This window comes from Hypanus sabinus, chromosome 22, assembly GCF_030144855.1.
Source record: "Hypanus sabinus isolate sHypSab1 chromosome 22, sHypSab1.hap1, whole genome shotgun sequence".
In the NCBI taxonomy this organism is placed as follows: domain Eukaryota; kingdom Metazoa; phylum Chordata; class Chondrichthyes; order Myliobatiformes; family Dasyatidae; genus Hypanus; species Hypanus sabinus.
In genome coordinates, this window is record NC_082727.1 from 22059811 (window position 1) to 22131899 (window position 72089).

At 44.4% G+C, this 72089-nt stretch overlaps 2 protein-coding genes across 3 annotated transcripts; both read left to right on the plus strand.

Annotated features, from left to right (window-relative positions):
* Window positions 1-26644: 26644 nt before the first annotated feature.
* LOC132379422 (zinc finger protein 239-like) lies at window positions 26645-41183 on the plus strand. 2 transcript variants are annotated; one of them, XM_059947265.1, is made up of 2 exons: window positions 26645-30127; window positions 37251-41183. In XM_059947265.1, the coding sequence occupies exon 2, from the start codon at window positions 38224-38226 to the stop codon at window positions 39070-39072; it is 849 nt and encodes a 282-aa protein (XP_059803248.1). In that variant the 5' UTR covers window positions 26645-30127; window positions 37251-38223; the 3' UTR covers window positions 39073-41183. The 2 variants fall into 2 exon arrangements, with proteins under 2 accessions (XP_059803248.1, XP_059803249.1); XM_059947266.1 differs by having other exon boundaries at window positions 30063-30150.
* Window positions 41184-60722: 19539 nt separating this feature from the next.
* On the plus strand, window positions 60723-67251 carry LOC132379424 (zinc finger protein 229-like). Its single transcript, XM_059947267.1, has 2 exons — window positions 60723-60787; window positions 61373-67251. Exon 2 carries the CDS (start codon window positions 62152-62154, stop codon window positions 63334-63336), a length of 1185 nt encoding a protein of 394 aa, XP_059803250.1. The 5' UTR covers window positions 60723-60787; window positions 61373-62151; the 3' UTR covers window positions 63337-67251.
* Window positions 67252-72089: the final 4838 nt, after the last annotated feature.

Genomic DNA, 72089 nt, shown 5'->3' on the forward strand with positions numbered 1-72089 from the left:
AACGTCCACACTACACTTCCTCTTTCAAGGCTTTTCAATATTCCATACATTTCAATGAGATTCCCCCTCATTCTTCTGAATTCCAGTGAGTACAGGCTCAGGGCCCTCAATCAATTCTCATATGGTAATCTTTTCATTCCCAAAGTCATTCTCGTGAATATTCTTTATAGTTTTAACCATTCTCGGGAACATCTATTATACTGACAAACAATGATTCTGCTTCCTGAATACTTTTGGGTATATCACATTGATTTTGGTCTGCTGATCATGAAAATCACAATGAAATGTCTCTTTCATGCACCATTCTTTTGAAATTGCCTGTATTTGTTATTTCAATTCATAATTCAAGTCAGAATAACTGATGCCAAGATTAAGGAAGGTGTTTTTGTTGTTCCACCAATCAAACAAGTCATTAATCACGGACAATTCGAAAGACTTCTTGTGGGACAGGAGAAAATCTCATGGAAGGCATTCAAGGATGTTGAAAATTACAACTACAGAGCACCAAACTACATGCAGCTGGCTGACTGCATGCTTGAAGCATACAAAACCATGAAGTGCAACATGTTACTGAAGATTCATTTTCTGCATTCCCGTTTCGGCTTCTTCCCTGCAAATCTTGGCGTTGTCAGTGACGAGCCTGGTGGAAGGTTTCAGCAGGACATTGTCGTCATAGAGGAATGATGTCAGGGCAACCAGAATCCATCAATGCTGGCTGATTATTGTTAGACACTTGAGCGAGAAGCCTCAAACACTGGGTACAAACGAAAATTGTCAATAAAACACTTTAGCTTAGTTGAACTATGTCAAACTATCAGCACCATTGTGTAATTAAACACATATATTCAATAAAAGTTAATTTATTGCTTCTCTAAATTACTACATGATACAAATTATAATTATATTTTTGTTTAACTTCTAGTGGCCTATCCTAAACAGCAAAAAATATTCCAAGGAAGCAATGCTTTTGAACAAAATGTGCTGCCCAGTGTTACTGGCTTGATTACATTTGCATTCCATCTTTTCCTGCTTTATGACTTTTTAGTGGTCTTCTGTGGGTTTTCTAAAGATTCACAATCCTCTAACTTCTCGTTAATTTTGATCTGTTATACGCCATCTCTTTAGCTTTTATGTTGGCTTTGACTTCACTTGTCAGCCACGATTGCATTATCCAGCCTTTGGAATGTATCCTGCTGCTTCTGAATTGTTCCCAGAAATCCCAGCCATTGCTGCTCTGCCCCCTGCTGGTCATCCCTGCTAGTGCCCCCTTCAAATCAACGTTAAACAACTCCTCTCTCATGCCTCGGTAATTCCTTTTACTCCACAATAGTACTGTTATATCTGACGTAAGCTTCCCCCTCTCAAATTTCAGGGTGAATTCTATCATACTGTCTCCAAAGGGTGTCTTTACCTTAAGCTCTCTAATCAACTCTGGTTCATTGCACAACACCCAACCCAGAATGTCAGGCTGGAGGAACAACTCCTCATACACCGTTTGGGTAGCCACCAACCTGATGGCATGAACATTGACTTCTCCAACTTCCGTTAATGCCCCCCTCCCCTTCTTACCCCATCCCTGATTTATTTATACCCCTCCTTTTCTCTCTCACTACCCATCACTCTTTGCCTGTTCTCCATCACCCTCTGGTGCTGCCCTCCCCCGTTCTTTCTCCCTATGCCTCCCATCCCATGATCCTTTCCCTTCTCCAGCTCTGTATCCCTTTTGCATTTCCAGCTCTTGGTTTCATCACACTCCGCCGGTCTTCTCCTGTCATTTCGGATTTTCCCCTCCCCCTCCTAGTTTCAAATCTCTTACCATCTTTTATTTCAGTTAGTCCTGACGAAGGGTCTCGGCCCGAAACGTTGACAGTGCTTCTCCCTATAGATGCTGCCTGGCCTGCTGCGTTCCACCAGCATTTTGTGCGTGTTGCTTGGATTTCCAGCATCTGCAGATTTCCTCGTGATTGTTGATCCCCTGGTGGGCTCAACCACGAGCTGCTCTAAAGAGCCATCCTGCAGACAGTCCACAAGTTCCCCTTCACGGGCCCCAGCACCAACTTGATTTTCCCTGTCTATCTGCATATTGAAATACCCTTTGACTATCTAACATTGCCCTTTTGACGTGCCTTTTCCATCTCCTGTTTTAATTTGTAGCCCACATCTTTCCTATTGTTCGGAGACCTGTGTAGAACTCCCATCAGGGTCTTTTCAAACTAGCAGTCTTCTGCACCTTCTGATCCTACGTCGCACACTTCTAAGGATTTGATTTCATTTTATTACCAAAAGAGCCAAACAACCCTCTTTGGCTACCTGTCTGGCCTTTTAACATCTCTAGATGTTAAGCTCCCAGCTATAATCTTCTCTCAGCCGCGACTCAGTGATGTCTACAAGATCATACCTGCCAATCTCCAACTGTGCTACAGGTTCGTCTACGTTATTTCGTATACTTCGTGCATTCAAATATAAAACCTTCAGTCCTGTATTCATCACCCTTTCAGACTTTGTCCCCCTTTTACATTGCAACTCATCCCGTTGACTGCAATTTTGCCTGATCATCAGCCTTTCCCTGCTAGCAGTGCCGCTACCATCTGCCCCATCCTCAGCCTAATCACTCCGGTTCCCATCCCCTTGCCAAATGAGTTTAAATCTCCCGAACAGCTCTAAACTGCCTACAAGAATATTGGTCCCCGTAGACTTCAAGTGCAAACCGAAACTGTTGTACAGATCGCTCCTTCCCTGGAATAGACCCCAACGATCTATAAATCTGAAACCTATATTCACCCACCGCGGAAAATCTCCATCCTTCCACTCCCATCTAGCCAAAGTTAAAGAGCCTGAAAGCACGTACCACTCGGTTCAACGTCGGTTCCCACCCCAATATGAAGAACCCATTGAGTGGTTTCCGAGTACGATAAGATTCTTGACCTCGCAGTCTAATTTCTTATGACTACATCATATCGCACTTTGCCTGATACTATAACACTTACCTGTCCTGCACTCTGTTATTGTTTAAATTGAGCTACATGAATGTAATTAATTGTCCCTTATAAGCAGTAGGCAAAGCAAGTGTTTCATTGTATCTGAGTACATGTGACATTAATAAATGAACTTACTAATATCTAGTGGGATTGAACTATAGTGTCAGGGAGCTGCATGCAAGGCTGATGAAGTCTGGATGAGTGATCCGGAATTCTATTTAATTCGAACAGTTCCCTCGAAGTGAAAAGCTCAGATGATGGATGACGGGATAGAGAGAAAATGCCGGGAAATTTGAACTATTTAACCTGGCGTCGATGAGAGAACGAAGGTTGGAATGCATGATTTGCATTTTGTCGATTCGAAATTATGCTGTGTCAATTTTTTTCAATTTATGAAATTGATTCCGTACCAAATCTACATGAAATCCTATACACTTAAATCTATAACATCTTGGGTTGACATGCCTGTTATGAGTTTTTTTTTGCTTTACTCTCTCTGATAAATCCTGTCTGTACCTCTCATGAAGTGATGTGTATCTTCCAGGTTACCTCGCAGGGTAAACAACTGAGATTTTCGAGTATCTTCCCCTCACCTTCAAACCAAGCAACAGTCCACCGATCTTTCTTTCCTCTGCACGATCGCAGCTCCTGTGCAGCGTGATGGCAACAACTACACACTACTGTAAATAAACCACGAAATGTATTGTGTCATGTTGCACCAAAGTAAAATATTAAATAAAATACTAATAAAATAAAACTTTGCCTGTAACTGTTTAATTATTTAAACTGTTACAGGAGTTCTTAAATGCGTAAACATCGCATATCATGCACCGACTTTCCCGTTTAACTTAACACACAACACATATTTAATAAACTTCGTGTTGACTGATTCTTTTGATATACGATAGGATCTATCTTTGATACCAACTCTGTTATTGCTACTACTGCCGTCGAAATAAACATTGTGTATATATATATATGATCCTTCTAGTGCAGGAGCTCCCAACCTTTTTATGCCATGGACCCCAGGCTCGGAACCCCTATTCTAGAGAGGGGCAACACTCGACCGCCTCTCGGGACGTACATCTGCGTAGCCGGCATTTGTGTCAGTGGCGAGATCATATGTACAAGTAACCGTAATTCTATTAATTTAAGACTGCGATGGAGAAAGTTAGGTTGACAAATTAATGTCCCGGTAAAGAAAGAATAACATTCATAGCATGTGCGGTTGAAATTTGCATCAAATTGGCATCCTGGTCGACACATATTTTGAGAACTGAGGTGCTTTTCCCTGTGCTGTACTGATCTATAGTCTCTGTTCTGTCACCCAGATGTCGCCACAAAATACAGCATCAAACGCTTGAAATAATCAGGGCGCCACAAACAATGAGGCATCCCGAACAGGTTCTGTAACTCTGGCTCATACAAAAAAAATTCCCATTTGAGAACCGTAGCAACCCCCAGAAATGGGGGGGGGGGGCGCTAGTTTCAAAGGTTCCAGGAAATAAATCAAGGTAGCCGACCCAGAAAGTAGCTCGAAGAGAATTGCATTGCAGAGAAATAACGCCACGATTCAGAAAATCGAAGCAAGACCCACTCTACTACTGTCCTGTGGGGGCGTACCTTTTTCTGATTGTCGAAAGTCACTTCCGTTGTGATTGGTTAAGTTAAAAACGGCAGCTGCTTTTCCCATTGCAGCTGCCTGGTGTCTAGTTTCAAATATCCCGGGTATACTAAAATAGCACGTGGAAGGCGTTTGGTCTCTTCTTCCTTTATTTTAGGCAATAATGTACAAGAAAGGAACGTCTGCGCGCACTTTTAACTAAGTACATTCAGCATTGTATTGTCTGTAACTTGGGAACATGAATGCTTAATCGAATTTTTACTGTTTGCAAATAAATGATTAATATATCTATTCGAAGTCAGTGCATTTTCTGTTTCTCTTGCCGGACCCGTGAACCTGGTTCAACATTACAACTATTGCAATCTTTATCTCTAAACACGTTGATGAAGGAAGAGCAGTAGGTGTAGTGTATATGGATTTCAGCAAGGCATTTGAAAAGGTACCCATGCAGGGCTTATTGAGAAAGTAAGGAGGCATGGGATCCAAGGGGACATGGCTTTGTGGATCCAGAACTGGCTTGCCCAATGAAGGCAAGGAGTGGTTGTAGACGGGTCATATTCTGCATGGAGGTCGGTCACCAGTTGAGTATCTCGGCGATCTGTTCTGGGACCCCTACTCTTCATGATTTTTATAAATGACCTGGATGAGGAAGTTGAGGGATGGGTTAGTAGGTTTGCTGATGACACAAAGGTTGGAGGTATTGTGGATAGTGCGGAGGGCTGTCAGAGGTTACAGCGGGACATTGATAGGATGCAAAACTGGGCTGAGAAGTGGCAGGTGGAGTTCAATCCAGATAAGTGTGAGGTGGTTCATTTTGGTAGGTCAAATACGATGGCAAAATATATTAATAATGCTAAGACTCTTGGCAGTGTGGAGGATCAGAGGGATCTTGGGGGTCCAAGTCCATAGGACACTCAAAGCAGCTGCGTAGGTTGACTCAGTGGTTAAGAAGGCATACGGTTTATTGGCCTTCAACAATTGTAGAATTGAACTTAGGAGCCGAGAGGTAATGTTGCAGCTATGTAGGACCCTGGTCAAACCCCACTTGGAGTACTGTGCTCAGTTCTGGTCGCCTCACTACAGGAAGTATGTGAAAACCATAGAAAGGGTGCAGAGGATTTCAAAGTTTGTCACACCAGACAGTCAGCCATTCTTGTCTGATGCAGAGGAGATTTACAAGAATGTTGCCTGGATTGGGGAGCATGCCTTATCGGAATAGGTTGAGTGAACTCGACCTTTTCTCCTTGGAGCGACGGAGGATGAGAGGTGACCTGATGGAGGTGTATAAGATGATTAGAGGCATTGATCGTGTGGATAGTCAGAGGCTTTTTCCCAGGGCTGAAATGGGTGCCACAAGAGGACACAAGTTTAAGGTGCTGGGGAGTAGGTACAGAGGAGATGTCAGGGGTAAGTTTGTTACTCAAGAGTGGTGAGTGTGTGGAATGGGCTGCTGGCAACGGTGGTGGAGGCGGATACAATAGGGTATTTTAAGAGACTTTTAGATAGGTACATGGAGCTTAGGAAAATAGAGGGCTATAGGTAAGCCTAGTAATTTCTAAGGTAAGGACATGTTCGGCACAACTTTGTGGGCCGAAGGGCCTGTATTGTGCTGTAGGTTTTCTATGTTTCTATGTTTCTAAAGTAATGTACATCAGAGACACGAAGTACCAGAAAATGATGCAAACTTCACGGTGACTCATCTCCTCCAGTAGCGCATTCTTCTGTAATCATGCGTTCGGGACAGCAGGCATCAACACAAACTATAATCAGTCATTGATTAAAATAAAGACCTGTGCAAATTTAAGTCACAAGCAATCAATTGGAAAATTGCTTATTACTGTCAGATACACAGTATAGTGCACAAAAGATGCTTTGTATGTTTTCCATATAGCTCACCGCATGACATGAAGGCATTGAGGCAGTAAAACGGAACCCGACAGCACAATGCAGAATACATTACAGTATTGCACGTTCAGCGAAAGTGCAGTGGAGGCACACAATAAGGAGCAAAGGTAGAGGTAGATCAGTAATCAGCTTTGAATTTAAACGGGCAGCAATGTAAACAAACAATATTGTCTATTGGACACAGACACTTGTTCCCAGCAGGAAGCCGCTCAAGGATGTCTCTTGAAAACAGACATGGCTTTGCGTATGGGTTTCAACTGGGCCAATGCAAAGGAATGGGGTATAAGCGGAACGAATATTGTGGGGTGACCATTTTTGGAGCTGTCAGGGTTAGACTGAGGCGTCGGCACAAGAGATTCCGTCGAGGAATGGCGTGGGCTATTTACGAACAACCACTTGCGTGAGCCGGCCGGTCGAGATGTGACGCCTGCCTCGAAAGGCTTCGGCAAAGATGCATTAGTGAGTAATAAGAGGATTTTCATACAGTACTTAATTGCATAGATACCAGATTTCGTCTAATTCAATAAAATAGGGACTGGGTATCAAGTGATGCTTTATAGTTGCATGATGTGGGAGCTGGTGAACCATACTGTGCCTTCCACCGGCCGTCTGCTGGCTGATCAAGATTCTCTGTCTCAAAATTGATGGGCTGTAATCTCATTTTCGGACACTGAGGTGCATCAGGGAGGGGGAGAATTGCCTGGACACTGTGGTTCAGGAGGCAGATAAACTCATTATATTAACGACTTCAAATTCAGCCTGTGACCAGGCGTGACTCGATCCGGGGATCGAGGAAGTAATGCCGAAGGAAACTCAGCCCTTGACATTGCCGAACAAGTCTGAGATTATACCTCCCCCCGGCGACGAGAGTGGGATTTGCAGGAATGATGAACAATGAAGTCGTGGCACCGTGGTTCAGGGAGCCATTCAAGATGGAGCAATAGAAATATAGTTGTAATTGGGGATAGTATAATCAAGGAAATAGACACAATTATCTGTCGCAAGAGTCGGGAGTAGCGAAGGCTAAATTGTCTGCCTGGTGCCCGGATGTGAGACCTCTAACATCTGACCAGCTGAAGAATTTGGAGTCGGACAGGAAAGATCTAGTTGCCGTGGTCCACGTTTGTACCAAGGAATAAAAACTAAGGAGGTCCTGCAGAAGAAACTTGAGCAACTAGGGACTCAATTAAAATTCAGAATTAAAAAGAAAATAATCTCTGGATTGTTTCCTGAGCTACATACAAATTGGCAGAGTTAACAAAATCAGAGAGCTCAATGCGTAGCTCAAAGATCGGTGTGGAAGAAATGCGTTTTAATTTGTGGGACATTGGCACCAGTATTGGGGAAGGAGAGTGCTGTTTCTATGCGTCGGGCTCCACCTGAGCCATGCTGGGACCAGGGTGATTATGTGAATCGCATAAAACATGAAACATGAAACGCTGTAGAAGGAAAGCAGCATCCATCATCAAAGATCCCCTCCGCCCATGTCACGTTCTTTTCTCGCTTCTGCCATCAGGTAGAAGGTAGACGTGCCTCAGGACTCGAACCACCAGGTTCAAGAAAAGTTAATACCCCTCAACCATCAGGCTCTTGAACCATGGGAGGTTAACTACACTCATTTATTGAGGTGTTCCTATAACCAACGTCTCACTTTTAGGACTCTTTATCTTTTTATTTCATGTTCTCGTTATGTATTGCTATTTATTTATATTTGCATTTGCACAGCTTGTTGTCTTCTTGCTCTTGCTCTTTCATTGATCCTGCTTACAATGACTATCCTATAGATTTGCCGAGTATGTCAGCAGGAAAAAGAATTTCAGGGTTGTATGTGGTGACGTGAATATGGTTACCACCTGGGTCATAGGGGTATTGTACAGGTGAGCGCTGCGCCAGTTGCCTCCATCTGCCACAGTTGTGGGCGAGAACCTGGGTTGTGCCAAAGCTCACTCTGGTCCTTTCTGCAATGTTTTCTGCCTATTTCGTCCTCTGTCTTCCCTTTCTTCTCCCCCACCCCCCCGTACCATTCCCTGAAGAATGGTCTTTGAGTGTCCACTTGATTTTGTTATGTGGCCATACCATTTCAGTTCCTTATTCTTTGCAGTGGACAGTAGACCTTCATAGCGTCTCATGTGTTAGGTCCTGCCGAAGGGTCTTGGCCCAAAAAGTCGACTGCACTTTCTTTTTCCATGGATGCTACCTCGTCTACTGAGTTCCTCCTGCGTTTTGTATGTGTTGCTTGTCGCTCGGGTGCTTCACCAGTCGCAGCGTTATGGGAGGGTGGCAAAGAGAAAGTCACTGTTGAAAAAACTCACATGAAATATCGGCTAGAGTTTGCCAGAGGCATGAAATCAGCTGGAAGAAGGTGCTAAGATCTGATTAAACCAAAGTTGAGCTTTTTGGCCATCAGACTAAATGCTATATTTGGCGAAAGCCAAACACTGCACCTCATCAAAAACACATCATTCCTACCAGGAAGCATGGTGGTGTCTGCATCATGCTGTGGGGATGCTTCACGCAGCAGGCCTGGAAGGCTTGCGAAGGTAGAGTGTAAAATGAATGCAGCAAAATTCAGGGAAATCCTGGAAGAAAACCTGATGCCGTCTGCAAGGGAACTGCGACTTGGGAGATTAGTTTTCCAGCAAGACAATGACCCCAAGCATAAAGCCAAAGCTACACAGGAATGGCTTAAAGCAACGGAGTTAATGCGGATTTGCAACGGAGAATTGGGGAAACTGCAGTGTCCAAATGTGCAAAGCTAATAAAGACCTATCCACATCGACTCAAAGCTGTAATTGTAGTGGACCGAGATCTCAGAGGTTCCAGGGATTTGTTAGAGCCGCTCTCCCAGTCCAGGTGCCACGGCTCCAAGTTCTCCTCTCATCACCGGGTTTACTCTGACTTTAAACTTCCACATCCTATCTATCTGCTCCTTCAAGACCTAGTATTTCTCCAGCTTCTCATGTTCCTCCTGATGTTACTGTCATTTCGGGTGGCCATATCCATTGCTTTCTTCTGTTCCTTGTGCAGTATTTCTATGTCTGGTTAGTTGGCCAGTATCAACTCATCATTCTGTATTTGAAGTCCCACAGGAGCTTAGCTCTAACATTCTCCACTACCTTCTCGGGTGTTTCCAATTTGGGCTTGGGAGTGTCCAGACCATTTCGGCCAGATGTACCTGTGCACATTTTCTTTGGTTGTGCCGTTCAGTGTATGTAGTCCCTGCCTGCACCTTGCACTCTGGTGCTATGTGCTGGATAGTTTCAGCAGATTCCTTGCACTGTTTCTATCTTGGGTCTTGTCTGGTGTTACTAAACCCCGTAACTGGGTCACTTACCAGCAAAGATAAAGAGGTCCGTTGAAGTCTGATGGTACTATTTTTAACAGTGTTTATTGATAAAGGGGCACAAAAATAAGATTAATGCAAACATACAAATATACGTCGTCAATACTAAATCTAAAAGCGCGGGTATAATAATAACCAATAAGAAATAGCTCTATCTAGGACTTCCGGTAAGATGGCGATTGCTTAGCTGTTCCGTTATTTTCGCTATCTTTGCACTAAATGTCTCCATTTTTTAAACCTTAGTTAGGAACTTTATTTGGTCTCTTTCACTTGCCTGCGAACACATCTACCTTACAATGTCTAACAAGAGTTCTAAATCCGGGAGAAAGGAAGTTTCGGCTCTGCCGGCTGAGACCCTCGCTGCGCTGGAACAACACCGAGACGATATTTTAAAGGAATTTAGAACTACTTTCAACCAGCTGGACGCCAGACTGGATCGGATCAACGTTAGAGTGGACAAACATGCTGAACACTTATCTCGCATCGATTCGACTTCTGAAGATTTAAAAAGTCGTGTTCGACACTTGGAGACTCTCTGTTCCAGCCTAGAAGAAAAGTATAACAAACTCTTTTCCAAAATGGTGGATCTTGAAAACCGGAGCAGACGTTGCAATCTACGAATCCTTGGTTTGACAGAGGCCACCGAACAGGGATCCCCCGTGAAGTTCTTCTCCGAGTTCCTTTGTGAGATATTCGGGAAGATTTGCTTCCGAATCCGCCTGAGCTCGAAAGGGCACACAGGGTCTACGTTCCCCCCGCAATTCTGGGCTCCCGCCCGCGACCGGTAATTTTGTGCTTTCATCAATACCAGGTAAAACACCATCTGATTATGGAGGCACGACGCAGAGGTACTTTTGCTTTTCAAAATACAGTCATTCGCTTTGTGGAGGATTTCGCCCCCCAGGTTTTAAAGATGCGTGCTGAGATTAAAGGTGTAACGAAAGTGCTTTTTGATCGTGGTTTTAGACCTTCTCTTCGCAATCCTGCCGATTTACGAATCACGCTTAATACTGGAAAATATAAGTGGCTTAAGTCAGTGAAGGAGGCTGAGGAATTTGTTGGAAGTCTTCTGGCTATCCAGCCATCTTCGGAACCCGATCGGACCTCCTAAAATGGTGGATAAGTACCTCTCGTAGTAAAATTACTTTTTCCGGACTCAGAAATAGCTCTATCGTTGTCTAGGGGTTAATGTATCGTCCGATGGAAATATAAAAGTCACTGTTAGTTCTTTCAAGCTGCAGCGTTTTGGGTTTTAGAGAGAGACAGTTTAAACTTGCCCAGTTTTTTATGATGCCAATCCGTGGTGTCGGGGAGTTGGTTTCCCCGTTGGTAGCTAAAAGCTGTTTTCCGTGTTACAGGCCACCAGTCCCAGGCAACGGAACTGAACGCACGTGGCCTCCTTCAAAATGGCTTCCCGTTATCACGGGAGTGCTAGCGTTTCTTCTGGTGCGTCTGAGGGGCTGTTCCCACAGACCTTCTTTTATTCTGACTCGCAGGGTCGTAGATGTCAATCAGGTTGGGGGTGATGCAATCTCTCCCTCAACCAGCCCACTTTGCCTGAGGGCGTCCACGTAGTATATTCTCCAATCCACAAAATTCGCCTTCCGGTGACAATGGCCATGTCCCGTAGCTTTACATCGCCGGGTGAACAAGACATTCCACACATCTCTCTCTCATTATCCTGGGCCCCCTGACCCAACACAACAGTGATCTTGCGATTCTCACAAAGGAGGGGGCTGCAGGCATAACACTGGTGTGATAGACCGCTGCTTCTCTTGTGCTCTGCTCCCGTTCTTGTGCAGCCATGAGCAGCGTCTCTGTGCTGTCCCTCAGCCCCGCCATTTCCAGTCATTGGTAGGACTTTTTTATGTCAGCCACCTCTGATATCTGGCGATGGCACAACCCGCTACCGCGGCTTGTCCTGATATGGCCTCGGGTCCTCTGGCCCTGCTTCACCCACTTCCATTTCCATGTCGCCTGACTGCTGTCTGAGGTATTTTCCCAGTGAATGTATATAATTATATTCCATGCTGTCCAGTCTCGTCAAACTAGAATGTCTTTATGTGTATAGAATCGGGCAGGTGGGCTCGTCAGCCTTGGATGGCGGCCCGCTTAGGAGAAGGAAAACTCTGATTTTAAACCTCACTGCCTTGCAGCCATGCCCATCCACAGGAAAGGCTTCGGGAGTAAACCTCGAGGAAGAAATCCGGAGCCGGGGTCCCTGAGGCAGTTTGATGTTGTTTACAACTTCACGCTGGCAGCCTCTGCGACGACACTGGTGCCAAGCTGTATCGGCGCTTGCCCTTCCCAGGGACTAGATCAGTGACGTGGAGAGGGGGAACCCGCTGCATGGGCAACAGCCGGTTCTTCAAATCTTCCCGTCCAGGCTTGCACCCTGAGTCCACCAGAGGCGCAAACCCATGATCCCCTGGGACTGACGGCTGCCAACTATATCTATAATCTGAAAAAGGTAGATCAACTTGTAGCACAGTTAGAGATTGGCAGATATGTGTATTGTGGAAGCAGGTTAACGGGTTTGGTGAACACTGACTACGAATAAGCATATTCATCATTTATTTACAAACAGTAAAGAATTCGACCAAACATTTAAGTTCCTCCAAGTTACTCAAACTACAGAACTAAATATTCTCCGAACAGAGACTTAAAGTGCGCCCGGAGCCTATCTTCCCGGTGGTTCTGTGAAGCGTGATTTAGAGACAAAGGGAAGAGAGAAATCCAACTTGTCGCACGTGCTATTCTTTATTACCCCTGAGGTGCTCGAAACTGGGCAGTAGGTGCCGTGGCGCGCAGGCCAATCAATGGGAAAGGGCAGCTGCAGGTTTTTTAAATGCGCCCATCAACAATCGATACGGCAGAATCGGCTTTCGACTGGCAAATAAGCCACGCCCTCACAAGGACACGTCACCCCTCGAAAGCCGCAACACTGACAATTCGACGTCAGACTGGTATGACTCTCGCAAACTCACTACTAAGCCACATACACAGCTCAAAGATGCGATACCCAGCAGTACTACAGTACTCCACCAGCTTCGGTGCTCCCCAAAAACGCACCAACCTTGCCCCGGAGTGTAATAGCCAATGAACTTGTCCCCCATTTAATCTGGGGGTTCACCAACTCCTAGATGTGATCAGCCAGGTGAGTGATGTTCCGCGACTCGTCAGCACAAGTGCCACCTTTCTTGGCAAGCAGGTAAGCTAAGGTAAGTTCACGGGACAGTCTGGGAAAGGCAATAATTCAAAGCCTTGTGATAGCGCTCTTACCATGCTGACAAGCATGGGCAAGGTACTTATCCAGGGCACTGGGGTGGTAACGGTACGGCATCACACATCAGCTTCACCACTCTGTGAAGAGCCACAGGTAGGCCTAGGAACTGCATGTCCAGCAAGCGCAAAACCATGTTCAGCGAGTTCCCACCTTCACAACAGCATTTGGTATAGCCACAGGCATCTCAATATATTGCTCCTGCTCACACTTAGCATCCACCCTGTACCTATGCATTTCATACCAACCACACCAACATTCTCTGTCAGGTGGTGAAATCACTTTAAGAGTCAGGACCTTCCAATTAAACTAGGGAAATACCAGCGCTTAAAGCGCCTACTCTACCAGCGCTATAGGGCTCAAGTCCCTTACGGCTGATATTGTCTGGGTTCGGTCTGGTCCGGAATCCGCGTTCCGGGTCTCGATCAGGTCCGAGGGCTCCGGACTCCGGGTCCTGCAGTTGCCCCTCCCGTCACCTGTGATCTAGTTGGGACCCTCCTGGCTCAAGGAGGCACATCTGTGACTCATTGAGCTGCAGGTGTTTATAAGGGGCCTTGGGACTGGGACCAGGCTGGTGGTCGTTTTGTTCTGTTTCCCCGCCGGCTCCGAACTCTTCTCTGCATCCTGTTATCCTGCCTGGGTTCAGATCCACTCTTCATCGTGCTTCTCTGCCCCGTACCAGTACTGCCAGGTTGGTCCTCTCCCCCAACTTTCTTCCCATGCGCTGGTCCCGCTTCTCCGCTCGTTTGTTTTGTTCGCGCGGTCGCGCTGACTGCCGGCCTTTCCCGATTTTCCTGCTATCATGGCTGTTGTGTTGGTCACCCTATGCCCATTCCTACCCCTTGCCTCCGTTGGGCAGACCCGGCCGGTCTGCCGCTGCCCGGCGGGGTTTCTGCCCCGTCTTCCTCTTCCGCCCCGCACACGCCTAGGGGTCCGCGTCTTACCCAGGCCTCCAGTTTTTCCGCCTGGGAGGCGGCCCTACCCGGCACATATGCGGCCCGCCCAGGGAGGGCTCTCCGCCAGCTTATCTAGCCACGTAGACCTGTCTGCCCGCCTGCCTGAACCCCGGGAGCCCGCTCCGTTCTGCCTGCCTGACACTCTATCTACCTGAACCCCAGCTCTACTCTTAAATGCCATGGAATCCCCATGCTGTCCTCCCCCTAGTACTTCAGTGTCTGCGTCCTGCGTTTGGGTCCATCTGGCCCCGTTCCTGACAGATATATAACATACTATGGGTCGAGTTTGGCTGGAATAGACAATTCCCTTCCGACTTCCCTCAAAATAGAATGGAAAACCCAAGAAGCCAGATAATTCCCCCAACAGACTGTTACATTGTCATCAAGAGGGATCGATATTAGCGGTATTCCTTTCCTCTATAGTTAGGAGTCCTCAAACAAATCCATCAAGCTGATACGTTGGTCTGGTGTGTAAATTCAAATGCTATCCGCGGGAGTGTATTTTAGAATTCCTCATCACAAGTCAACATCTACCGCTTTTGGCATTCTGTATTGCAAGGAGCTACAAACACACTCGCTTCTGATTAATCACTGAGTATTTAGACATAAAGAACAAAAAAAACTCCTAGAAATATTTTCTGAAATATGGGCATCTCATATCTGGATTAAAATTGCTCAAATTTCTACCCCATTAACCCAAATTGCATGTGGCCAGTATGAAATGTGGGATTCAGGGATAACCCCGATGGCAAGGGAAACAGCTCACAAACTAAAAACACAGGAAACAAAGTAACAGATTAGAAATACAAGAAATAAAAAGTCCAGGCGTGTTCGTTTCTACCTTAAAAACTGCGCATGGATCTGCAAAATTTAAAACAAACAGTTAATTAACACATGGGGAAGCACACACTTGCCAAAGAACAAAAGAAAAGAAAAAAAGCAACTGGGCGGGGCCCATCATATTCATACGGTCTCCTAAAGACCAACCCCCCCCCCCCCCCACACACACACACACACACACACACTCACTCACTCACAACAAACCGACGTGTGGCCACATTTCAGATATTCCTCCGTACTCAAGTAATTCACACGCTATTCCCAGAGAAAGGGGGTGCAGGTCGAACGACCCCTCCCTATCAGGATGAAGCAGGTAGGCACTAACAACGCCCCCCCACCCCGCTTCCCACTGCTGTTGAAGGTCAACCATGGCCCTTGTGATGCCCTCCAGTACGGGATATAGGGAATTCTGAATGGAACCCAAGGGATCCAGCAGAGGACAAAAGGAGCCCTTGCTGGGAGAGGGCTTGAAGAATGACTCTTCCCCATTAATGCCCCTTTCTTGCTTCCCTTAGCAGTACTCCCTCCACATTGCATAGAAGATGGGAGTGGAAAAACCATTTACCTATTCCTCCAGGGCCCCAGCTTTGAGCACCGCTAAATGCATTTCCTAACGGGTCATGCAGGATCCCCCACTCCCGTCTGCTTATCCAACTTCCGTAGCTGGTTACACGCTCCCTCTTCTACAAACTCCAAACCCTGAAACGATTGAATGGTTGTACTTATAGAACGACCAACGGTTGGTCCTATTAAAAACAGCACTAATCCCTTTAAATGAAAAGACGCTTCATAACCACATGACCTACCTATCCAGAAGTTAATTCAGCATCTTCTGGCGGGTTTTCATTATCGTTGTGTAACTCTGTAAGAAGCGCCCACTGGAGAAGGGCTTTAGTGCCTCGCTCTTCTGGGCGCCATTCCGCTGGGGGTTTTAACGCATTCAGATGGAGGGAAGGATACCTGAATCCAGCCGCTGCTGCCACTCGATCCCGAATGATGAATTATTTTCCGAGGAAGTAAGCAGCCTTCTCCGGGTGATATTGAGATGACAGGCCCCCTAAAGCACCCGTCTCTTTATAAGTAGGCTCACCACGGTATTGTACCCCCCTCATCCATTATCCTCAATAACCAGGCGGCCGGAGATTCTCCAGGCTTCTGTCTGTACCTATCCCCGAAGCTCGCTAGTTCCTTCATGGAGAACTCCCTAATCTCTGTAGTCCGTAAGAGGCCTACTGTACCATCCGTCACATGTTCCTGATCCTCCTCCTCCTTCCCCTGCTGGGAGGAAGAACCTGCGGGCCGATGCCCCCATTGGCGGGAGTGGGAGCGCGTCTCTGGACAGGCCCGTACTGTTTCAGAGGGGAGAGGGGGATCATTTCGAGGGATAAACCTCGGGGTCCACGCTACCCACTCTCTCTCATTTTCAGCATCCAGCCAGACATTCCCAACGGGGGACCCCGTTCTTGCAAAAGGATCATTGCCCCGCCGCATTAAAACTCGAACCATAATGGGATAGATCCAATCAGACTCTAGTTGCTGTAATATGATTAGCCGACAAGCTATCTCTGTATTCTTATCTTCTAACTTTGCGGCCACCAGCAGCGCTTCTCATAATGATCCAGCCTTGATTTAGCTCCTCCACTTCATTCTTAAGACCTGAAATCGTCTTCTGCTGGTGCCGTACGGTGGCTGACAGCCAGAAAACATCCAGCCGGCTATCCGTTCTCCTGGGAAATCCCAACTTTTTAAGTATGGACGCAATGTGGTGTCCGATTTCAATCCCAGCGAGATCGAACTCGTCTGACCAATTTACAGGCATCCTGTAACCCATCAGTAGGTTAGCAACACACACAAAATGCTGGTGGAACACAGCAGGCCAGGCAGCATCTGCAGGGAGAAGCGCTGTCGACGTTTCGGACCGAGACTCTTCGTCAGGACTCGAACAGTAGGTTAGCAAGATTGCCAGATTGCGCTGTTATCCCTGGGACTCGGCATAGATCATACCGGAGTCCTCGCTTTTAAAGAAACTTCAGAAGAAATTCATTTTCTGTCCAAAATCAGCCAAGCCCTGTTCGCATCTCATTTTGGAAGCAGGTTCACGGGTTTGGTGAGTGAGACAGACAACACTGACTACGAATACGCATATTAATCATGTATTTACAAACAGTAAAAAAAAATCGACCAAACATTTAAGTTGCCCCAAGTTACATAAACTAAATATTCGACAGACATTTAGTTAAAAGTGCATGCGGAGCACACCTTCCCGATGGTTCTGTGCGGCATGCTTTACAGGAGAGAAAGAGCGAACCTCTCGCACGTGCTGTTCTTTGTACCCAGGGGTGCTACAAACTGGACAATGGCAAGAGCGGCCGCAGTTTTCAAATGCACGATCAACAATCGACACGACAGAAGCGTCCTCAGACTGACAAATAAGCCACGCCCCACAGGGCACCATGCGTGGGCATCACTGAACCGTGACTGAGTGAAGATCGTAGTTGAGAGCTTAACATTCAAAAATACACGTCGTATCCAAAGGACGGGCACTTGGGCAGAGGTGGTGGAGTGGCACTGTTGGAAAGAAATGAAATCAAATTCTTAGAAGAGTGACATGGGATCAGAAGATATAGAATATTTCTGCGTAATGTAAAGGACCCTGATGGAATTTATATACAAGCATGTCTGCTACAAATTACAACCGGAATTGGGAAAGGTATGTCAAAAGGGCAACGTTACGTTTGTAATAGGGGATTTCAACATGCAGAAAATTGGAAAAATCAGGTTGATTGAGGTAGACTTTTTATAATGCCTAAGAAATGGCATTTTAGAGCAGCTTGTGGTTGAGCCTACTATGGGAAAGGCTATCCTGGATTGGGTTCTGTGTAATGAAACGGGTATGTTTAGAGAGCTTAAGGTAAGGGAACCCTTAGGAGTCAATGATCATAATATGATAATTCGCCCTGCTATTTGAAAAGGAGTAGCTAAAGATGTATCAGTACTATGCTGGAGTAAAGGAAATTATAGAAGTATGAGAGAGGAGCTCGGCAGATTTGATTAGAAGGGGACACATGTGGGGATGGCGGCAGAAAAGCAATGGCTGGACTTTCTGGGGGCAATTCAGAAGGCGCAGGAAAGACACGTTTCAAGTCTAAGTCAAGGGTCAGGATGACGCAATCGCGACTGAGCAGGAAAGTCAAAAGTACATAAAAGCAAAAGAAAACGCATATCGTAGAGCAGGAATTTGTGGGAAGTTAGAGGAATGGGAAGTTTTTGAAGACTAGCAGAAGACAATAACATCATAAGGAGGGGAAAGATGAAATAAACTAGCAAACGATATCAAAGGGGAATACCAACAGTTTTTTTTTCAGATACACAAAGAGTAAACTACCACGAGGGTAGATTTTGGACTGCTGGAAAATGACGCTGGAGAGTTAGTAATGGGGGAAAATAAAATGGCAGAAGAGCTAAATAAGTACTTTACACCCACCTTCACGGCGGAGGACTTTAGCAATATGCGGGAAGCTTGAGAGTGTCTCCAGGGGAAGTGAATGCAATTGCTATTACTAGGGAGAAGGTGCTCGGGAAGATGAATGGTCTGAAGGTTGATTGGACACCAAGTCAAAATGGACTACAATGCAGGTTTTGGAAGAGGAGGCTGGGGAGACTGTGGTGGCATTGGTAATGATCTTTCAAGAGTCGCTGGCATGGTTCCGGGCAACTGAAAATTTGCAAAAGTCATGCCACTGTTCAAGAAATGAGGGTGGCAGAAGACGAGAACTTATAGACAAGTTGACCTCACCTCGGTGTTTGGGAAGGCGCCGGAGTCAATTGTGTTTCTTTATTTGGCGATCCGATTAACCTTAAACCTAACCTAATCACGGGACAGTTTACAATGACCAATTCACCTACCCAGTACATCTTTGGACAGTGGGAGGAAACCGTGGTTCCCGGAGAAAACGCGCGCATTCCACGGGGAGGACGTACAGAGACTCCTTACAGAACGGTGCTCAATTGAACTCCAAAATTCGGACCCCCCCCCCACGAGCTGTAACACTGTCGTGCTAATCACTACGCTACTGTGGAGCCCAGCTGTGCTAAAGATGAGGTCTTGGGGGGGCCACATGATAAAACAGACCAAAGTCAGCATAGTTCCCTTCAAGAAAAATCTTGCCTGACAAAACTGTTGGAAATATTTGAGGAAATGACAAGAGGAATAGACAAAGGAGAATCCCTGGGTACTTGGATATTAAGAAGGCCTTTGACTAGGTCCAGCACATAAGGCTATTCGACAAGATAAGTGTCATGGTCCGGTCCGTGAAGACCTCGTTCCAGTTCACGATCCGGTCCATGTACTCCAGACTCCGGGTCTTCTGGCTGTCCGTTGTTTCAGTTGGGCTTAATCACAGGCACTTGATTCTGATATTGAGGCTGGAATAGTTGCTGGTTCGTCTCGTCTGTATCCTGTCCTTGCCTCTGTGGGGTAAGTCAGGCCGTTCTTGGATCTGTCCCTTCCTGTCCTTGCATCCGTGGGGTAAGTCAGGTCGTCCTTGCCATTATCCTGAGGCTGGACTGATCCCTTCCTTCCCATCGAAGCCTGGCCTGTAGCCCAGCCGGCAGCCCACGCCCAAGTCCTCGCCTGTATCGCCGTCAAGTTCAGCCGCTGGTGTGAGACCGGAGCCTTGCCACGCCAACAGAAGGAACTACCTATTGTTGAGCTTGGAACTGTCTCTTTGTGTCCCTGTGTATGAGTCCCGACCCTATGTCCTGTCCCCAAGGAAGGGTCCTGACTCTGTGTAAAGCCCCGGCCCTACGTCCTGTTCCCAAGGAGGGATCCCGGCTCTGTGTTCATGTGCTCCAGTCCAAGGCTCAGTGTCCCTGTGCTCAGGTCCAAGGCTCCGTGCAGGTTCCATTCCGTGCCCAGGTCCAAGTCGCAGTCTAGGCCCTGAGTCCTGGTCTCGTCCAGGGCCCGTGTCTTGTCCAGCGTCCTTTCTTCCCCACTTCCCTTGTTTTCTTGATACACCGATTCCTCTCCCTAGTACTTCAGTGTCTGTGTCTTCCATTTGGGTCCGTTTCCAATGCCCACCTTATGACTATAAGAGCCTATAAGATTACAGGAAAGATAGTAACCGTGGATAAATAATTGTCGGACTTTCATGAAGCAAAAAGTGGAATAATTGAAGCCTTTTCTGGTCAACTGCCGGTGACAGGTGGTGTTCCACAGGAGTCAGTGTGGGACCGCCTTTTCACGTAGCATGTCGGTGACTTGCATGACGGAATTGGTGGTTTTGTGTTTGAAGTGTGCGGGCAAGATGAAGAATATGAAGATAGATGGGGGGGGGGAGTACTGCTGAGAGCAAGAAATCTGCAGAATGACTTGGATACGTAGATTAGGAGAATTAGCACAGCCTCGGCAAAGGCAGGCGTCCGGTTAGAAAGGAGACAAGGACGAATTTCAATAGCTAAAGACTGTGAATCTATGTAACTCGTAGTCACGAGCATTTGTGGAGGCCAGGTCACTGGGTATATTTAAGGCGGCGGTTCATAGGTTCCTGAGTAGTCATGGTGTGAAAGGTTACGGCGAGAAGGCAGGACAGTGAAGTTAAGAGAGTAAATGGATCAGCTGTGAAATGCCAACGCATATTCAACGAGTCGAGATGGCCTAATTCAGCCCTTACATTTTATGGTCTTGTGGTCTTTATTACGCTGTGCAATTTTGCCAATCTATCACAGATATATCTCCAGTATCAACAGACGCAAGTGACCTCTCGAAGGCTGTGGAATAATCCTCTTTCACTTTTTCTCCCAGTTATCTTCCTGGTGTTTCTGACAAAGAAATTATGTGGTCCCTCCAGTGTGTCGGTCGCTACCCGGTGACCATGGCGAGGGCGGACCTACTAGAAGTTATAATCGTCCTCACTTTAAGGTGCATTCGTGTTGCTTATCTGGACTCGTTTCGTTTTGTGTTGTTTCTCCCGTTGTTATAATAATTCCCTAGTTCGTGTGTACGAGGTTGTGTGAGTGAGTGAGTGAGAGAGAAGAATATAATGTACTGGAGGACAGAATCAGAATCTGGTTTATTATGTCTAATTTAATTAACTTTCAACTTGTTGCTTTTCACCAGCATTACAGTGCAAATATAAGTGTAATAGAGATGGTGAAGACGCTTTCTTGATGAGTGAGGCCATATCATTGTTCATTGGAGAGGATATTCTTGTGAGAAATCATCCCGTGATTCCATTTTGGTTGACCTTAAATACAAGTAGTTCGTGGTTATTCTGATGGAATTGCATTATAGGGCAACCGGTGGTCAGTGGGGAATGGAGAATCAAATATGCAGACGTATCACAGCTAGTCTTAAACATCGTAGGGGAGTATTTGTTGGAAATTTCAACTTCCATAGTATTGTCTGGGCCAACAGTGTAAAGGGCTTGAATGGAGTGGAATCTGTGGCATGTGCGCGAGTAAGTTTCACTGATCAATATATTGAGCGTCTTGCTGCAGAGTGATGGAAGTGATGTTGCCGTGTACTTTGCGTCCAGTAACAATGATTGTATTAGTATTAAAATTGTTATTGAGAAAGGTACAGACGGTTCGCTGGTTAAGATCCTAAACTCGGGTAAAGCTAATTTTGGAGCCATTAAGTGGGATCTTGAAGTTGGGTGACTTTTTTTCAGAAAAAAGAGTGTCTGCCAAGTAGGAGGCTTTTAAACGAACGATCTAAGGGTTCAGGACTTGCGGGTTCCACTTTGGGTCAAGTGCAGGGCTGACAAATTTATGGAAGCAATTTTGATGACCCATGTTGAAGATTTGCTTAAGAAATAGAGGGAGGCATGCACTGCGCATAGGCAATTGGGAGTTAGTGAATCTCTTGATGCCTACAGGAAGTGTATATGTGCGTCAGAAGAACAAAGAACGAGGAAATGAAGAGTCTGTTAGGCAAAGTGAGGCAAAACTCAAGATTAATAGCATATTGAAGTATAAGCCCGCCATGCGCCTACTATCCATGTACCTATCCAAACTTAAATGTTGAAATCGAGCTCGCCCTATATGGCTGGCAGCTCGTTCCACACTTTCACGACCCTTCTGAAGACGTTTGCCCCCATATTCCACTTAAACATTTCTCTTTCACCCTTAACCCATGACGTCTAAATGTAGTCACACCCAAACTAAGTGGAAAAGACTGCATGCGTTGATACTACAGTATTTATTCCGCTCATTATTGTGTATACCTTTTCAGAGCTCCCCTCATTTGCAAACATTCCAGGGAATCACGTCATAACCTTTTCAGACTCAGTGATCACCACGAAGGGTAAAACATTCCTTTACCTAGTTTCCCACTTTCAAAATGATTCTCAATCCGACCTAGTCCGGTAACACCATTTTGACGTGTTCTTACTCTTAGATTAAGGAAAACATCAGATTTAGATTCACTTATTTATCAAATGTATATCGAAACATACAGTGAAGTCGTTTGCTGTTAGAATCCAGCACAATCTGAGGATGTGCGGGGGCAGCCCGCAAGTATCGCCTCCTGTGTTCTGAATTCCGTTTTCCAGTAAACTCTGGTAATTTTCAGTGTGCTTTCGCTGAAGTGCGTGGACTTTCCACAACACTTAATGCTTTCCACGTCATCCGTTATTACAGATTTTCTACTAATAAGACCATAACACCATAAGATATAGGAGCAGAATCAGGCCATTTGGGCCAATCAAGTTTGTTCTGCCATTTCATCATAGCTGATCCAATTTTCCTCTCAGCCCCAGTCTTCTGCTTTCTCTCTGAATCCCTTCATGCCTTAACCAATCAAGAATCTATCAAACTCTGCCTTAAATATATATAAAGAACTGCCTGGGGCAAAGAACCTCAGATTCATTACTCTTTGGCAAAAACAAATTCCTCCTCATCTCCGTTCTAAAAGGACGCCCCTCTATTCTGGGGCCATGTCCTCTGGTCTTAGACTCTCTCTTTCATCGGAAACATCCTCTCTATATCCACTCGATCAAGGCCTTTCATCATTTGATAGATTTCAAGGAGGTCACCCCTCATTCTTCTGAATTCTAGTGAATACAGGCCCAGAGGTATCATATGACAAGCAATTCAATCCTGGAATCATTTTCGTGAACCTTCTCCAATTTCAGCTGTTACGAATCCCGTAACTGGGTCACTTACCAGCTAAGATAGAGAGGTCCGTTGGAGTCTGATGATACTATTTTTAACAGTATTTATTAGTAAAAATACACAAAAATAATATCAATGCAAATATACAGATAATATACGTCGTCAATAGTAAACCTAAAACTGCGGGTATAATAATAATCAATAAGAAATAAGCTCTATGGTTGTCGAGGGGATAATGAATTGTCCGATGGAAATATAAATTTCGCTTCAGTTCACACAGGCTGCGGTGTTTGTTTGTCGCTGTGTTGCAATTGTTGGAGAGAGAGAGAGAGATAGAAGGATGGGAACAGTTACCACTAAGTGTTTTGCCAGTCTTCCTTTATGATTTCGATCCGTCGGAGTCTCGTTAGTGTGGCCGTTCAAGTGTGACCTCTCCTTTAGCTAAACCGTTCTTCCGTGATGAGCCCGCTACCCTGGCAAGGGAGGATGCACACGGGCTCCCACCGGCTTCGCTATAAAACACTGTCACGGGATTTCTAGCGTTTCTCCTGGTGTGTCTGAGGGGTGTTCCCCAGACCCGACTTTTATCCTCACTCACGGGGTCTCAGATGTCAGTCAGGTTGGGATGATGCAATCCCTCAACCAGACCACTCTGGTTGTCCCCTGGGGGGTTTCAATTAATAGTACAGTACTCAATACACAATTCCTTCTCCAAGAGACAATAGCAGTGGTTCCGTTCCGCTTATGTCAGGAGACATTCCACCTGGTTGTGTATTCTGCGTCTCTCTCTCTCATTTCCTAACGTGCTGTGTATCTCTCTCATTTCCTGGGTCTCAGACCCGAAATAATAGCGATCTTGCGATTCTCAAGGAGGGGGCAACTTTGCACCCTTCGGCCCCTCAGAGTTGCTCCACACTCGTAACACAGCATTTCCTTTCTAAGATAAGGGGACCCATGCTGCTCACAAGTACTTTATAAAGTCACAGATTTATATCCTTGCTTTTTGTATCCTAATCCTCTTGAAATGAATGCTAACATCGCATTTGCCTTCCTCACCACAGTGCAGTGACGTTTGCAATTTCCCGTCTTCCGGAACCATTCCAGAATCTAGTGATTTTTGAAAGATCAATACAAATGCCTCCACATTCTCCTCAGCCACCTCTTTCAGAACCCTGGGGTGCACACCAGCTGGTCCAAATGACTTTTCTACCTTCAGATCTTTTAGTTTCCCAAGAACCTTCCCTCTAGAAATGGTAACTTCACACACTTCGTGTCTCCCGACACCTGGAACTTCCACCACACTGCTAGTGTCTTCCACAGTAAAGAATGATGCAAAATACTTATTCAGTTGCCCGCTATTCCCTTGCCCCCCTCTCCAGCATCGTTTCCCAGCGGTCCGATACCCACTCTCACCTCTCTTTTACACTTCATGTATCTGAAGAAACCTTTGGTATTCGCTTGAATTTTAATGGCTAGCTTATTTTCCTCGTCCATCTTTACTTTCTTAATGACTTTTTAGTTGCCTTCTGTTGAATTGTAAAAACTTCCCAATCTTCTAACTTGCAACTAATTTGCGCTCTAGTCTCATATTCTCCACACTTCTGTTTTATTACTGTCACGAACGCTACGGATCTCGTCGGCTTCTGGGTTTCTTATTTCATAATTGCTGCCTTAACTAGAATCGTTAAGCTTTTGTGCTTTCTGTTTAATCTTGTCAAGGTATTTGTTACTGGCGCGGGGTTTTCCGCATTCGGTGATTATTTTAACCAGACTTGCGATTAGCGCTGATCGCGGGGTCCTTGGTGCGTGTTTCGAGAATAATTCGTCTTGCGGTGCCGCTCGGTCAAGCCACCGACTTTCAGTTGGAGTTCCAAAGAGTTAATTCGTGTTTCTGTCTCAGCGTGATAGTTTGTCATTCCCCCCTCCCCCCACCCCCCGCACCTGGGTTCAGTCCTGTGTCAGCGTACTTCCTGGCAATTATCTTCTATGTAGTTAAATCTCTGTTTATACTCTTCCTTATTTTATAAATATTGTATTCGCATCGTTACGCTCTGATCAATATGCCAAGTTCCAAAGAATAAAGGCACTGGGAGGGCGACCAACTATGCAACAGCTATGTGCTCTGCCAATTCCTCTATGACGTGTGACTGCACCTGATATCAACACGTCGTATGAGTCGAGTGTGACATCATTAACGCTTCGTAAAACTGAAGTTAGTGAGAGTAAAAAGGGAAATGTTTGTGGAAGTTAGATTTAATCGAGTACAACAGTCAATTTGCTCGTGTGGGCAGTCATCCACTTTCCCCATGACGTCACTGCCAGCATTTCTCAGAGGTGCCGCCATGTTCTAACAATATTCGGATATCTCACCAGTGAACTTGCTCACGGCATAAGGAGAGAAGTGGAGACGATTACTAATTATTTCATCATATCCAATGGTATGGATATGGGGTTCTGTTGAAGTCACTGACCTAGAGTTGCACTCAGACTACGGTTCTTTGCGGTGTGGGGCCCCCCTCTCGGGGCCTCACAGCTGGCGCTTTTCGCTCTCCCGAGGACGCGGCCTGAAGGCGAGCGAGCCTTCGGGGTTCCGAGGTTTCGCGGCCCTATGGACCGGTTGATTCTAATCTCGTGCCGGCGACTGAAACGTCGGGGAGAGAACGGAACATCAGCTGTCAGAGGCTGTGTACTCGGTAAATTGTTTTCTTTCTCCCCCTTCCCCGAATCTCGGGTCAGAGAAATCGGAGAAAAGCGGCGCGACAGGCTTTTAACACCATAAGTCGGCGAGCTGTTTTGTTATGTCTCCCCTTTCGCTGTGAAAAGGCACACCTCTTTCCCTTTATTGAAGGAAGAGAGAGAGAACCCGTGGCATATCAAATTGTCAGGTGAATGGTTAGTTTTTGTACTGCAGATCATGGTCTTTATTGGGGGGCTTTGCTTGATGGGTAAAGGGTGCCGATACTTTCTTGTGGAAGTGAATGGGGATGGGGAGGGTCGTTGTTTCGCTGCTGCTTGTGCGTGCGTGGGGGGGGGGCTGAGTGCTTTGGCGTTCTAACGTTTTAACTGTCACTCATTCTGTGGGGCACTCTTCTGTCTTCGTGTCTGTGAAGAACAAGAATTTCAGGATGTATATTGTACACATTCTCTGATATTAAATGGGACTATTGAACCATTGGCTAATCACAGTCTCAAGCAAGCAATGGTGAACTCCGGCAAGAAAATACAATTTCATTAACGTGGCTGAGTCCCCGAACATAGAAATATGGGTATTACCAGACATTTCAACAAGACCAGCTGCCGAAATCATGAAACCACTGTGACAAAGGGGCGCCGAGTTCTCTTTCAAGTGTCAACCTCTTATTGCGTTCACGCACTGTCCGGTATATGGCTTAATTGAGGACACCGTTATGTATCATTGAAAAGATTATTTATAATAAATGTTCGATTCATTATTAGCTGTCCCAAAATATATGAATCTATTTTGAAGCTTAGTAAGTATTTCTCGCGTCGATCCCGGGTGAATGGCCATTGAGTATTGTGTAACTCCGATCTGTTGGAGTGTGGCGACATCGACTGGACTGAACATTAACTACAGCACGGTGAAGAATGATCTGCCAGAAAGCACATCGGGCATTTCATATCACAATGTGCAATTTGCCGTTTCAGACCATCAATGGGAAAGAGCAATCTCAAAATCGACAGAAGGGTATCGGTGTAGTGCACGTGGGTCAACCAAGCTGACGCGAATTGTACCTGGAGTATCCACAGACGCTGCGTCGGGCATTCCGCTTTCCCACCACTTCCATGCAGAATTCCAGTGTCTGCATTTCTTTGCTTTCAATAATCGACTTTGTTTTCGGTGGGATCCTTGTGAGTGCCAAAATCGTTGAAAGAATATTTTCTTGTTTTAAATGTTATAGCAGCCTCTAACACTTAATGGGCTTTAAGCAAGCATTTATCGAATTCTAAAAGTATTCAGTGTATTTTCAAATACATCTGTTAGGTTTTACATAAAGACAAAGTAAGTTAAACACGTTGAGACTTTCAAATCTAAACTCGATAGTTATTTCAGTACACTATATGGATAGCAAACTGGCAAGCTTTGTTGGGCCGAATGGCCTGTTCTTGTCAAACACTTTACAATATTCTAATTTCAGCAAATGTAACCTTCACCTATTGGACGTGGACAGTTACCACGCCCTCGAGGTTGAAGAAAACCAGCCTCTCTTTTTTTAAAGCCACAGAGAGTTGTAGAAACTCGGGCTGTGTGAGGGGAAAGCGTACTATCGCTTTTCGGGAAACCGGACGCCCGAAGTTTCTGGCAGAGCGACAGCGCCGTGGCTCTCCTTGTTCATAGATCTCCCGTTCTCCCGTGGTCTTACAAAAGGAACGCCATTTGTAACATCGGCCTCTATAACTTTGGATCTCCGACCCAATTTGTTATCACTGTAAACTGACCTACTGGAGAGGCACGGACGCTGACTGAGAAAATGGCTTCTATTCACCGGCACAAGCAGGCGTTTTCCCGGAGGCCCTCACGGTAGATTCAACGAAACTCAAAATAATTTCTAACTCTTCCGTTTTGGAGTATTGTGAGCTGAATTGGGCCCCTTACATTCGAAAGGATGTGCTGAAAATGGAGAGGGTTCAAGGGAGAAACCTATCGAATGTCGAAAGTCCTTAATAGAGCGAATGTGGACAGGATGTTTCCAGTGCCGGCAGAGTGTAAGACCATAGGGCACGGCCTCAGAGTAGAGGGGCGTACTTTTAGAACAGATGACGAGGAGTATCTTAGTCAACCCTCATTCCTCTGAATTCTAGTGAAGACAGGCTCAGAGGTATCGAATGTTGTTCATATAACAAGCTGTTCTATCCTGGAATCACTTTCATGAACCTCTTTGAAACCTTTCCATTTTCAGCACATGGTTTCTAAAATAAGGGGCCCAAACCTGCTCTCAATACTTCAATGAGGCCTTAACAGTGCTTTATAAAGTCTCAACATTACATCCTTGCCTTTATATTCTAGTCCTCTTGAAATGAATGTTAACATCGCATTTGTTTTTCTCACCATAGACTCACCCTGCATACCACGAGCTTATCAGTAGGTCTGTGGAACATACCCAGAATGTGAAGCCGTACTAATGGAGCCAAGTCACAGATTGATAAAGGGAAGAGACAAACATTATCTCAGCTGAAATGTTGTCCTTCACACATTACCATCTTTTGTAAACTTTTTTTTACAGGGTAAAAAGGCAAAGGATGTACATATGGGAATCTCAAACACAACAGCCCATCAATTCTGTTGTGGTGGTCAATTCATCAGCACTCGAATGCCACTAATCCTTGACTGTGAAGAAGGAGGAGATGCTTGAGAAGACAGCACAGCAGTCATAGCACGGAGAACTCAAACGCTGATAAATGGCCACAGTTAAAAGTAGTGAGGCATCATCCACTGGCTCTCTTTTTGAGAGGAATCCACTGGGCCACTGCTGCTGGAGGTGCACCACCAAGTTCACTGGCTCTACGTGTGGGACACAATCATCAAAGCATTCAATCTGCAGAAACACCAGTGAGTTCACACTGGAGAGACCATTCATCTATTCCAAGTGTGTCAATGGATTTATTCAGTCTCCTGAGCTACTGAAAACCCAGCCAGTCCACACAGAGGAGTGTCCATGCATCTATTGAGTGTGTGATGAGATTCATTCAGTTAACCCAACCTGGAAGGCTCCAGAAAGTTCACAATAAGTAGAGGTCACACTTCTGTCCTCAGTGAGCAAAGAGATTTACTCAATCATCCTACCGGCTGAAACACCAGCAACTTCACATCAGGGAGGAAGTTCAAATAAGCTGTATGTTAAATTTTTAACCATCACGGTGGCTGAATAAAGTTGAAAATTCATGAGGGACTGTTGATGTCAGATTTTGCTGTTATTACGGCTGCTTGTCACACCTGGGACTGAACCCTGATCACCGAGTATTGGAGGGGTTCTCTTGATGCTTTATATTTGCATTTCTCAATCTGTTTTAGGCTTTGATAGTTGACAGACAGAATGAATTACAATCAGTTTTAAGTTTAGTAGCACCAGTATATGTCGTGAAATTTGTTAACTTACCAGCAGTAGTACAGTGCCATACAAGATAATATAGAAAAATAAATAAGTAAATTAATTACAGTCAGTAAGTATAATATATGTATATTAAATAGTTAATTTAAAATAGTGCAAAAACAGAAATAAGAAAAAAGTGTGGTAGTGTTCATGGACTCCATATCCATTTAGGAATCAGCTGGCAAAGGGGAAGGAGGTGTCCTGAATTATTGAGTGTGTGCCTTCAGGCTTCTGTACCGCTGTAACAATGAGAAGAGGGCATATCCTGAGTAAGGGAGTCCTTAATACTGGACGCTACCTTTCCTAGAATCCTTGAAGATATCTTTAATACTATGGAGGCTGGTGCCCATTACCGAGCTGACTAACTTTCCAACTTTCAGTTGCTTCTTTTGATCCTGTGAGGTAGCCTCCCCCCCCCCCATACGAGACAATGATGGAGCCTGTCAGAATGCTCTCCGCGGCACATCTATAGAAGTTTTCAAATCTCCTCAAACTAATGAAATATAGCCTCTGTCTTGCCTTCTTTATAGCTGCATGCCTGTTGAAAATGACTATATTGTGTATGGGAGTTTGCTGCATTAAAGTAGCTGTTGAGTTCTTCACACAGGAACATTGACTGGTTTTCAGGGATGTGACAGAGGGAAACCTGTGCTTACAGCCATTTTGAATCTTATGTATTTATATTTATTATATACCTGAAATTGTATTAAACAATCTTGAATCATGAATGTGCTATTTGTAACTAGATGTACGGGGTTTTGCACTTTGTTCCAAAAGGAACGATGTTTAATTTAACCGTCTATATGCATATAATCGAATGTCTCTAGGATCTTAAACTTGAACTTGAATGGCATCTTGCTTACCCAGCAACCTCCGCGCTTCAGAATTCGTCAGTGATCAAGTGCGCAGAAGCCGGGCCTCCCGGATCACGCATGCGTTCTGTACACAAATTGCTCTGAAGAAGCGGATGGCGGTAGGCCTTTCGTCTTGCTTTTTGTAAATATTCTGATGAGTTAAAAACTTTTCCAAATTTCATTGTTAATTGAATGCTAGTTATTGTGTGGCATCTTATAGCACCTATAAGACATTCATCCACAAGAGGCAATGTTTGTATGAGCCGTGAATATTAACCATAGAAAAGTACAGTACAGTAACAGGCCTTTCGACCCTTGAACCATTTAATCTGCCCATTCCTATCGACATGCACCGAGATCATAGTCTTCCTTACCCATACCATCCAAGTACCTATCCGAACTTCTCCTAAACGTTGAAATCAAGCTCGCACGCACTATTTGTGCTGGTAGCTCGGTCCACACTTTCACGACCCTCTGAAGTTCCCACATGTTTCCCCCTTAAATTCATCTTTCACTCCTAATCCATGACGTCTAGTTGTAGTCCCACCCAACCTCAGTGGAAAAAGCCTGCCTGCATTTACCCTATCTATATCCCTCAAAACTTTGTATACCTCTATCAAATCTCAGGATCAGAATCAGGTTTATTATCACTGGCATGTGACTTGAAATCTGTTAACTTAGCAGCAGTACAATGCAATACATAATATAGAAGGAAAAAAACAATAAAATCAATTACAATATGTATATTTAATACCTTTAAAATCGTGCAAGAAACAGAAATACTATATATTTAAAAAGTGAGGTAGTGTCCAAGGGTTCAATGGCCATTTAGGAACTAGATGGCAGAGGAGAAGAAGCTGTTCCTGAATCGCTGAGTGTGTGCCTTCAGGCTTCTGTACCTCCTTCCTGATGGCAACAGTGAGAAAAGGGCATCTCCTGGGTGCTGGAGGTCCTTAATAATGGACGCTGCTTTTCTGAGACACCATACCTTGAAGATATCCTGGGTACTTTGTAGGCTAGTACCCAAGATGGAGCCAACTAAGTTTGCAATCCTTTGCAGCTTCTTTCGGTCCTGTGCAGTACCCCTCCCCCATACCGACAAAGATACATTGAGATAACATCTGCTGTTGACCTTTCCTAGTCCCCTCAATCTTCAACATTCCAAGGAATAATGTCCTAACCTATTAAATCTTTCCTTATAACTTAGGTCCTCCAGACCTGGCGACATCCTTGTAAATTTTCTCTGTACTCTTTCAACTTTATTTACATCTTTCCTGTAGATAGATGACCAAAACTTCACACAATACTCCAAATTAGGCCACACCAACATCTTAAACAACTTCAACATAACATCTCCTGTCCTGTACTCAGTACTTTGATTTATGAAGGCCAGTGTGCCAAAAGTTTTCCTTACAACTCGATCAGCCTGTGATGCCACTTTCAATGAACTATGGACCTGTATTCCTTGATCCCTTTGTTCTACCATATTCTCAGTGCCCTACCATTCACTGTGTAAAACTGGTTGGTACTACCAAAGTGCAGCACTTCACTCTTGTGTGCATTACATTCCATCTGCCATTTTTCCAGATGGTCCCGATTCTGCTGCAGGCCATGATAGTCTATCTCACTGTACATTACACCTCCACCCCCCCCCCCCCACCACTCTTGGAGTCATCCACAAAATTTACTGATCCAGTTAAGCACATTATCATGCAGATCATTGAAACAAATGACAAACAACAATGAACTAGAATTGCCAATTGTCGCGATGATGTGTCTAACTACAGAGTGGGGAATGTCATCTCCCTGATGGTCCTGAACAAGCTGTCATGCATGCAGCCAGCTCACTGACTGCAACAGAAGAGAACAATGGACAAATTGAGAAGAAAGCCTTGGGAATCATCTTTGCTGTGAAGAAATTCCACAAGGTGCTTTATGGCATACTCTTCATTCTCCTTACCAATCACAAACTACTGTCGTGCATCCTCTGGTCTAAGAAAGGCATCCCAGTGTATATAGCCAACCATCTGCAAAAGTGGATAGGATGGTATTAGCCTATGATTTTGAAACTTAGGCAGATGCCCTCTCCAGAATTATGAAGCAGCAGGTTTGTGAAAACGAAGACACAGTTGTTTCTGCAATTTCGACTAACTGTAAAGTCCATCAGGTGCTATTGGAGGTCTTCCAGTCATGGTCAACTAGATCAGAGCAGAATCATCTGCAGATATTCCATTAACAGATGGCCAGTCCAGGTTGAGGAGGATGTTGCACCCTTCTTGCATCGCTGTTAACTGTGACCATCTCCTGCCTAATGTTTGGAGAAAGAATAGTAATTCCACAAATACTTCAACCAGAAGTACTGAAATAATTCCGTTGTAGTCACCCGAGCATCAATCAAATGAAAACCCTGGCAAAAACCTTTGTGTACTGGTCGGTATAGATAAGATAAAACACTGTGCAGATGCAAGCTGTGTACCCAGTGCTCTATGACAGCAAAGAATCCAAGTAGAGACAGTCCACAACCATAGCCTTAGACTGCCAAACTTTGGTATTGAGTATGTATTGACTCCACTGGCCCAATCAATAATGCCTATGAGTTCAACAATGACAGAAGTTACCATTCAACAGCTGCAGATCTTCAATTCTAGTTCATTGACGACAAGTTGCAGGGGGATGGGAGGCAGAGTGCCAGAACAGATGTGGGGAGGATATGGAGACATGTTGTTAAGAACTCAGGAATCAAAAGGTTGAGCGTGATATGACTAATGTTCTGTGCTGCGTATACTTCAATGTAAGAAGTATTGTAGAAAAGTTAGATGAGCACAGGGCTTGGATCAACACATGAAATTATGATATCATAGCCATTAGTGAGACTTGGTTGCAGAGGGTGCCAGACTGGCAGTTCAGTATTCCAAGGTTCTGTTCTTTTGGACTCGACAGAGTTGGGAGGGAATAAAGGGGGAGAGGTGGTGTTACTAGTCAGGGAAAATGTCACGACAGTGCTCAGGCAGGCCAGACTGGAGAACTCGTTTAGTGAAGCCTTATGACTGGTACTGAGATTAGGAAAGTTACGACCATGTTAATGGGACTATACTATGGCTCACCTAACAGTCCGTGGGATTTGAAGGAACAAGTTTGAAGAGAGATTGCAGACTGTTGCAAGAAACATAAGGTTACTATAGTAGGTGATTTTTTTTTACTCTCCACATATTGATTGAGATTCCCATACTGGAAAAGGACTAGATGTATCGTTTGTTAAATGTATTCAGGAACATTTCCTTAATCAGTATATAGAAGTCCCAATGGGTGAGTGTGTGATACTTGATCTCCTGTTAAATGAGGCAGGGCAGGTGACAGAAGTTTGTGTAGGGGAACCCTCTGCATCTGGTGCTCATAATTACATTAGCTTCAAAATAAATATGGAAAAATATAGGTCTGGTCCGCAGGTTGAGATTCTAAATTGGAGAAAGGCCAGATTTGATAGCATCAGAAATGGTCTGGCAAGTGTGGATTGAGACAGGCTGTTTTCTGGCAAAGGTGTACTTGGTAAGTGGGAAGCCTTCAAAAGTGAAATTTTGAGTACAAAGCTTGCACGTGCCTGTCAAAATAAAAGATAAAGTTAACAGGTTGAGGGAACCTTGGCTTTCAAGAGATATTGAGGCCCTGGTTAAGCAATAAAAGGAGGTGCATATCAGGTATAGGCAGGAAGGAACAAATGAGGTACTTATGGAGTAAAAGAAATGCAAGAGAACATTTAAAAGAGGAATCAGGAGGGCTAAGAAAAGGCATGAGGTTGCTCTAGCAGACAAAGTGAAGGGGAATCCCAAGGGCTTCAACAGAATTGTTAAGGGCAAAAGGATTGCAAGGGACAAAACTAGAAGATCAGAGTGGTAATCTGTGTGTGCAGCCAAAAGAGATGGGGGAGATCCTAAATCGATTTTTTTTGCCTCTGTACTTATTCAGGAGATCAAACTCAAATCAAATTCAAGTTTAATTATCATTCAACTATATATGAACACAGGCAAATGAAACACCTCACCTCACCTCCACTGAAGGACAGAACCGACAGGAGAGGCCATACCCCAACCGAGCATGAGCGCCATGCTACAGCGCCTCTGAACTGCAGCAGCAGGCAAGCCCACTGCTTGAGGCCTAGTTCTCATTGCAACCGAGTCCACGTAGCTCCCCCACCATCTGTCTTCCCACCAAACATTGGGCATAGAGTCTACAGAAGTGAGACAAAACAGCAACAAGGACAGTGACTCTATACGGATGACAAAGGAGGAGATGCTTGCTGTCGAGGCAAATTTGGGTGGATAAATTCCCAAAGCCTGACAAAGTGTTCCCTCAGAACCTGTGGGAGGCAGGTGCAGAAATAGCTGGAGCCCTAGCAGAGGTATCTAAATGAGATATCAGAGGATTGGAGGATAACTAATGTTCCGCTGTTTAGGAAAGGCTCTAAAATTAAACTAGGAAAATATGTCTGGTCACCCTGGCATCAGAAAATCTTTGGAAGATATTCTCAGGGACTGGATAAATGAGAATTTGGATAGACAGGGACTGATTAGTGATAGTCAGCATGGCTTTTGTACATGGTAGATTGTACCTAACCAATCTTAAGGAGTTTTTCGAGGAAGTTACCATGAATGTTGATGAATGCAAGCCAATGGATGGTGCCATGGGTTTTAGCAAGGCACTTGACAAGGTCCTGAACAAGAGGTTGGTCAGGAAGGTTCAGTTGCTTGGCATTCAGTAAATTGGATTAGACATTGGTTTTGTGGGAGAAGCCAGAGAGTGGTAGTCGGTGGATGTCTCTGACTGGAGGTTGTGACTAGAAGAGTGCTGCAGGGATCAGTGCCAGATCATTGTTATTTGTCATCCGTATTAGCCATCTGGATGATGATGTGGTTAACTGAATCAGCAAATCTGCAGATGACACCAAGACTTGGGGTGTCGCGGATAGCGAAACAGGCTATCAGAGCCTGTAACGAGATCTGGAAAAGTGGGGGCAGATGAAATTTAATGCAAAAACAAGTGTGAGGTATTGCACTTCAGTAGGACCAATCAGAACAGATCTTACACAGAGAACAGTCAAGTATTGAAGAGTGCTGTAGATCAAAGGGGTCTGGGAATACTGGTGCATAATTCATTGAAACTGGTGGCTCAGAGTTATAAAGGAAGCTGTTGGCATATTGGCCTTATAAATCAAAGTACTGAATACAAAAGTGGGGTGTTACGTTGAAGTTGTATGATGCATTGGTGAGGCCTAATTTGGAGTATTGTGCGCGGTTTTGGTCATCTACCTACAGGAAACATGTAAATAAGGTTGAGAGTACAGAAAAAAATTTACAAGGATGTTGCCAGCACCGGAGAACTTGAATTGTAAGGAAAGGTTGAATAGGTTAGCACCTTATTGCTTGAACATAGAAAACTGAGTGGAGACTTGATAGAGGTTTGCAAGATTATGAAAGCTATAGATGGGTAAATGCAAGCAGGCTTTTTCCACTGAAGGTTGGTGGGATTATAACTAGAAGTCATGGGTCAAGGGTGAAAGGTGAAATATTTAAAGGGAATATGAGGGGAATCATCTCCACTGAGAGGGTCATGAGAGTGTGGAAGGAGCTGCCAGTACAAGTGGCGCATGTGAGCTCTATTTCAAAGTTTAGGAGAAGTTTGGTTAGGAGTATGGAGGGCTATGGTCCAGATGCAGGCTGATAGAACGAGGCAGCAAAAATGCTTCAGCACAGACTAGATGGTCCAAAGGGCCTGTTTCTGTGGTGTACTTTTTATGACTTTATAAGAGCCTCAATGAGTATCGCCCAGTGTACTCACATCTACGATGATGAAGTGCTTTGAATGGTTGGTCATGGCTAGAATCAACTCCTGCTTAAGGACCTGGATCTTCTGCCTAACTCCATAATGGGTCGACAACACATGCAGTCTCATTGGCTGTCCACTAGGCCTTGGACAGTTTCCTCAGGCTGCTGTTTATTGACTACATCTCAGTGCTCAACACAATCATACCCTCAGTTCTACTTAAAAAGAGCTTCAAAACCTTGGCCTCTGTACTTCCCCCTGTATCTGGATCCTTGACTTCCTCACCAGGAGCCCACAGTCTGCGCGCATCAGAAATAACATCTCCTCCTTGCTGACATTCAGGACTGCTGCACCTGAAGGATGTGTTCTTAGCCCACTGCACTATTCTCTCCACGGCAACTATAGTATGGTTAAGTACAGCTCAAACACCATCCATAAATTTGCCAATGAGACAACTGTTTTCAGCAGAATTTCAGATGGTGTCAAGGAGGCATACTGGAGTGAGATAGATAAATCAGCTTGTTGAGTGATGTCTCAGGTATAACTTTGCACTCAGTGTCACTGAGACTTGTGATTGTGGACTTCAGGAAGGTTAAGTCGAAGGAACACACAGCAATCCTCATCAAGGGTTAAGGTGTGGGAAGAGTGAGTAGTTTCAAATTCCTGGGTGTCAACCTCTCTGATGTTCTGTCCTGGACTAAACATATTGAAGAAGGGACAACAGCGACTATATTTCATCAGGAGTTTGGGAAGAATTGGTATGTCACCAAAGAGACTCACAAATTTTTACGTATGTACCATGGAGAACATTCTAACTGGTTGCATTGACTGTCTGGTATGGAGGGGTCACTGCACAGTATTGAAAAAGTTGTAGAAAGTTGGAGATTCGAACTCCATTTTGGGCACTAGCCTCCCCAGCGTCCAGGACACCTTCAAAATACGATGCCTCAAAAAGGCACCATCAGTCATTAAGAATCTCCATGGTCTAGGTCTAGGACATGCCTGTTTCCTATTGCTACCATCACAGGGGAGCTCCAGGAGCCTGAAGCGACACAGTCAACATTTCAGGAACAGTTGATTCCCCTCTGCCATCAGATTTCTGAATAGACAATGAACCCATGAACACCTCTTCAGAATATATTTCCCTATCTTTTTGCACTATTTATGTATTTTTTACATATACATCTTATTGTGATTGGTCATTTTTATTACTATGTTCTGCAATGTAGTGCTGCCACAAAGCAGCAAATATCATGATGTATGCCAGTGATATTAAACTTGAGCCTGATTCTTGATGGTCAGGATTTGACCTTCCACGAAGGTTGAATCTCATTGCAACAGTGATATCAGAGGTTACCATAGAGAATAATCTCATCTGAAATGTTGCCCTGCACCCATTCATGTCTTTTGTAAATCTTTTTACAGGTCAAAACAGCAAAGAATTTGTTTATGTGAATCTGAAACACAACAATGCAACAGTTCTGCGGTGTCTTGTCAGTTCACATTGATCATTGAATGTGGAGGTGGAGTTGCTGAGAAGGACCACATCAGTTGTAGGATGGAGACCCCAAGCATGTGGTCAGTATAGGGATGAGATTTGATGAACCCACCTGGAGATAATCCTTGTAAATTGTCTTCAAGTTATTAAAGGAGTGGCCAGATATTTCCTTTGTGACACCAATATATCTGTTGTTGATGCTTGGAGATGAAGTATCTCATCCCAGCTGGAACGGTTCATTGTGTTTGAAGTGAAGTTGTCTATTGTGACCTAATAAAATCCAAAGGAAATGAGGTGCTGAGAATATACCAGTGTATGTCACTAGAGGTCAGGTCTTCAGCTGCATTGATTGTGTGACAGATTCACTACGTCTGTCATTTGATTTGAATTGCCAATAGGGTGATATCACTCACCTGTTCTCAGTGTGGGAAAGGATTCACTCACTCAGCCAACCCACACACACACACACACACACACACACACACACACCAGTGAGTCACAGTGAAGAGAGGCCATTCACCTGCTCTGTGTGGGGGAGGAGATCTACTTGGTCATGCAGCCTGAAGATACATCATCAAGTTCACACCATAGTGAGATGGTTCACCTGTTATGACTGCAGGAAGCCATACGTTCTGTGATCCTACATCAGAAAATCCACACCAGTGGGAGGCCATTCACCTGCTCAGACCGTGGGAAGAGATTCACTCACTCAGCTGATCTGCAGACATACCAGTGAGGTCACAACTGTTCTGTGTGGAGGAAATATTCACTCGGTCATCTGATCTGCTGACACGCAGGAAAGTTCACACTGGGAAGAGCCCAGACACCTGCTCAGTCTGTGTGAAGAGATTCACTCAGTCATCCCATCTACAGCTAAGCCATTCAGTTCCCACTGGGGAGATGCAGGTCATCTGCTCAGACTGTGGGAAAGGATTCACTCAGTCATCGTATCTACAGAAACACCTGCGAGTTCACACTATAACGAGGCCGTTCACTTGCTCAGACTGTGGGAAAGGATTCACTCAATCATCGTATCTACAGAAACACCTGCAGGTTCACACTATAACGAGGCCGTTCACTTGCTCAGACTGTGGGAGAGGATTCACCCGGTCATTTAACCTACTGGCACACAAGTCAGTTCACACTGGGGAGAGGCCATTCATCTGCTCAGACTGTGGGAAGGGATTCACTCGTTCATCTGCCTTACTGGCACACCGGTCAGTTCACACTGGAGACAGTCCGTTCACTTGCACAGAATGTGGGAAGGGATTTAGTTGGTTATCCCACCTGCAGACACATCAGCAAGTTCATACTGGGGAGAGGCCATTCACCTGCTCAGACTGTGGGAAAGGATTCATTCGGTCATCTAACTTAGTAGCACACCAGTCTGTTCACACTGGGGAGAGACCATTTGCCTGCTTAGACTGTGAGAAGCGATTTACACGATCATCTCAACTGAAGGAACATCAGCGAGTTCACACTGGGGAGAGACCGTTCACCTGCTCAGAGTGTGGGAAGGGGTTCGCACGGTCATCTTACCTACTGGCACACCAGTCAGTTCACACTGGGGAGAGGCCATTTACGTGCTCAGACTGTGGGAAGAGATTCACTCGGTCATCCCACCTACAGACACACCAGCGAGTTCACACTGGGGAGAGGCCATTCAGCTGCTCTGCATGTGGGAAGGGATTCAGTCAGTCATCCCACCTTGTGACACACTACCGAGTTCACACTGGATTAAAAAGTTGATGGACATTTAACCAACTCATTGCTGAATCCAGAGGCAAGTTCACGAGTGACTGTTGGTGTCAAACTTTGTAATTATTGCTGCTGCTCATCACACCCAGTTCTGCATCCTGGTCACTGGGCATGGGAGCAACATATTTTGCGGATGTTCACCTTTAATGGGACTAGAGTTTAGTATTCTAGATTTGTGACAAATAAATCAATTCTGCCTTAAACTCTGTCTCATGTACTTTGAGAATCTACAACACATCCAGTGTAGAGTAGGGAGATAAACCAGCCTAGCTGGTCCCTTCCGATGTTTCTGTTCCACAACAGTTCTTTTAAACCCATCCCTGCTATTCACTTCTCACTCTCCCTGAGTTGATGGGTTTTCAAACAGTCACCACTCTGTGGGTGAAGAGGTTTCCTTTAAATTTCCTGCATGATTTTCTACAGACGATGATGAGCTGACTGCAGTTATCTCTGACATGTTCTTTATCCCTCAAATCGCTGGGCTAAGGAAAATTGATATTGGTAGGTAACCTACTTATTCCCTGCTCATTTCAGTTTTGTGGGTCATTTTCACTGCTAAAGGGCTGAGTGTCACACAGCTGGGTTGCTAGAATACACCACTGTCCTCGAAAGTCTGAAAGTTCCTCATTTGTGTGGCAAAATAAAAACCCCAGATTAAGTAAAAGACAGTTACAGAAATCTAAAAAAGATGTTGGTTTAGCTTTACCTAATTTTAGATTTTACTATTGGGCGAATAATATTCAAAATTTAATATATTGGAAACTAGATTTAGATTTACCATTGTGCCCACAGTGGGTAAATTTAGAATGTAATGATGCACAAGGATATTCTTTATTTTCTGTTCTTGGTTCCTCTCTCCCTGTTGATTTAGTTAAACTTAATAAACAGATATCTAACCCTATTGTCAAACATACATTACGAATTTGGTTTCAATTTCGTAAGTTTTTTACTCTGAAAAACTTCGTTCTTGATAGCCCTATCTTTCTTAATTTTTTCTTTAAACCTTCTTCAACAGATCAAGCTTTTAGCATATGGAAAAGGAAAGGTATAATATGTTTTCGTGATCTTTTCTTTGAAGGTAGTTTGATGTCTTTTGATCAACTTTCTAACAAATTTAAGTTACCTAAATCTAATTTTTTTAGATACTTACAAATTAGAAATTTTTTGTATAAAGTTTTACCATCCTTTCCTAATTCAACCTTGATAGATTTTTCAGATATGATTTTTACTTTAAATCCCTGTCAGAAGGGATTAGTGGCTCTTATTTATAAAAGGATTATGAAGCTACAACCAGAGGTATCGGGCAGAATTAAACAGGAATGGGAAAAAGAACTTCAATACAATATATCAACGGAAAAATGGGAAAAAAATTTACAAATGGTTAATTCTTCTTCTATATGTGCTAAACATGCTCTAATACAATTTAAGGTCGTATATAGAGCTCATATGTCTAAAGATAAACTTGCTCGGTTTTATTCTCATGTTAATCCTCAATGTGACCAATGCCATTTAAATGTGGCTTCATTGACCCACATGTTTTGGTCATGTCCTACCTTACATAATTATTGGAAGGACATATTTGCTACCATTTCCTCAGTTTGGAATATTGATTTACAACCTCATTCTATCACTGCAATTTTTGGTATACCAAATGAAGATGATAGTCGATTCTCCCCTTCAATTAGACGAATGATTGCCTTTGTAACATTAATGGCCAGGAGATCTATATTACAAAATTGGAAAGAAGTAAATCCTCCTACCACATTTCAGTGGTTCTCTCAAACTATTTCTTGTTTAAGTTTAGAAAAAATTAGAAGTACTGTTTTTGATTCATCAATTAAATTTGAAGAAACTTGGGGACCGTTCATTCGACACTTTCATATGAATTAGTTTGGCTTCTTCCAGACCTTTACTCTTTTTATTCTTGTTCTGGTACGGAGTTCCGGAGTTTCTGACACTATCATATACATATAAACTATTATTATTGCCCATGTTAGTTTCGGTTTATTTTTTTTTATTTCTTTAAATATACATTTTTTCTTGTATTTTATATATTTTTTTCTTCTGATGATTATTTCTAATCTTTTTCATGTATAATCAATATAGATTATTGTACGATCTTTTTTTTGCTGATAGCTTAATAAGATATTGTTATCTTGTTACTAATTTAATTCTAAGTCTAATGTATTCATAACCTATTTAATATAATACTATGTTATGTTTTTCTTTTTATAAAAATTAATAAAAAGATTGAACAAGAAAAAAGAAAGAAAGCAGAATAGGGAATCATTAGTTGAATGTTCAGTGGAGCAGAGTCAGAAACTAGATGGGTCAGCACAGGGCATGGTTTCGGACTGCGGAAAGTGGTGGTGGTAAGACCATATGAAGAATGGGGGGCATGGCAATAAATGACAAATAGCAACATTTGGAAACTGATCAACCAGAAAAAAATTAGGTTCATTTTGACTGTTTATACACACAATGACTGTTGACATTGACTATATTACTTGTGGGAACTTGCTGTGTTAAACTGGTTACACACACACAATGCTGGAGGAACTCAACAGGACAGGCAGTATCTATAGAAAAAAAGTACAGTCAGTATTTCGGGCCGAGACCTGCTGATGTCTCAACCCAAAAAGTCAACTGTACTTTTTCCATAGATGCTGCCTGGCGTACCGAGTTCCTCCAGCATTTTGTGTGTGTGGCCGATTTAACACGGCAAGTTCCCACAAGTAATATAGTCAATGTCAACAGCCATTGGATTTCCAGCATCTGCAGATTTTCTTTCGTTTGTGTTAAACTGGCTTTTCTCAAACTGGTTTCATTTGGTAGAGGGTAGGCAGTGCTTGTTAACACTTTCCATGGCACTGTTCTTAACTAGAATCTCTGAGCTTCAGGATCAACCATTGCAAATCAAGTGCACATGTGCTGAGAGTCCACAGTTGTACTGAAAGTTGCAGATGCATTCAGTGGACAAAAGGCCCTGGGAATGAGTGTGCTGGACCTCCCAGGCACAGCTGAAATCAAATGTTCCTCATATGAAAACCCTTTCATTCCCAGAATCATCCTTGTGAGCCTTCTCCAATGCCAGCACATCTTAGATGAGGAGTCCAAAACTGTTCACAATACTCAAGGTGAGGTCTCGCCAGTGTCTTATAAAGCCTCAGCATCACATCCCTGCTTTTGTATTCTACACCTCTTGAAATGAATGCTGGTATTGCATTTCCTTTTCTCACCACCAACTCTACCTGTAGGTTGTTCTTTAAGGTGTTCTGCACAAGGACTTACAAGTCCCTTTGCAACTCGGATTCCCTGTTAGAAAATAGTCTGCACTTTATTTCTTCTACTAAAGTGAATGACCATGCATTTTCCAACATTGTATTTCATTTGCCACTTTCTTGACCATTCTCCTAATCTGTCTAAGTTCTTCTGCAGCCTACCTGTTTCCTCAACACTATCTGCCCCTTCACCAATCTTTGTATCATCTGCAAACTTGGCTACAAAGCCATCTATTCCATCAAATAAATCATTGATATACAGCATAAAGAGAAGTGATCCCAACACTGATCCCTGCAAAACACCACTAGTCTCTGGTAGCCAACTAGTAAAGGATCCTTTTATTCCCACTCATTGCCTCCTATCAATCAGCCAATGCTCTAACCATGCCTGAAACTGTCCTGTAATACCATGGGCTCTTAACTTGGTAGGCAGCCTCATGTGTGGCACTTTGTCAAAGGCCTTCTGAAAGTCCTAATATACAACATCCATTGCATCCCCTTTATCTATCCTACTTGTAATCTTCTTAAAGAATTTCAACAGGTTTGTCAGGCAAGATTTTTCCTTAAGGAAACCATGCTGACTTTGTCCTGTGTTCTCCTGTGTCACCAAGTACTCCATAACCTCATCCTTAACAATTGACTCCAATATCTTCCCAACCACTGAGGTCAGGTTAACTGGTCTATATTTTCCTTTCTATTGCCTTCCTCCTTTCTTAAAAAGTGGAGTGACATTTGTAATTTTCCATTCCACTGGCACCATTCCAGAGTCCAATGATTTTTGAAAGATCATCACTAATGCTTCCACAATCTCTATTGCTACCTCTTTCAAAACCCACAGGTGCCGTTCATCTGGCCTGGGTGACTTAGGTCTTTCAGCATTTTGAACACTTCTCCCTTGTAATAGTAACTGCACTCACTTCTCTTCCCTCACACCCTTCAGCATCTGACACACTGCTATTGTTTTCCATAGTGAAGACTGATGCAAAACACTCATTTAGTTCATCTGCCATCTCCTTGTCCTCTGTGTTAATATTTCTCCAGCCTCATTTTCTAGCAGTCCTAGATTCACTCTCATCTCTTTTATTTTACTATCCACTTTGATTTTGTTTGCCAGCTTGCTTTTATATTTAATCTTTTCCCTCCTAGTGATTCTTTTAGTTGGGCTCTGTAGGTTCTGCTGCTCTGCTGTCATCCCTGCCAGTACAGTTGGCCCTCCTTATCCGCGGATTCTGCACGCGCAGGTTCAACCAACTGCGGATCAGGAAAACCTGGAAGTTCTCTCTCTGGCACTTGTTTTTAGAAAGTGATTTTTTTTCTTGTCATTTTCCCTAAACAATACAGAATAACAACTATTTACATTGTATTAGGTATTTTAAGTAATCTAGAGATGATTTTAAAGTACAGGCAATCCCCGGGTTATGAACGAGTTCCATTCCTGAGTCCGTCTTTAAGTCAGATTTGAAGTCGGAACAGGAACACCCGGTATTACGTAGCCTCAGTAAAATATTTGTCTTAATATATAGTACATATTTTACCTTTCTATGCATATAAAACACTTAAGAAACATATGTATTTCAATAATTAAACCACTGCGTTGCTTTCATCAGGGCAGGGGCTTTCAAATGCTCCATTAAAATTGTTCCGATCGTTGACCAACTGTAGCTTAACGCTTTTCCAATGACTGATGGTGGTTCACCTCTTTCCGATCGCTTTATTACTTACACTTATTTTCAATCGTGATCGTGATTATTTTCGTGAACAGAAACACTGCCGATTCAGAGGTCCGCTGCCAGGTCCTAACGTCCACCAACTGAGACAGGTTAAGTCAGATCTGGGGTTCCACTGGGTCCTAAAAACCACCGCATTGCAACAGGTTAAATAAGGGACTTGAGCATCCGCATTTTTTAGTATCCGCTGAGGGTCCCAGAACCAATCCCCCACGGCTGAGGAGGGCCGACTGTATCTCCTTCCCATTTACTTTGGCCACCTCCTCTCTCATACCACTGAAATTTCCTTTACTGCACTGAAATACTGCTACGTCAGATTTTACTTTCTATCAGATTTTAAATTGAGCTCAATCATATTGTGATCACTGTCTCCTAAGAGTTCTTTTACCTTAAGCTCCCTAATCAGCTCTGGTTCATTACCCAATTCAGTAAGATCAAGGACAAACTGCACTAAAAAGCTATGTCATAAGTATTCAACAAACTTACTCTCTTGAGATCCATTACCAACCTGATTTTCCCAATTGACCTGCATGTTGAAATCTCCCATGACTATCATAACATTGCCCTTTTGACACACTTTTTCTATTTCCCATTGAAATCTGTGGTGCACATCCCACCTACTGTTGGGAGGCCTTTATATAACTGCCATTACCTACTACTGACATTCATTGATGTCATTGTTGAGCTCACCACCGTTAATCTCCTCAGGGTCACAGTGATTAGAAAGTCTCCATAAGGAACCATGTAAATACCTTGTGCACCTAATAGAGCAGTGGGACATGCCCAGAACTCTTAAGCTTTTGCAATGGGCAAAGACAAATTAAGCCAAATCACAGATACTGTAAATGACAAGTAGGATTGTCCCATTATGATTCAGCCAGCTCGACAGTTAGGGAATTTGATGCTGAGCCCAGATGCCCGACCATGACAGGATAGGAGGTGAAAATTTGTTCTCTTTATCTTGTGTAGACCCTCAGTACAACAGTATGATGTCACAGCTCACCTGGGTCTAAAACTATCTCATCCAAAATGCTGTTCTTCACTCATTGGCGTGTACAGTGTAGGGGTGAGATTTTGATAAAGCAATCTGGAAATAAACTTTATAAGTTGTCTTCAAGTCATTGAAGAAGTGACCAGATGTTTCCTTTGTAACCAGTAGATTTGTTGTTAATCCTTGGAAACATGCATCTGCTTTGTGTTGAAATAAAGTGTTCTGTTTTAGCTTTTCATTGAAACCCATTAGATCCAGGGCCATATGCTCAGCTGTTTGAAGATTTATTCTGTTTCTGAACTACTGACACATCAGACAGTTCACACTGGGATGAAGCCATTCACCTGCTCTTTATGTCTGAAAAAATTTCCTTGGTCATCCCACCTGTAGACACACCAGCAAGTTCACAGTGGGGAGTCTATTTATCTGCTCTGACTGTGAAAAGGGATAGCCTGAAACTGCTAATACATCAGCAAGTTCACACCAGGGAGAGGCAATTAATTTGCTCCATGTGCGGGAAGGGATTTCCTCATTTATCCCATCTCGGGATACACTGGCAAGTTTGCACTGGAGAGAAGCCATTTCCCTGTTCAGAGTGTGGGAAGGGATTTACTCAATCATCCAACATCGTGACACACCAGTGAGCTCACACAAGAGGAGACTGTTAATTTGTTCCATGTGTTGAAAGGGATCACTAATTCATTCCTCCTGAAAAGACAGCAACAGGTTCATTCTGGAAAGAAGCTATTCACCTGCTCAGACAGTGGAAATTGACCTGTCATCTAACCTCCAGGCATACCAGCGTGTTCACAGTGGGGAGACCATGTATATGCTCTGTCTTTGGGAAGGGATTCACTCGGTTTTCCAACCTACAGATACACCAGTGAAGTCACATTGGAGACAGGCCATTTTTCAGCTCAAACTGTAGGAAGGGATTCAGTAATCCCAGTTTGTGAGGCAATAACAAGTTCACACTGAGGGGCTGTAAATCTGTCCTGTGTGTGCAAAAAGGGTTTCTTGGTCAATCCACCTGCCTACAAATCACTGAGTTTGCACAGGGGAGACAGTTTAAATAAACTATTTTGATTTTTTTAATCATCACATTTGGTGGATCCAGTTGCAAGTTCAAGAGTGTCTGTTGGTGTCAGATTCTGCAGGTATTACTGCCGTTCATCACAACTGATGAACTGAACCCTGATCACTGGACATGGGAGGGGTTTGTTCTGGTGACATTAGCCTTCAATTGACTGGAGCTAAATATTATGAATTTGTCATAAATTGGTTCTATTTTAAATCTTGTGTCTCAGGTCCTTACTGGCTCTGTAATACACAGTAGAGAGGCCTTTCTGCCCCTCTGGTCCCTGCCTGTTCTGTCTCCTTCCATTACACTGTTGCAATGTCAGAAGAATACATGATTTACCCCCAGACACATCCTGCCTCCTGGTTTCAGGGGCTTAGTTTCCTGTTTATTTGAATTCCTGTCGCTGCATTTATTATTCAAGGTTATTCTTGATTTGCAGTCTTGTCCAGCTGCTCCTGAGTGGTCAAGTCTCCCATCATACACTAGTTTTAACCATTTCTTCAAGGGGGAAGGCAGAGGGAAAATTAAATCATGTTTCCGGCTCTTTTCAATATTATGGTCCATTTTGTCTGCTTCCAATTGCCACAGAATCAGTTTTACTATCACTGACACATGTCATGAAATTTCTTGGTTCTCGGCAGCTGTACAGTGCAAAAAAAAACAGAAATTGTTCATGTTGCAAAAGTAAATGAATTGATAGTAGGAAAGAAGAATAGCAAGGTGGACTATCCCAAAATCTGATCATAGAGGGAAGAAGTGTTTGGAAATTATTGATTCTGTGTCTTCAGGCAGCCTTACCTTCTCCCTGTTTGCACTAAAAAGAAAAGGATGATGAGAGTCCTTAATGATGGATACCACCTGCTTGAGGTATAATTTCTTGAAGGCAACATGAATATACTGTAGGACTGCCGTCGGCAGCTCTGAGATCACAGCCATTAGGGAATCAGGAGGCTCATCGTCTGCTGAGGGCTAGATCTGGGGCATTTTAAGTCTGGCAATCCAGGTCTGCATAAGAAAACCAGATACAATTTGAGGAGGGCTATTTCAAGAGCCAAGAAACAATTTTGGGAGTAGTTAGAGGCGACATCGGCAGGATTTGCAGACCATTACTTCTTACAAAACAAAACCCAGTATCATGAATGGCAATGTCAATGATGACCAGACGAGCTCAATGCCTTTCATACTCACTTTGAATGGGAGAATAAAGCCACAGCTATGAGGATCTGCGCAGCATCCAATGACCCTGTGATTTCTGTCTCGGAGGCTGACGTCAGGCTATCTTTCAAGAGGGTGAATGCTCACAAGATGGCAGCGCCTATGGAGTACCTGGTCAGGCTCTGAAAGCCCATACCAACCAACTGGCGGCAGTATTGAAAGACATTTTCAATCTTTCACTGCGACTTTTGGAACTTCCCACTTGCTTCAAAAGGGCAACATGAACTGCCTCAATGACTATCGTAGAGTCTCACATCTATACTGAGGAAGGTTGGTCATGATTAGAATCAACAGCTGTCTCAGGAAGCACCTGGACCCACTGCAATTTGCTCACCTACACAAAAGGTGTACATTGAACGTGAACTCAATGGCTCTCCATGCAGCCTTGGATCACCTGGACAATGCAAGTACCTAGCAAAACACACAAAATGCTGGAGGAACTCAATGGGCTAGGCAGCATCCATGGAAAAGAGTACAGTCGATGTTTTGGGCAGAGACCGTTTGGCAGGACTGGAGAATAAGACCTGAGGAGTAGATTTGAAAGGTGGGAAGAGGGGAGAGAGAAATGGCAAGTGATAGGTGAAACTTGGAGGGGGAGGGATGAAGCAAAGAGCTAGGAAGTTGATTGGTGAAAGAGACAGAAAGCCATAGAAGAAAGTTGGGAGGGGAGTCGTGCGGAGAGGAGCATCAGAGGATGGTGATGGGCGGGTGAGGAGAAAATGTGAGAGAGGGACAAGGGAATGGGAAATGGAGCAGAGGGGTGGGGGAATGGAGGCATTACTGGAAGTTGAAGAAATCAATGTATATGCCATCAGGTTGGAGGCTACCCAAATGGAATAAGGTGTTGTTTCTTCAACCTAAGTGTGGCCTTATCCCGATAGTGGAGGAGGCCATAGATGGATACATTGGAATGGGAAGTGGAATTAAAATGGGTGGCCACTAGGAGATCCCGCTTGTTCTGGCAGACTGAGCATAGATACTTGGCAAAACAGACTCCCTATCTATGTCGGGTCTCATCAATATACAAGAGGCCACAACAGGAGCACCAAACAGTGTATGACCCCAACAGAATCACAGGTGAAGGGTCGCCTCACCTGGAAGGACTGTTTCGGGCCCTGAATGGCAGTGAGGGAGGAGGTGTAGGGGCAGGTGAAGCACTTGTTCTATTTGCAAGGTTAAGTGCCAGGAGGGAGAACAGTGGGGAGGGACAAATGGACAAGGGAGTCACGTAGGGAGTGGGGGTGGGGGAGGGAAGAATGTGTTTGGGGGTGAGATCCAGTTGGAAGTGGCGGAAGATTTGGAGAATTATGTGTTGGACATGGAGGCTGGTGGAGTTGTAGGTGAGGACAAAAGGAATCCTATCCCTGGTAGTGTGGCGGGTGGATGGGGTAAGAGCAGACATGCATGAAATGGAGGAAATGCAGTTGAGGGCAGTGTTGATGGGTAGCCACGGGCACTCACATGGGTTCCAGCTATGCCTGCCTGTTTGTTGGCTACGTGGAACAGTCTATGTTGCAAGCCTACACTGGTGACCATCCCACACTTTTCCTACACTACATCGACAACTAAGTTGTTGCTGCTTCCTGCATCCATGCTGAACTCATTGATTTCACCCACTTTGCCTCCGATGAATTCAGCATGGGTGCAGGAAGCAGCACCAATAAGATGATAGGGGCCAGGGAACCTGAAATCCTTGACAAGATCAAGAGTATGTGAGGTGTCGTGGAGGTAGGTGGGGAGGGACTGAACCGGAGGGAGGGGATAAAACAGAATCAAGACATGCAGATAGGAGTTCAGTGGGACAGAAACAAGCTGAAACAATGGGTCTACCTGGACAAACAGGTTTGTGGATTTTGGGTAGGAGGTAGAAGTGGGAGGTGTGGAGTGTAGGAACTATGAGGTTGATGGCAGTGGAAACTGTTTGTCCAGGTTGACCCATTGTTTCAGTTTGTTCCTGTCCTAAGCATTTTCTGTGTGTTGCTTGATTTCCAGCATCTGCAGATTTTCTCTTGTTTGTAATGCAAATACCTATGTCAGGATGTTGTTGGCTGACTATAGCTGAGCATGTAATGCCATTATTCCTACCGCCCTGATTGAAAAGCAACAGAGCCTAGGACTTTGTACCTTCCTCTCTACTGGATCCTCAACTTCCTAACGGAAAGACCACAATCGGTGCAGATTGGAAATAACATCTCCCCTTGATGACACTGGTGCACCACAGGGATGTGTGCTTAGCCCACTGCTCTACTCTCTCTACATCCATGACTGTGTGGCTAGACATAGCTCAAATGCCATCTATAAATTTGCTGATTAATCAACCATTGTCAGAATTTCAGATGGTGACGAAAGGGCGTACAGGAGCGAGATATACCAATTAGTTGAGTGGTGTTGCAGCAGCAACCTTGCACTCAATGTCTGCAACACCAAAGAGCTGTTTGAGAACTTCAGGAAGGGTAAGATAAGGGAACACAAACAAATCCTCATTGAGGCATCAGAAGTGGAGAAAGTGAGCAATTTCAAGTTTCTGGGTATCGTCTCCGAGGACCCAACCTGGGCGCAACGTATTGATGCAAGCTATAAAGAAGGCAAGACAGCAGCTATATTTCTTTAGAAGTTTGAGGAGATTTTGTTTGTCAACTAAAACACTCGACAACTTCTACAAATGTACTGTGGAGAGCATTTTGACTGGCTGATATGGGGGAGGGGGGTGCCACTACATAAGATCAAAGTAAGTTGCAGAAAGTTTTACGCCTAATCACAGGGAGAACATACAAACTCCTTATAGACAGTGGCGGAATTGAGCCTGGTCACTGTAATAACCATGCCATCCAAATAAACATCAATGAACTCTCATATGTCTATCCTGTCTGCTATTTCCTCTGAGAATTACAAGAGATGTCAGGCAACTTTTCTCCTGAAGGAGACCATGCTTACTTTGGCTAATTTTATCAAGTGCCTCAAAGTGCAATGAAAACTTCATCCTTAATAACATCTGTCAATTTTTTTCCAAAAGTTTGCTTCCTCAGAATTTTTCTTTTTTGTTTATGATAGACCACTTAAAGCCAAACACAAATTTAATTTCAGCCTACTTGTATCACTTGGGAATTGGGAGAAGCAAGAAATTAACTTCCATTGAATATAATGAGCTTACATGTGTAACAGTGCTGATTCTTTGCAATAGTTCAACAAAGCTAAAAATAGTTTGTTAATAATTTTCATTTGTACTCAGTATCTGAGGCTTCTTGCTTAAGTGCTTAACAATAATCAGTCAGCATTGATGGATCCCAGTTGCTGTGATACTGTTTCTACATGACAGCAATGTCCTGGTGAAACCTTTCACCATGCTCGTCACTGACAGTGCCATAACTTTCAGGCAAGAAGCCAAAATGGGATGCAGAAAATAAATCCTTAGTGACGTGTTGCTTGGTTTTGTATGCTTGAACAACCAGCTGCATGTAGTTTGGTGCTCTGTAGTTGCCAAGAAAATTTTCAACAACATCCTTGAATGCCTTCCAATTAATTTTCTCTGGTCCTACTGGAAGTTCTTTGACTTGCTTGTCATTGATGACCTGTTTGATTTTTAGACCAATAAAAATAGCTTCTTTAATCTTGGGATCAGTTATTCTGACTTGAACTGTGAATTGAAATAACAAATACTGACAACATCAGATAATGGTGATGATAGGGACATCTCATGAGGATTTTCATGATTTACAACCCAAAATCCATAAGGTATCCTAAAAGTATTCAGGCAGAAAAATGCTTGTTGTCCAGTGTTACCTGTGGATTGGAGTACTGTGACTTGTAGCTGCCTTGAGAATCAGTGCTCGGACCTTTGGTATTATTAATGTAACAGGTTTGGATGTGAATGTCCAAGGCATGACCAGCAATGTTGCTGTTGATAGTAAATTAGGTTAGAGTGAATTGCAAAGACACCATGATCAGTCAGTTCAAAGTAAAATTATCAGAGTACATACATGTCACCACACACAACCCTGAGATTGGTTGTCTGCAGGCATACTCAGCAAATCTATAGAGCAGTAACTGTAAACAGGATCAATAAGCAATAAATTGTGCAAATGTAAATATAAATAAATAGCAATAAATAATGAGAGCATGAAATAACAAGATAAAGAGTCCTTAAAGTGAGATCATCTCAATAGACGAGTGTATCCTCTTTTGTTCAAGAGCCTGATGGTTGAGGGATGGTAACTGTTACTGAACCTGGTGGTGTGAGTCCTGAGACTCTTATATGTTCTACTTGATGGCAGCCGAGAGAAAAGAGTGTGCCCTGGTGTTGTGATGGAAATGAGACAGATTCTTTGGGTCTCAAAGGCAAGGGCTCTGGACACACAGTTTTAATAATAAGGATTTTATTTACAACAGGAGAAGAGCTTAGGAACAACACAAGCCGCTACAATATTTGCACAAATGCACCTAGAATAGACAAGTGTGGGCAAACGCAGGTTGGCAGAACAACACATGGGAAAACGGTGTGGGGACAGAGTACAGGTACACATACAAGCAAGGGAAAAGTAACTACGATACTCGCCACGCCTTGACTATGGGCAGGCATGGCTCTCTGCTACAGGGACAACAATAAACACTCCCAAACCCTATTCAATGCACAGCTCACCACGTGTCTCCAGCACTGTTCTGCAGTCTTCAGCCTGGAGTGAAGCAGGGTGGTCCCTCGAGGATGGCAAAAGAAAGATCGAGCCAAACACATGTAGCACCCTTCATAGGTCAGGGGGCTGGAGGGTCCAGCCCAGATAATTCACCGGGGGGGGGGGGTGGCCAATGGCTTGGTGCTAGACGGGTTAATCCAATTAAGGTGGCCAATAGTTAAGTGTGCATTGATTAGTTGGGAGGGATGAAATGTTGACTGGCATGTAGTGTGCCTTCTGACCAGGTGAGGGCAGTGCTGTCATGTGACAGGCACAGCTCTCTGGATATACCTGGGTGGTGAGGACCTTTGAAGATGGATGCTGTTTTCTTGTGATAGCTTTTCATGTACATGTGCTCGATGGTTGGGAGGGCTTTACCGTTGATGTACTGGGCTGAATCCATTATCTTTTGTCGGATTTTCTACTCAAGGGCATTGGTGTTCCCATATCAGGCTATAATGTAGCCAGTCAATACACTTTCCACCACACATCTATCGAAGCCAGGTAAGATCATCTTCAAGAAATGATTATAACTATCAGTTCTTGACAGTCAATTACATTGCCATTGCTAAGGAAGTCAAGGTGCTGAGATAGAGACATCCAGGAATTTAAAGTTACTGGCCTTCTCCTCCTCTGATCCTCCAATGATTACTGGCTCATGGACCTCTGGTCTCCCTCTCCTGAAGTCTAGAATCAGTTCCTTGGTCTTGCCGACATTGAGTTTGAGGTTGTTGTTATGGCACCACTCAGCCAAATTTTCAATCACACTCACGCATGCTGATTCATCGCCACCTTTGTAACAGCCCACCACATCAGCAAACTTGCATATGGTGTTGGAGCTGTACTTAGCCACACAGTCATGGGTGTAAAGCAAGTAGAGCAGGGGACTAAGCACACAGCCCTGTGGTGCACCTTTGCTGATGGAGATTGTGGAGGAGATGCTTTTGCCAATCCAAATTGACTGTGGTCTGTAAATGAGGAAATCCAGGATTCAACTGCACAAGGGGGTATTGAAGTCCAGGTCTTGGAGTTTTCAGATTAGTTTTGAGCAGATTATGGTATTAAATGCTGATCAGTAATCGATAAAGAGCATGCTGAAGTATGCATCTTTGCTGTCCAGATGTTCCAAGGTTGTGTGGAGAGCCAGCGTGGCATCTGCTGCAGATCTGTTGACCCAGTAGGCAAATTGGAGTGGTCCCAAGTCACCACTCAGAAAGGAGCTGATATGTTTCAACACCAGCCTCTCAAAACACCTCATCGCTGAGGACATACTGTAAGTGCCACTGGCAATAGTCATTGAGGCAGGTTACCATCTTTATTTTGAGCACTAGTATGATTGAAGCCTGCTTGAAGCAGGTGGGTACAACACTGCTGAAACAAGAGGTTGGAGGTATCCACAAGCATACCAGCCAGTTGTTCAGTACAGGCCTTCAGTACTTGGCCAGGTACTCCATCTGGACCGAGTGCTTTCCTTGGATTCACTCTCTTGAAGGCAGCTCGCACGTCATCTTCATATGCTGAGACCAGAGGATCATCAGGAGATATGGAGGTGTGCGATGGTTCCTCCCTGTTCTGGTGGTCAAAATGAATATAGAAGGCACTGAGCTCATCTGGAAGCAAAGCTCTGTTGCCCCCATTTCACTAGACTTAATCAGGGAGATGCACTCAGGAATGGCAAATGATTTTCAACTTTGATCTGTATGAGGTGACACATTTTAGACACTGAAAGTGGCTCTGCAAGTAGACACAGTGTGAAAATGGCTTTTAGCTTGCTGAACTTCATCAGACAGGACATTAGGTTTTGGAGAAGGGTCATCATATTGTAGTCACAGTATAGAAGTTATTGTTGAGACCACTCTAGAAATATCATGTGCAGTGTTGGTCACCCTGTTATAGGAAAGACTTTGTTGAGCTGGAGAGGGTGCAGAAGATATTTATTTATGAAGGTGATACCTGGACTAGAGAACCTGAATTATAGGGAGAGGTTGGTCACACCGGTCATTTATTCCTTGGAGTGTAGGAGAATAAGCAATTTTAGAGAGCACAGTCTCTACATGTGCACGAGGGTGACACCTTCAATCCGGTAGAGACAGGGAGCTGTTGACAGTTTCCGTTCTACCACTTCCATGTGTGCATACATTCAACCGCAGAGCTGTAAAAAAAACACACCACACACCACACACCCCTCCAACTGCCAGCATGGAATGATGGGACTGAATGGCCTGGTCTAGAGCCTTAGCGTTCCGAATTTGGTTCCCACCTCCTCACCCCTGGAACTACCCTATTTTCCCATCCACGGTCAGTGGAGGAGGTTTCTCAAAGGGAAAGAGGAGGTCCCAGCCCATCCACGGCCGATGGGGGAGATTGATCACGGGAGGGTGGCAGTCCCAGACAGTTCCACCCTGAGTTCACTGCCTGCACTAGAGGATGAGGTCACTCCCACCAGACATTGGGAAGCATGGTTTCCTCATGTTCTCCACTCTCCCAACCCCAAGTTCTCCTTTATTTTGCCCTCTGTAAAATTGATATTATCTGATTTCACCACCAATCCCACCTCACGCCTCCTCCCAGCTTCACTGACCCCACACAGGCCTTCCAGCCCTCTGCGTCCATGCCAGCCACCTATCTGCACCCCTGCTCTCCTCCCCCCCATCATTTCCATCAGCACAATCTAGATTCTATCCCCTCACCCACATACTGGAGAACAATTTGCAGTGACCTGCATGTCTCTGGGCAGTTGGAGGGAACCAGGGCTCCTGGGACAGGGTGGGGGGGGGGTGGAATCTCACAGAGTCAGAGGGAGAGCGTGGAGATGGGGCAATTGGTATACAAGTAGATTGCAGTCAGTAGGAGCAGTTGAAGTGTAACAGGGGGTCAAAATCTAAAAGGATGACGGTTACAGCACTGACGGTGTTATATTTCAATGCACATAATATATGGAATAAGGTATTTGATGTAGCGCAGTTAGAGGCGGGCAAGAATTATATTGTAGGCATTACTGAACCAAGGTTGAAGGAAGATCATAGTCGTCAGCTTGGCATTCAAGCATACACATTGTATCAAAAAGACAGCAAGTAAGCAGAGAGGGTGGGGTGGCTCTGTTGGTAAAAAATAAATCAAATCCTGAAAAATAGATGACATAGGGACAGAAAATAGAGTCACAGAAAAGTATAGCATAGAAACAGGCCCTTCAGCCCATCTAGTCTGTGCCAAACCATTTAAACTCCCATTGACTTGCACCGGGACCATAGCCCTCCTTATTCCTACCAATCACGTACCTATTCAAATTTCTCCTAAATTTTGAAATCCAACACTTGTGCTGGCAACTCTAACTACACTCACATGAACCTCTGAGTGAAGAAATTTCCCCTCAGGTTCCCCCTAAACTCTTTACCTTTCACCCTCAACCCATGACCTCTGGTTCTAGTCCCAACCAACCTCAGTGGAAAAAAACCTGCTTGCATTTACCCTTTCTATGCACCTCATAATTTTGTATACTATCAAATCTCCTCTCAATCTTCTATGTTTGAAGGAATAAAGTCCTAACCTATTCAATCTTTCTTTATAACTCAGGTCCTCCAGACCCAGCAACGTTCTTATAAGTTTTCTCTGTACTCTTTCAACTTTATTGACATCCTTCCTGTAGGTAAGTGATCAAAACTGCACATAACATTCCACCAAATTAGGCCTCACCAATGTCTTATACAATTTCAACCATAACATCCCATCCCATGTACTCAATACTTTGATTTATGAAGGCCAATGTGCCAAAAGCTTTATCTATGATGCTGTACACTCATGTTGCCACTTTCAATGAATTATGGACCTGTATTCCCAGATCCCTTTGTTCGACCACACTCCTCAGTGCTCTACTGTTCACTGTGTAAAACCTACCCTGGTTGGTCCTACTGCAATTGTCTGCATTAAATTCCACCTGCCATTTTTCAGCCTATTTTTCCAGCTGTTCCAGATCCAGCTGCAAACCATGAAAGCCTTCCTTGCCATCCACTACGGTGTCATCTGCAAATCTGCTGAGCCAGTTAACCACATTATCATCCAAATCATTGATATAGACAAAAAGCAACAACAATCCCAGCATGAATCCCTGTGGCACTCCACTCGTCATGGGCTCCAGTCAGAGATTCAACCATCTTCTACCACTCTGTGGCTTCCCCACAAAGCCAATATCTAATCCAATTTCCTACCTCAACTTAAATGCTGAGTGACTGGACCTTCTTGACTAACCTCTCAGAAAACATCTTTACTGTCTTACCTTCATCAACTTTTGTGGCAACTTTCTCAAAAAAGAATTGGTTAGATATGACCTGCCATGCTGACATTCCTCAATCAGCCTCTGTGTATCCAAATACTTATATATGCAGTCCCTCAGAATATCTTCCATTAGCTTTCCCACCACTGATTTCAGACTCACCAGCTTATAATTTCCTAGTCTACCTTTAGAGCCTTTCAATAGCATTAGGTAAACCTCCAATCCTCTGGCACCTCACCTGTCGCTAAGGATGATTTAAGTATATCTGCTAGGGCCCCGGCAATTTCTGCACTTGTCTCCTGCAAGGTCCAAGGGAACAGCTTGTCAGGCCCTGGAGATTTATCCACCCTCATTGGCCTCAGGACAGCAAACACCTCCTCTGTAATCTGTACAGGGTCCATGAAGTTGATGCCACTTTGCCTCACTTCTATTGACTCCGTGTCTGTCTCCTGAGTAAATACAAGTGCAAAAGTTTCACTTACGTTCTTTCCCATCTGAATTGGCTCCACACATGGATTACTACTCTGATCTCCCAATCCTTCAGAATACCTTCTATTAACTTTCTAACCACTGATGTTAGGCTCATCAATGTTTAGACTATTTAAACACCGAGCCAAATGGATTGAAAAGGGACCAGAGGCAAGAGTCAGGCCAGTTCTCCTCAATGCTCTGCAATGCTTACTTGGTTCAGATCTGAACTGGGGCTGTGGACTGCTCCAGCTGCTCCAGGCTTCGTGTCTGCAGACTCACTTTCGTCTGAATGCTTTTGCTTAATTTTTATTGTTTGTGCAATTTGTTTTTTCTCTCTCACTGCACATTGGTTGTTTGATGGTCTTTTTTTAAGTGTTCTTTTGAGTTTCTTCATTTTGTGGCTGCCTGTAAGGGGACAATCTTAAAGTGGTATAATGTATGCATAGTTTGATAATAAATGTACTTTGAACTTCTTTTTCTACCTTGAGAGATAAAAGGAAAAGATAAAGGAAAGGAAATAATAGCGCAGTTAGCCTGACTCAGTCATTGAGACGAGGTTTCAGGGTACTTGGAGGCGCATGATGAAAATAAGCCAAATTCAAAATCCCAAAAAAATTCCAGGTCTTCCCACAAGTCTGTATTTGAAATGAGGTCCTCTTACTTTGTAGCAATCAATCCTTCATCAGGGAGATGAAGGAGATACCCTATCAAGATGCTCAACAGATAACATATCAATTCCCTTTAGGATCGTATGTGAATCTATATACTACTAAAACTCTCATGCTTTGTCTGTGACCTCCAATTAACGCAAACGGTGCAATACAGCGGCACTTTTTTTGGCTAAATCAACTTGAAGTGCGCTAACTTACAGAATGCAGGAAAAGTTCAGGGTTATATAGTCATATAAAATTGCTCATCGAGAACTGATCCACCATCATGGAAATCGGGACTTGACACCACGACGCATGCGCACGGCCAGCCTCAGCAGCGACACCAAGCGGAGCAAAAGGGCAGGGCAGCTCTATTTCGATTCTCTCAAAGGGTGCCCAGCGGGTCACCCCGTTGTCTAGTATACTCTAACTTCAGGCCCAAATTGTCTCAGCCCTGCTGGTTGATCATCTCGGGAATTATCCTGGTGAATCTCCTCAAGAGTGCCTTCAATGGAACTCATCATTTCTTTAAGCACAGGGGACAAAAACCATGAACAGAATTCTAGGTGTGTCCGTATCCACATGCTATACATCACTGCACCATTCCTAACTCCACTCCCTGTGCATTAAAGGCCAAAGTACTGCCTGCTTTCTGAACCACTTCATGAGAATCACTATATCATCATGAGATTTCGGAGTTCTCAGCAGACTTGGACATCTTACATCTCATTCCATTCTTGTCATTAAATAATTAACAACTACGTCCAAGAACCGATCCCTGGGTTTCTCCAAAAGTTACCTTCTTCCAGTCTGAAAATTACCCACTTATTCCAGACACACAGAAAACACTGGAGGAATGAAACGGGTCAGCCAGTGTCTACGGAGAGGAGTGAACAGTCATTGCATCAGCTTTGCTTATTTAGGAAATAACCATTGTTCAACGTCCTGTGGGTCTGGCTGTCTACCAATGACACCATGCTTTTCTTTGATTATCTTTGGGTACATAACAATGTACTGGGTAATAAGTGACTAGTAGCATTCACAGCATAAAAGTGCCACGCAGTGTTGATCTCCAATAAGAAAGCCTAATCACCTACTCTTGAGGTTCAATGGAATTGCTGACTCTGAGTTTACCACCATGAAATGCCAGGAGGTCACAATAATCAGAAAGTCCCCAGAAGCAGATGTGTAAGTAGAATATGCTCTTAGTAGGTCTGTGGGACATGCTCAGAATGTGAAGCTATAGTATCAGAGAAAGAAAAAAGAGCCAATCACAGGTTGATGAAAAGCAGAAGTAACTCATTCTGATTTGGACAGGAAGACAGAAGATTTAGTGGTATATCTGGATGCCTCATCTGTGCCCAGTTAGAAGCTGAGGCGCTGCTCCTCCAAACTGTGTTGATCTTTGCTGTAACAGTGTAATACCAGAGGTCATCAAAAAGAATAAAATCATCTTAGCTGAACTGTTGTCTTTCGCACATTAATGTCTTTTGCAAACTTATTACAGGGTAGAAAAGGCAAAGGATTTGTTGATGGGAATGTCAAACACAACAGTCCACCAGCTCCTGAATGACATTGATACTTGAATGTGGAGGAGGAAATGTTTGAGAAGACAGTACACCAAAGAGAACCCAAATTTGTGTACATGTCCATGATCTGACCTGATAAATAGCCATAGATTTGATAGCAGTGAAATGGCTCTCATTTAGGTAGGGATTCACTAGGCCACTGCACATATGGATACACCAGCAAGTTCACATCTGCTCTGTGTGTGGGGAAAGAATTCATCAAAGCATCTGATTTTCAGAAACACCAGAGAATTCACACCGGGGAGAGGTCTTTCATCTATTCCAGATGTGGCAAGGGATTCATTCAGTCACCTGAGCTACTGAAACACCAGTCATTTCATGCAGATGAATAGCTGTGTACTTGTTCTGAGTATGGGAATGAATTAATTCAGTCAGTTCACCTCCTGCAGCTCCAGTGTCCTCTACTTATTACTCCCAATAAGTAGAGGTCACACTTCTGTCCTGAGTGACCAAAGAAAATTATTCAATCACCACAGCTGCTGAAGCACCAGCAACTTCACATCAGGGAGGAAGTTTAAACAAGTTCTTTGTTAATTTTTTTAACCATCATGGTGACTGAATCCAGTTGCAAGTTCATGAGGGACTGTTAATATCGGATCCTGCAGTTATTGCCCATCACACCCAGGACTGATTGCTGAGTATTGCTGGGGTTGTTCTCCTGCTTTTAGATTTCATTGTACTGTTGTTTAATATTGTGGATCTGTGACAAATAAATCAGTTCTCTTAAAAATCCTGGTTTCAGATGCTTACAGTCTCTGCCACATCCCAATGTAAAGTAGAGAAGCCACTTAGTTCAATTGGTTACTGCCCGTGTTTCTGTACCATATATGTGCTTTAAAATCCATCCTTTCTGTTTGCCTCTCACTCTCCATGGGATGAAATATTCCAACTGGTCACCACTCTGTGGGTGAAGAGGTTTACGTTGTATCTCCTCTATGACTTTCTACATACTGCAGAAGAAGGTAAGTTCACTGGGATTTTGCCCCAAATATTCAACATTCCTCAGGGCTCTGGACCAAGGAAGAATGCATGGTTAAAAACCTTCTAATATGCTCTTTTCAAAATTGTGGGCCATTTTCACTGATGTCAAATGGCTGTGACTCACACATTTGCAATGTTGCAATGAACCTCTCTGCTCTATGCTATGGTAACAGAATGGGGAATAAATGTTTGATGAAGTAGGAACAGGAACCAGAGAGGAGCCAGCCCAAATCGGGGGCTTGGAGGTCCAGAAAGTAGTGGGGCTACAGTTTACATGGAGGAAAGAAGGGAATCAGACTAGGAGGAGATGTCTTCATATGAAAGATCAGCAATGTCTGGAAACCGATTGATTGAATTTCGGGTCGAGACCCTTCACTATGCCTTGACTTTGTGTCTACAGCACTTTGAGTGATTTCTATAATTCCAGGTTTTGCAAAATCGCTTCTGTGTTTACTGATCTGCATTTGTAAGTGGCTTGGACTTAGACTTTTGACATATAGAATGCCTGTTGATATTGAGTATATTGCTTGTGGGAACCTGCTGCTTCAAAGTAGACGCTGAGTTTTCTACCTAAAAACCTTGACTGTATTTGAAACGCAGTGTTGAACCGGAGCTTGAAGTCACTTTCAATGGCAACTTGCTTACCCATAGGCCTTCGCGCTTCAGAATTCGCCTGCGATGATCCAAGGATCAAATGCGCAGGCGTAATAGTCGCGGACTGTGCCCGAAAATCGAGCATGCGCGTAGTGGACAAAAGACGGTCGTCTGGGTGGTCGGCGGCAGGTAAGACGAGGGCTGGGGTTTGGGGTCTCGTCAGTGCTGTCGTCCGCACCGTGACTGGGGGATAATTGTTGTGAGCTCCGATCACACCGTGGTACCGCAAGCTCAGGCCAGCCGCGGGCCTTTCCCTCTCTGTCAGACCCACAATACGCACCCGGGCCTCGGGGACATTTTTGCTGATGAGCTAAGGTGCTGGCGCCATTTTTGGGCCGCATGCGCATTGCTGGCACCGTGACGGATAGACGGGTCCCTCGATGGTGGGCTCTCTGGGTATAGAGGCTCCCATGGATGGTTTCCCCACCGGTCCGCAAAGCGAGTTTGGAAGCGCAGGCGGAGGAAGTGGTTGCTGATCGATCTTCCAAGCCCTGCCGAGCTCCAGATCCAAATCCAAGGATTAGGAAACTCGGAACAAAATATTGTTCCGAATTCATCTCGGGCGAAAAGTCTATCTTCCAATCAATAAAAATATGAGTTAGTGCTGCATGAAAAAAGAACAAAATCCTTCCATCAGGTTTAGTTCTTAAGAAAATTATCCTGTCTGAAATGCTGCCCGTCACCTATTGATTTCTTTTGTAAATCTTTTGACAGGTTAGAAATGGCAAAGGATTTGTCTATGGGAATCTCAAGTGCAGTAACAAGTCAGTGTTGCTGTCTCTGTCCAGATATTTAAGGAGTGACCAGATCTTTTCTTTGTAAAACCAATATATCTGTTGTTGATCCTTGGAAAAGAAGTATCTCATCCCAGCTGAAAATATGCTTTGTATCTGAAATGAAGTTACCTGTTGTAACTCAGGGAAATCCACCAGAGCTGGGGTGCTGAGAAGACACCAGCATTTGTTCACCAGAGATCATTTCTTCACATGCATTGATTGTGCAAGGGTTTTGCTACATCTGACTCTGAATCACCAGAGAACTGGTGGCAGATTGATATCAGTGTGGGAAGGGATTTACTCACTTAGCCCACATGCAGACAAACCAGTGAGTTCTCAGTGGGGAGTGGCCATTTACCTGCTGTTTTTGTCCATCCAGCCTGCAGATACATCAACAAGTTCACACCATAGGGAGATAGTTGAGCAATTCTGAATGTGGAAAGCAATTCATTCTGTCATCCAAGCTAAAGAAACATCAGAAAATTCAAACCTGTAAGAGGCCATTCACCTGCTCCAGGTGTGGAAGAGATTCACTCAGTCAGTGCACCTGCAGACACACCAGTGAGTTCACAATGGAGACGAGATGGGACGAGATTCACTGTTTAATCTGTTGACCCATGAGTGAGTCGGGAGAGGCCATGCCTCTGCTCTGATTGTAGGAAAGGATTTACTTGGTCGTCTGACCTATTGGCGCACCAGTCAGTTTACACTGGTGAGATGCCGTTCACCTGCTCAGATTGTGGGAAGGGATTTTCTCAGTCATATCAGCTGAAGGTACATCAGCGAGTTCACACTGGGGAGAGGCCATTCACCTGCTCAGACTGTGGTAAGGAATTCACTCATTCATCCAACCTGCTGAGGCATCATCGAGTTCACACGGGAGAGAGGCCGTTCACCTGTTCCGTGTGTGGAAAAGGATTCTCTCGGCCATCCCACCTACAAACACACCAGTCAGTTCACACTGGGGAGAGGCCGTTCATCTGCTCAGACTGTGGGAAGGGATTCACTCAGTCATCTTACCTACTGGCACACCGGTCAGTTCACACTGGGGAGATGCCATTCACCTGCTCAGACTGTGGGAAGGGATTCACTCAGTCATCAAACCTACAGAGACACCAGTCAGCTCACACTGGGGAGAAACCATTCATCTGCTCGTTCTGTGGGAAGGGATTCACTCGGTCTTCGGGCCTACTGACACACCAGTCGGTTCACACTGGGGAGAGGCCATTCACCTGCTCAGACTGTGGAAAGGGATTCACTCAGTCATCTCAACTGAAGGTACATCGGAGAATTCACACTGGAGAGAGGCCATTCATCTGCTCATACTGTGGGAAAGGATTCACTCGGTCATCTGACCTACTGGCACACCAGCGAGTTCACACTGGAGAGAGGCCATTCACCTGCTCAGATTGTGGGAAGGGATTCACTCAGTCATCTCAACTGAAGGTACATCAACGAGTTCACACTGGGGAGAGGCCGTTCACCTGCTCGGACTGTGGGAAGGCATTCACTTGGTCATCTCAACTGAAGGAACATCAGCGAGTTCACACTGGGGAGAGGCCGTTCACCTGCTCATACTGTGGGAAGAGTTTCACTCGGTCTTCCCTCCTACAGACACACCAACGAGTTCACACTGGGGAGAGGCCATTCACTTGTTCCTTGTGTGGGAAGGGGTTCACTCATTCATCCCACCTACGGACACACCAGTCAGTTCACACTGGGGAGATGCCATTCACCTGCTCAGACTGTGGGAAGGGATTTCCTTGGTCATTTCAACTGAGCCTACACCAGCGAGTTCACACAGGGGAGAGGCCATTCACCTGCTCAGAATGTGGAAAGGGATTCACTCAGTCATCCCACCTAGTGGCGCACTACCGAGTTCACGCTGGGGGAAAAGTTTAAACAAGCGGCATGCTGGATATTTAACCACTCCAGAGCCAAGTTCAAAAATTACTGTTACTGTCGAACTCTGCAACGATTGCTGCTGCTTATTACACCCACTTCTACACCCTCGTCACTGGGCATGGAAGAATTTTCTTCTGCTGATGTTCACCTTTAATGGGACTAGAATTTAATATTCTGAATCTGTGATTAATAAATCAATTCTGTTTTAAGCTCTATCTTGGGTACCTACTGAGTCTACAACACACCCAGTGTAGAGTAGGAAGTCAACTCAGCCCAGCTGGTCCCTGCCAGTATTTCTGTTCCACAGTAGTCCTTTTAAATCCTTCCCTGCTGTTCACCTCTCGCTCTCCCTGCGGTGATGGGTTGCAAACAGTCCCCACTCTGTGGCTGAAGAGTTTTCCCTTGAAATTCCTGCATGACTTTCTGCAAACTGAAGATGGTGATGAGCTGGACCAAGGAAGAACAATGTAGGTTGTTAACCTCCATATGCCCTGTTCATTTCAACATTATGGGTCATTTTCACTGTTTATAAAGAGTTGTGTCTCATACAGTTGGGTTGTTAAAGTACACCATTTTCCGCTAAAGACTGAAAGTAGAACGGAGAACCTTTAGTTGAATGTTCAATGGAGCAGGGTCAGAAATGGGTCAACCCAGGGACTCTGGGCAGTGGTTGGTGTAAGAGCATATGATGCGGGGGGAGAGCAGAGCGGGGCATGACAATGAGTGGCAAACATTTAGAAGCTGATTGACACAGAGAAAAATTACATTGACTTTGACAATGTACACACAATGCCTGTTGACATTGAATATATTGCTTGTGGGAGCTTGCAACTGAGTTCTCATAAAAGTATTGATTGGTCTGGTGTCATTTTGGCAGGGGGGAGACAATGCTTGTAATTGTTTTCAATGGCACTGTTCTTACCCAGGAATCTCTGAGACTCAGGGTGTACGATCACTGTGAATCAAGTGCATAGCTGCTGAGAGTCTAAAGATAAGCTCTATGCATTACTTTTGTGTCTTTAGCAGATTACCTTTGAATGCCATCTGGTTCTGGATCTGTCTGTCAAGTGAGACCATTGTTTCTTCTATTCTGTCCGGATGGATAATGAAAACAGACACCTCTGTTTTGGGTAACAAGTGACCCATTGCATTCACACCACAGAAGTTCCACACATGAACAATTTCTAACAAGAAAGTCTAATAATCTACTATTGACATTGCCATTGCTGAGTTCATCCCCATCAATCTCCCTAGTGTCACTGATCTGAAAGCCTCCAGGAACAGCTGTGTAAGTACTGTTGGGTATTGTGATGTGCTATAGCAATGGACAGAGACACACTAAACCAAATCACAGATAGATAATAGGCAGGATTGTTCCATTACGTTACAGACAGGTAGACAAGTCAGGGGATTCGAAACTGAGCCCAGATGCCTGAACTGTGAATTGGTAGATTTGTTCTAACTTGCATGGAGTATCATTATGACAGTATGATGTCAGAGATTGCATTGGAGACTAAAACTATATAGGATGCTGGTCAGACCCCACTTGGAGTATTGCACTCAGTTCTGGTCGCCTCACTACAGGAAGGATGTGGAAGCCATAGAAAGGGTGCAGAGGAGATTTACAAGGATGTTGCCTGGATTGGGAAGCATGCCTTATGAGAATAGGTTGAGTGAACACAGCTTTTTCTCCTTGGAGCGACGGAGGATGAAAGGTGACCTGATGGAGGTGTACAAGATAATGAGAGGGCACAGGTTTAAGGTGCTTGGAAGTAAGAACAGAGGAGATGTCAGGGGTAAGTTTTTTACACAGAGACTGGTGAGTGGGTGGAATGGGCTGCTGGCACCGGTGGTGGAGGAAGATTCAATGGGGTCTTTTAAGGAACTCTTGGATCGGTCATGGAGCTCAGAAAAATAGAGGGCTATGGGTAAGCTTAGGTAGTTCTAAGGTAGGGACATGCTCGGCAGAGCTCTGTGGGCCGAAGGGCCTGTACTGTGCTGTAGATTTTCTATGTAACTATCTCATCTGAAATGCTGTCATTCACCCATTGGTATTTTTTTTTAATAAACTTTTTACTGGGTAGAAAAGGCAGGAGATTTTATGTATGGCAATCTCAAACACGACAACTCATCAGTGAGTGCCATTTTACCAGCATTTGAATACCATTGTTCTTTGAATGTAGCATTGGAGATGCTAGATAGCATGTAGATAGGTGTTACACCAGTTGTAGCAAAGAGAGCCCAGACAAATGTCAGTGTAGGGGTGAGATTTGGATGAAGCACCCTGAAAGTAAACCTTGTAGATCATCTTCTAGTTATTGAAGGAGTGATCAAATATTTCCTTTGTAACACCAGTATATCTCATAGGTGTCCTCCTCCTTCAAAGAATGGGGTTTCCCTTCACTATTGATGCTGCCCCCACCTGCATCTCTTTCTCACACGTCTGCGCTCACCCCATCTCCCCGCTGCCTTAACACTTAATCAGTGATAGAGTTCTTGTTACCTACCACCCTATCAGCCTCCACATCCAACACATCATCCTTCACAACTTCCTCCATCTCCAAAGGGGTCCTACCACTAAACGTATCTTTACCTACCACCATCCCCATTCCTTGGCTTTTTGTAGGGATCGTTCCTTCCACGATTCCTTTGTCCATTCATCCCACTCCCGGCACTTATCCCAGCAAGCAGCCTAATGCTTCACCTGTCCGCTCACCTCCATTCAGGGCCCCAAACAGTCCTTCCAGGTGGGACAACACTTCACCTGTAAATCTGCAGGGGTCATCTTTTGTGTCCAGTGCTCCCACTGTGGCCTCCTCCACATTGGTGAGACTCATTGCAAATTGGGAACTGCTTCGTCAAGCAACTTTGCTGCATCCGCCAAAAGCAGAACTTCCCAGTGGCTAAACATTGTCATTGTCATTCCCATTCTGACATGTCAGTCCATGACCACCTCTTGTGCCAAGTTGAGGTGATGCTCAGGGTAGAGGAACAACATCTTGTATTCCATCTGGTTTTAAAAGAAAATTCTATCCCCCTCTCTGGCCTCTTACCAGCCTATAACCTCCCCTTGGAGCCCCTCCTTTCTCTTATAGTCCATTCTCCTCTTCTGCTACTTTTCTTCTCCAGCCCTTTGTCTTTCCAACACCGTCTGGTTTCACCTTCCAGCTATCCTTCCTCACCACCTGCCCCCACCTTTTTATTCTGGCATCTTCCTGATGACGGGGCTCAGCATGAAATATCATTTTCCTAGATACTGCCCGACCTGCTGTGTTACTCCAGGGGCTTCAGTGATTCAGCTGGTCTGCAGGCTCACCAGTGAGTTCACAGTGTACCTGAAGGTACATCAGGGAGTTCATGCCACACAGAGACAGTGCCCCTGTTCTGAATGCGTGGTGGGATTCATTCAGTTGTCCAGCCTGAAGACACATCAGAAAACTCACAGAAGATCAGATGCTCAACAGGGAGAAACCTTTCACCTGCTCCATCTACGGGATGGGATTCATTTTGTTACACTGGGGAGAGGCCAATTGTCTGTGTGAAGGTATTTCCTTGATCATCCCACCTGCAGATACATCCATAAGTTCACATGAGGGGGAGACCACTCATTTGCTCCATATGTGGGAAAGGATTTGCTCAGTTATCCCACCTTGTGAGGCAATAGCAAGTTCACCCAGGGGAGGCAGTTTAAGTTATTCCATGTTGAGTTTTTAACCATCATATTTAGTGAATCCAGTTGCAAGTTCTAGAGTGAGTGTGTTGTCACATTGCAGTTATTGCTGCTATTCATCGCACCTGGAACTGAACTCTGGCCGCCGAGCACAGGAGTGGTTTGTTCGGATGACATTAGCCTTTAACTGACTGGAGTTAAATATTGTGGATCTGACATAAATAAATCAATTCAATTTTAAATTTTGTGTCTCCTGTGCTTCCTGACTCTGCAGCTCACTGAAGGTACAGTAGAGAGGCCACCACACTGCTCAGTTGGTCTCTGCTGGTGTCCCTATTGCGCCTCCTGCCATCATCCTGTAACAATGCTCTATAAATCCATCCCTTCTGCTCACCTCAGGCTGCCCCCTTATACTGACATATTCTGAATGCTCACCATCCAGGATGAAGAACTGACGTCACCAATTAACTGACAACATGTACTCGTTTTCCTAATCACAATGCAGCCCCAGTCACTGAACTGCTCTGAAGCTCAATTATCAATTCTATTATGATATTGACCATTTGAATTCTTGTTCAGCTTCTAGTCACTTATTTGTCTATATAGAATACGAATCATGATACATCCTTACAGGTGGTAACGCAATGCTACATCCTGTTTATTCCTTTGTTTTGCATTTAGGCTGATCAAGATTGCCCAATTATATCTTAGTTTTAGTTAGACTTACTGTCCAAAGTAAAGTGCTTCCTACTCCTCCTTTTGCATCTCGTCCTGGAGCGCTCATGTCTTTGGTGTCCATGTTGTACAATAAGGAGTTATTCTACTAAGGACCTGGTCAGTACAACTGAAGAAGTTGAGCTCAGGTAATCCCTATCATGGCTGAGGGGGAATGCAGTGTTGAATTTGGAATCAGAATCAGATTTAATATCACCAGCATTTGTTGTTTTGCAGCAGCAGTATATTTCAATGAACAGTAATAAAAATTATAAATTTACAAGTGTGTATAAAAACTAATCAAATAGTGCAGTGCAAAAAAAGAGGCAAATTACTGAGGAGGTGTTCATGCGTTCATTGTCCATTCAGAAATCTGATGGCGATGGGGAAGAAGCCGTTCCTGAAACACTGAGTTTGTGTCTTCTGGTTCCTGTGCTGCCTCCTCGATGGTAGCAATGAGAAGAGGGTATGTCCTGGGTGATGGAGGTCCTTCATGAGCGATTGCACCTGCTTCTGGTACCACTCACTGAAGGTAGCACTTTGGATTACAATACAGGATTATATTATAACCCTGAGATCAGAACGATTCGGGGTCACAAGTACGTTACCCACACAGGGTTGGGGGAGGGGATGTTGGTGGTTTTGTGCACAGAGTCTATAGTGATGAAGAGGGAATCAGAACCAGGAGAATGTGGCAGTGAATACAGCATCAAGATGTGAATTATACCCTGTTCCACACCGGAATCCTGGGTAATCCTGCACCTCACTATTCTCTCCACCTCGTCCCTGGATCGTCTCTTCCCATCCTCACCCCTTCTGTGTAGCACCCTCGCCCCACCTCTGTATCTCTTCCTTCACTCCAGTTTATACATCGTCTCCTTTATCCAACCCCCCAATCTGTGACCTCCCCTTTGCCTCCTTTCCAACCATCTCTGGGTCGCCTCCTTCCCCCTTGCACCCATCCCACCTCAGCTCAGATTCACTCCTTTCATCCATCCCTGCTTTCACACCACCTCCCTTTTCATGTAGTCCTGCCCTCTCTGCATCGCACCTGCCACACCTATTTCACTGGGTCACCCCCTTCTGCCCCCCACTCATCTGTGGGTCACCCCCTTTCTCCCTATCACTGGGTCATATCTGTGCACCTTTAAACACCTCCTCTGAAACCCCCTCCCATCTATAGATGACCCTATCCCTCCTCTCCGGGTTGCCCATGTCCTTCCCCAGTCCCACTTGTTTGACTCCTTTCTCACTCACTCCCACCTACTCCAAGGTGCCTCCATCTCTGGTTTGACTTCCTCCTTCCTACTCCTCCCTTCACCTCTCACTCCCACTGTCTTGTATCCTCCTCGCTCACCTCACCTCCATTCCTGTCCCTGGCTCATCCTGTTCCTCAGTCTGTATTACCATCCCTCCTCTGGGACGTCCACTCAGATCACTGGGCCACCCTCCCCCAGTTTTCTGGAACAACTCCTTGTTTAGCAGCTTCACGTTCACCTCATCAAAGGTTTTTTTTGAAAATTTCTCTCATTTAGAGATTCAGCTTGGTGATTGACCCTTCCAGTCCAACAGGTATGTGCCACCCAGATAACCTATTAACCTGCACAACTTTGGAATGTGGGAGGAAGTCATGGAGAGATCGTATTTACTCCTTACAGGTAGCGGTGGAATTGAACCCTTTCTCTGTCATGGCACTGTAATAACATCATACTAACTGCTAAACTGCCACACCATCCCAAATAAACAACATCCACTGACTCTCATTTGTCTATCCTGCCTGTTATTTCCTCAAAGAATTACAACAGATTTGTTAGGCAAGAAGGAAACCACGCTGACTAGGTCTGTATTACCACATGTGATAAAATACCCCTATCACCTCATCCTTAATAATGAACTCTGGCTTCTTTCCAACACACACACTCACTCTGATTTCTCCCTTTCCAGTCCTGAAGAAGGGTCCGTCTGAAACATCAACTGTTTACTCTTTTCCATAGATGCTGCCCGGCCTGCTGAGTTCCTTCAGCAGTTTGTGTGTGTGGAATTCTTGAAAGGTCATTACTAATGCCTCTACAGTCTCTTCTGCCCCTTTCCGAACCCTAAGGTCTAGGTGATTTATATGCCTTCAGATTCCCAAGCACCAAATCCTTATTTTTCACGACAAACACACACTGAATGCTGCTGCTGAGTTCCTCCAGCATTGTGTGTGTTGCTCAGATTTCCAGCATCTGCAGATTTTCTGTTTGCTTTTCATGACTATGCTCTTCCTGCCCCCTGACACCCCCGAGTTTCAGTCATGTTGCTGGTGTCTTCCACTGTGAAAACTGAAGCAAAATACTTAATAAATTTGACTGCCATTTATTTGAACTCCATTACTAACTGTCCATTACTAACTGTAATTTTTCAGCAATCCAATATCAACTCTTGCTTCTCTTTTGTTCTTTATATATCTGAACACCCCCCCCCCTTTGATATGCTATTTTATATTATTGGTTAGCTTACCTTCATATTTCATAATTTCTCTTCATAGGGCCTTTTACTTGTCTTCTCCTGGTTGTTAAAAGCTTCCCAATCCTCTTACTTACCACCATTTTTTGCAATATTATATACCCTCTATTCTGCTTTAATCCTATCTTTGACTTTCCATGTCAGCCTCATTCTTCCTTTAGAATGTTTTTTTCTTCTTTGGGATGAACCAATCACATCTTCCTAATTGCTCCTAGCAACACCAGCCATTATTCTCCTACTGTCATCTCAGCCTGTGCTCCCTTCTATCACCTTACACAGCTTCTCCCTCATGCTCCACTGTAATACTGCTACATCCAGTTTTAGCTACTCCCTCTTAGACTGCAGGGTGAATTAGATTCCCCATAATTAACCCCAAGAATGTCCCCTTAACATCCTCCTTCACCAACAAACCCCTTCCACCACCCTGTCACTTTCCAAGACAGAGTGGAATGAGCCTCGTTCTGTGTCTGACCCTGTCTCTGGGTGTGTGTCGGGACAATGTGGAGGGAACCTCCCCCTGTGTCCAACCTGTCCCTGTGAATGTGTGGAGGGAGACTCAGTTTGTGTCTGACCCTGTCTTTGGAAGTGTGTGATGGGACAGCATGGAGGGAGGATTAGGATTAAATGTTTTCCATCTGGTTACAGGTGAAGCCATTCCTAAAACCTCCAGTTCCAAAGGCCCACCTAGAGTTGAAGGTGTGTGTTGATGCTCCTGTTCTAACAAAGGCTTGTCTGGTGCAGGGGGCTTCCCTCTCTCCCTGGGAATGACTGGTTGAGTCATCTTCCATGACCAGGAATAGATAGGGTGGATGTGGAGAGGATGTTTCCTGTGGTGGGGGTATCCAGAACTAGAGGGCACAACCTCAAAATTGAGAGGCAACCTTTTAGAACAGAGGTAAAGAGGAAACTTTTAGCCAGAGAGTAGCGAATTGTGGAATGCTCTGCCACAGACTGCAGTGGAGGCATGTCCATAGGTATATTTAAGGCCGAAGTTGATAGTTTCCTGCTTGTCAGGGCATCAAAGGATATAGCAAGGTGTATGGGATTGAGTGGGATCCAGGATCAGCCATGATGGGATGGCAACAGAGTCAATGGGCTGAATGGCCTAATTCTGCTCCTATATCTTATGGTCTTATATCCTCTGACAAATGCACGCATGTCGTGTAGGCACAAACACACACATCCAGTGTGCACGTAGCTTCTGCGCACACACACACATATTAACATACAGAACAAGTAAACAAAGTTGCACGCTAAACAGTGCATTCACTTAAGCTATAAAGCACATGCACACACTAACACCCACACGACACACACACACTCATGCACCAACACACCTGAGGTACTGTATACACACTGATACATACACATACCCCAACATTTTGACAGTCATACACATACTACAGCAATCATGCACAATTACCTGCCACACATGGACACACTGACATTCACGTGCAGTAACACAGAGCCATACACACACATCCACAAATGTTGGTGCAGCCACATACAGAACCTCTTTTGTGTCCAGCTGCACTTCTGTGTGGAGGCTTGAATCAGATCCTGACTTGCTGGCATTCAACAGGGATTCAAGGAATTGCATTGGGATGAAGATGGGATTCAATAAGGATTTGGTAATTGTAAACATAAGAGATTCTGCAGGTGCTGGAAATCTTGAGCAGCATGATCATGCTTCCAGTACAGATACACCACAAGTTTATGCAGTAACTAAAATGCTCTCACGCACATAGCCTTTGTTGTCCTGCAGCTGGAATTCTCTTTTATATAAAGTTAACAGAATTTTGAAATCTATGTTAAAATAATTAATTAAATTAAGTGATAATTTAATTAATAATTAAATAAT

What these genes read in the sequence shown, in the direction of transcription:
- LOC132379422 (XM_059947265.1), top strand. Translation starts at nt 38,224, where the DNA reads ATGCAGGTCATCTGCTCAGACTGTGGGAAAGGATTCACTCAGTCATCG.
- LOC132379424 (XM_059947267.1), top strand. Translation starts at nt 62,152, where the DNA reads ATGCCGTTCACCTGCTCAGATTGTGGGAAGGGATTTTCTCAGTCATAT.